General features: G+C 39.9%; 1 protein-coding gene, 1 long non-coding RNA gene and 1 other non-coding gene across 4 annotated transcripts; 2 read left to right on the plus strand and 1 right to left on the minus strand.

The window, feature by feature from the left end:
• Nucleotides 1-5,556: 5,556 nt before the first annotated feature.
• On the plus strand, nt 5,557-39,419 carry LOC123488001 (non-muscle caldesmon-like; the record flags this gene model as incomplete). The annotated part of the gene is made up of 7 exons (XM_045219027.1): nt 5,557-5,957; nt 23,403-23,558; nt 32,557-32,860; nt 33,100-33,230; nt 35,027-35,237; nt 35,515-35,655; nt 39,378-39,419. Coding segments are annotated over exons 1-7 (1,044 nt in total), but the record flags the coding sequence as incomplete, so codon positions are not given.
• trnat-ugu lies at nt 25,053-25,127 on the minus strand. Its single transcript has one exon. It is a non-coding gene; the product is annotated as a tRNA-Thr (tRNA).
• Nucleotides 35,226-39,468, plus strand: LOC123488000. Of its 2 annotated transcripts, none has more exons than XR_006659932.1 (3): nt 35,226-35,237; nt 35,515-35,655; nt 39,378-39,468. It is a non-coding gene; the product is annotated as an uncharacterized LOC123488000 (long non-coding RNA). The 2 variants fall into 2 exon arrangements; XR_006659933.1 differs by lacking the exon at nt 35,226-35,237 and adding an exon at nt 35,295-35,315.
• The last annotated feature ends 32,621 nt before the right edge of the window (nt 39,469-72,089 follow it).

A 72,089-nucleotide genomic window follows, 5' to 3' on the forward strand; every position in this document is an offset into this window, starting at 1 on the left:
TGTGAGGTTTGGTGAACACATACAGCCAGGTCCTGGGCGTGTGAGGTTTGGTGAACACATACAGCCAGGTCCTGGGCGTGTGAGGTTTGGTGAACACATACAGCCAGGTCCTGGGCGTTTGAGGTTTGGTGAACACATACAGCCAGGTCCTGGGCGTGTGAGGTTTGGTGAACACATACAGCCAGGTCCTGGGCGTGTGAGGTTTGGTGAACACATACAGCCAGGTCCTGGGCGTGTGAGGTTTGGTGAACACATGCAGCCAGGTCCTGGGCGTGTGAGGTTTGGTGAACACATGCAGCCAGGTCCTGGGCGTGTGAGGTTTGGTGAACACATACAGCCAGGTCCTGGGCGTGTGAGGTTTGGTGAACACATACAGCCAGGTCCTGGGCGTGTGAGGTTTGGTGAACACATACAGCCAGGTCCTGGGCGTGTGAGGTTTGGTGAACACATACAGCCAGGTCCTGGGCGTGTGAGGTTTGGTGAACACATACAGCCAGGTCCTGGGCGTGTGAGGTTTGGTGAACACATACAGCCAGGTCCTGGGCGTGTGAGGTTTGGTGAACACATACAGCCAGGTCCTGGGCGTGTGAGGTTTGGTGAACACATGCAGCCAGGTCCTGGGCGTGTGAGGTTTGGTGAACACATGCAGCCAGGTCCTGGGCGTGTGAGGTTTGGTGAACACATACAGCCAGGTCCTGGGCGTGTGAGGTTTGGTGAACACATACAGCCAGGTCCTGGGCGTGTGAGGTTTGGTGAACACATACAGCCAGGTCCTGGGCGTGTGAGGTTTGGTGAACACATACAGCCAGGTCCTGGGCGTTTGAGGTTTGGTGAACACATACAGCCAGGTCCTGGGCGTGTGAGGTTTGGTGAACACATACAGCCAGGTCCTGGGCGTGTGAGGTTTGGTGAACACATACAGCCAGGTCCTGGGCGTGTGAGGTTTGGTGAACACATACAGCCAGGTCCTGGGCGTGTGAGGTTTGGTGAACACATGCAGCCAGGTCCTGGGCGTGTGAGGTTTGGTGAACACATACAGCCAGGTCCTGGGCGTGTGAGGTTTGGTGAACACATACAGCCAGGTCCTGGGCGTGTGAGGTTTGGTGAACACATACAGCCAGGTCCTGGGCGTGTGAGGTTTGGTGAACACATACAGCCAGGTCCTGGGCGTGTGAGGTTTGGTGAACACATACAGCCAGGTCCTGGGCGTGTGAGGTTTGGTGAACACATACAGCCAGGTCCTGGGCGTGTGAGGTTTGGTGAACACATACAGCCAGGTCCTGGGCGTGTGAGGTTTGGTGAACACATACAGCCAGGTCCTGGGCGTGTGAGGTTTGGTGAACACATACAGCCAGGTCCTGGGCGTGTGAGGTTTGGTGAACACATACAGCCAGGTCCTGGGCGTGTGAGGTTTGGTGAACACATACAGCCAGGTCCTGGGCGTGTGAGGTTTGGTGAGGTGATTCTGATGACTGCATGTGTATGTGTGTTGATATAACAGGACTCAGACAGACACTCTCCCTTCCTGGATGTTAACCCAATGAGAGGGCAGTATGATATCAGATGATCTGTGTTGCTTTTGGACTAGTTCCTATTTACCTTGGCCATGGGAAAATGTGTCAAGCGGTCCGTTTTGACTAGTGTCGGAACTTTGACCTCCCTCCATAGCAATAAAAAAAAAAAGTAAACCCTCCCAGTGCATAATGTATTATTATTAATATGCACTGCCTCTATTAGTTTTTATGGTGAAAAAGAAATAATTGACTCTTGAGCTGAGCAGAATGAGTGAGCAGTGTGGTGTCTCTCTGGTCTCTGATCTGCACCATCAGTTTGTGTCTCTCTGTTCAAAAGAGAGAGAGAGAGAGAGAGAGAGAGAGAGAGAGAGAGAGAGAGAGAGAGAGAGAGAGAGAGAGAGAGAGAGAGAGAGAGAGAGAGAGAGAGAGAGAGAGAGAGAGAGAGAGAGAGAGAGAGAGAGAGAGAGAGAGAGAGAGAGAGAGAGAGAGGGAGAATTCTGAGCTATATAGACCATGGCCTTATAAACTGCTGTGAATCCAAATCAACACCAGGGCTGAGAGACAGACAGTGTTGTAGCCAGTGTTATACTGTATGAAGAGAGGACCTGATTGAAAACACATGTGGTACACAATGCAGTAGGTGAGAGCCAACATTGTTCTTAGTTAAATTGTTGCACCAAATGTTACGTCATCACTGGTTCCAGGAAATAACTGCAGTTTGTGTGTGTGAATTACCTCATGCTTCCATTCATGACTCAAACGATTACTGTCTCTCAACCAGACCTGGGTTCAAATACTATCTGAAATCTATTAATTACTTTAAGAGTTCTAACTAGCCTTCCTGGAATGCTTTCCTGGGATGGCTTACCGTTTTGGAACTACCACTAATGGTCCATTAAGCCAGACAAGGCCAAGATAAAATATTTGAAATGATTTCAAATAGTGTTTGAAACCAGGTAAGTCCAAAAGAGTGTCTCTGGTTCAGTCAGGTATGATCTCTACAGTCCAGAAGAGTGTCTCTGGTTCAGTCAGGTGTGATCTCTACAGTCCAGAAGAGTGTCTCTGGTTCAGTCAGGTGTGATCTCTACAGTCCAGAAGAGTGTCTCTGGTTCAGTCAGGTATGATCTCTACAGTCCAGAAGAGTGTCTCTGGTTCAGTCAGCTGTGGACATGATGTTATGTTACACTCTGTCATTGTTTCTCTACAAATGTCAAGGACAGACCAAGTGTTCCTAACAGGGGGTTTTGAGAAGACAAACGGATACAAAAACAATCATGTGCTACTAAGGATCAGTGGTGGGAAAAGTACCCAAATGCCATACTTGAGTAAAAGTAAAGATACCTTTAATAGAAAAAATGACTCAAGTAAAAGTGAAAGTCACCCAGTAAAATCCTACTTGAGTAAAAGTCTAAAAGTATTTGGTTTTAAATATACTTAACTACCAAAAGTAACTGTAATTGCTAAAATATACTTAAGTATCAAAAGTAAAAGTATAAATAATTTCAAATTCCTTATATTAAGCAAACCAGATGGCACCATTATCTTTTTATTTATTAATTTACAGATAGCCAGGGGCACACTCCAACACTCAGACATCATTTACAGATAGCCAGGGGCACACTCCAACACTCAGACATCATTTACAAATGAAGCATGTGTTTAGTGAGTCCTCCAGATCAGAGGCAGTAGAAATGACCAGGGATGTCCTCTTGATAAGTGTGTGAATTAGACAATTTTCCTGACCTGCTAAACATTTGTATTTGTATTTATTATGGATCCCCACTACTCTTCCTGGGGTCCGGCAAAATTAAGGCAGTTATACAATTCTAAAAACATTACAGTACATTCATTACGGAATTCACAACATACTAAGTGTGTGCCCTCAGGCCCCTACTCCACTACCACATATCCACAACACTAAATCCATGTGTACGTGTGTGTATAGTGCGTATGTTATCGTGTGTGTGTATCCATGTGTCTGTGCCTATGTTTGTGTTGCTTCACGGTAAAACGCTGTTCCATAAGGTGGATTTTTAAGCATTCGAAATGTAACGAGTACTTTTGGGTGTGAGGGAAAATGTATGGAGTAAAAAGTACATTATTTTCTTTAGGAATGTAGTGAAGTAAAAGTAAAAGTTGGCAAAAATATAAATAGTAAAGTACCTATACCCCAAAAAACTACTTAAGTAGTACTTTCAATTATTTTTACTTAAGTACTTTACACCACTGCTAAGGACATCCCTATTACTCAACTGTGTCTGTGTCATTGTTAGATAGGAGAGATTCAAAGTGTCCCATTTCAGTTTGGCAGCTGCAAAATCATTGCATGGCTCATGCGGAAATCTTTCCGGAATGACATGCACATAAGCACATGCCCTCACACACTGTATATTATACACACACTGAGTACCCTGAGCAACTCAATTCACCCAAACGAGTTATTACGGCGCCAAAACATCCGCTCTTGAAACAGGATAAGTATTGGTATAAATACAGCATGAAAATGGGAAACTTCAGACCCTCCAATGGTTTCACTGAAGTCTAATGATCCCTCCTCGTTTTACCAGACATGTGCGAGCCTGACGTCAGCGTTTGACCTTAAAGCCAAGGCTCCGTGTCTGCCTCCCAGATGGCACCCTGTTCCCTATGTGGTGCACTGCTTTTGACCGGGGCCCATAGGGCTCTATAGGGACTAGGGTGTCATTTGGGATGTGGAACCATTTTTCTGGAATTTCTATTGCCCTGTGAGTTTCACTGTGTTTTCCACCAGAACTGGTTTACAAGGGGACCTGGCAACATGGACGGGTGACAGTGGGGTACCAAGCAAGGGAGCCTCCTGGGCGATTCCTTTGTCCAACCAGTTTGTGTGTCCAACCGTGTGTGTGTAAGTGAGTGTGTGTGTGTGTGTGTGTGTGTGTGTGTGTGTGTGTGTGTGTGTGATTCCTTTTGTCCAACAGCAGTCTTACATGTAATCATTAGAGAATTAGGCTGCATCTGTGGGCATGCTTGCTTTGTCATGTTGCCGTGGTAACGTATTTTTTTGTGGAGTGTTTGTGAGTTTTTGTGGGCCCCGTGAGGGGGTGAGGAGAGAGGGATGTTTCGCTCATGATGGTGTGTGTGTGTTTGCGTGTGTGTTTGCGTGTGTATGTGCGTGCGTGTGTGTGTGTGTTACATGTTCTCTAATGGTTCAGCTTTTCCCTTCTGTTCCTTTGTGGGGTGTGAGTTTACATTCCCTGTCCAACTCTCCCTGTGCGTGATGCCAAGAAAAGTGAGCAGTGTGTCTGTGTGTGTGTGTGTGTGTGTGTGTCTGTGTGTGTGTGTGTGTCTGTGTGTGTGTCTGTGTGTGTCTGTGTGTGTGTGAGGTGTTGTCTGGTTGGGTTCTGGTCTGCTGCTCAGAATAAGCTGTTTGGCCGATTAGTTAGTAGGCCTCTACTCAACACCATTTGGTTCAGGGACAATAGTACCTTTGTTTGGTTCAACGTTTGGTCAAAAACATGTTATTGACAATCTTATAATCTTTTACAATATAACATTATAATTTTAGATGCAGAGGGACTGTGCTACCACTGAAACTTTACTTTGATTGCACCCAAGACATGTTGATGGGTAACCGATATATCATTAATATCTACAGATATGAAGAAACTCAATCATCTGTTCCAGCAACAGTACGTTGAACATGGGGTTGAACATGGGGTTCACAAGTTAAAACCCCCTAGAGTCAATTGACACACCGGTGCATCAATCTAAGTTACATAACGAAAACATCCACATCAAAATCTGTGAGTTTAAGCTAGATATATCTGTTTGTGTGCATGTGTATGTGTGTGTGTGTGTGTGTGTGTGTATGTGTGTGTGTGTGTGGTGGGTTTATCAGAGAAGCATTGTGTGGATATCATATTACTTTCCCCCTGGGGAAAGTCACATGAACCCAGAGGTCTCCCGCAGAATCATGGGAGGGAGGGAGGGAGGGAGGGAGGGAGGGATGCATGGCCAGGTTTTCAAAAGCCCTCAATGAAAACAACATGCGGGAGCAGGGGAGGAGGAGGGAGGCAGGGCTGTGACAAAACCTGTCTTACGAGAGAGAGAAAGAGAGGGCGAAAGAGAGAGGGAGTCTTTACATCGCCAGCAAGCATCGGGGAGAGAGGATCTAAAGGAAGTCCTGTGTTTGTGTGAAGGAGGGAGAGAGAGAGAGAGAGAGAGAGAGAGAGAGAGAGGAAACACCACGTAAAGAGACAGAAGATACCCTTTCCTGGAAAACTCCAGTCCTCTCTGACTGTCGCCGCTCACTGAGGAAGAAAGACAGCAGTGTTTTAAAGAAGAGGGACCGTTTAACCTGGTTGTCGTTCCGCTGAGGGCTGAGACACACAGAGAAGAAGAAGACATGTCTGGTCATTTACTAAGGAGAAGCTCCAGCAAGGCAGGTCTGCAGAATCTCCTCAGGTAAGAGTAGTGGAGCACTGATACTCCTTCTGCCAGGTGTTGGTGTGTGTTAGTTGGTCTCCTCAGGTAAGAGTAGTGGAGCACTGATACTCCTTCTGCCAGGCGTTGGTGTGTGTTAGTTCATCTCCTCAGGTAAGAGTAGTGGAGCACTGATACTCCTTCTGCCAGGTGTTGGTGTGTGTTAGTTGGTCTTTGTGTCAGGTGTGTTTTCTGGTTGTTTATTGATGCTCATTAGATGTAGCTGACCATCAGGTGTGCTGGCTGGTTTTAGCTCATTTCTCCTTTATGTTTGTGAAGTGAGAACAAGTGAGACGTCAGCTACATTTTAAATAAAGATTCAGTGTTTTAAATATGTACATCTACAACACCGTTCCTACCCTTTTCTGTGATGTAGCAGCTCAGAATGATTTATTTAGATGCTTTAAGATCCTTCATATGTGTTTCTGTGATGTCTGTTACCGGGAGGGATGTAGTAACCTTCATACGGGGTTGGCAGGTAGCTTAGTGGTTAAGAGCGTTGTGCCAATAACCGAAAGGTCGCTGGTTCTAATCCCTGAACCGACTAGGTGAAAAATCTGTCGATGTGCCCTTGAGCAAGGCACTTGAGCAAGGGCACTTAACCCTAATTGCTCCTGTAAGTAGCTCTGGATAATGACAATAAAATAATAATAATAATAATAATAATAATAATAAATATGTGATGTGTCTGTTACTGAGAGGGATGTAGTAACCTTCATATGTGACAGTTTCATGTCACCACCCCCTGTATCTCCAATCTGTGGTTCTGTGGAAAGTGGTTAAAAAGTTGATTTGATAGAGAAAAAAAGTACCTAATTCGTACTGCTCACTAACACCTAAAGGGATGGCTTTAACTATCCACGTTAACGGTGTTGCTATTGAACACCAGCTGCTAGTGTCACAGACATTTACTCTGGTGCATTCCCAAAGATACAGTCAGTACAGCAATTACTGACAAGCACTTCATTACCGCTAATGCACAGCAAATGGCCGAACTATTGTCCCACCCCACAGTACAGTATCACTTCAGGACAGTAACTACAATACAACTCCAACACCAATACAAGCTGGAGTTAAAACCAGTGCTGATAAACACACATCCCTCAACAAGACAATAGTGAGACCACTTCCTTCACAAAGAGGGAACTATCTCCTCCCTCCCCCATCAACTGGTGTTTATTGTTCTGGTGGAGGTTACATTTGCCCCCCTCCCCTCATCCTCCAGGCCTTTGATTGGGGCTCAGGGGTTTGACCTGTTGACCCCTGAGTTGGTTTGTGGCGTGGGGCGGGGGGGGTATGTAATAATAATAATAATTAGGTGGGTGTTTGTATTTGTCCTGTTTCACACATGTGCTAGTGTGTTTTAATAGACGTGTGAATTAGAAATGTTTTTTTTTGTTGTTTGTTGCACATCTCTCCTCCCTGAGACACCCTCGGAGTCAGATGGATCGGACAATCATCTTCAGAAGAGAGAAGAGAGGGGAGAGAGTTAATAGTATTCAGGAAATGGGATGTCAGTTGCACTTTGAAGTGATCTTCAAGTGATTGAAGTTTCTCTCCTGTTTTGATACGAGACGGCAGGGTGGTGGGGTCGGAGGGATGAAAATCCCTTTTAGATACAGCAAAGTGAGCAGTGACGTACGTGACTATTGATAGGTGTCCAGATTAATAAAGAAATCAATCGTTATCTCACCTTGTTGATCATAAAGTGAATATAATTCCTTGTACAAATATTTGGCTAAATTATTTACTCGGACCACCAAGAATTACAGTACTGTAGACTGTAGACTGTAGACTGTAGATTAAATGGGCTAAACTTTTCAGTGAGCTAACGCTTCTCACTGTTTCAAATGAAAGCAAGCAGAAACCTGTTAACATTTAATATCAGTCCAGTGAAAACGGAGAATTAAAGATGGGATAGCTTGTCCTCAAAACCAGCGGCTGGCTCTACTTGACTGTTTAGGGTTGGTGGCTGGCTGGGAAGCGATGCTTGGGTTAGTGGCTGGCTGGGAAGCGATGCTTGGGTTAGTGGCTGGCTGGGAAGCGATGCTTGGGTTAGTGGCTGGCTGGGCAGCGATGCTTGACTGTGCATCCCAGGGCCTGTGTCATCCAAAGGGCTGTTTGAAGACCTCCAGCTCGTAACGTTGCAGTGTGGGCTGATGAGTTCATCCACAGATCTCTTGGGGAAGGGTTCATGTAGAGCAAACACTGAGTATGACTTCATTTATGGCCTTTTTCCATCACTCTTTTTTCCATTACTCTTTTCCATCACTCCTTTTTCCATCACACACCAGTATGTCGCCAGCGTTTATTTTCATGTAGGCTCTAGTGTTATTTTCTGGGAACTGTGTTTCCATCAGGAGGGTGACACTAAAGACTTGGGGCGAGCAGAATCAACAACCTCTGCATCATCAGGACAGTTGCTTTGGGAGAAGGCGTTAACCCCATGTTCACAGTTAGCCGTTGTTGTGTACATGCCAGATGAAAAGTACCAGTGGTCTGGCTTTGGCCCCGAGTCACAGCAGGTCCGCTGGAGACATGGCCCCAGTGAGACGCTGGTGCCGGAGAGGCGGAAACAGAAAAGTCTGAGCCTTTTGGGTAAAACACCGGGGTAATTATCAGGTGGAAACTCGGCAGTGGAGTCCACAGTTTATTGTCGTCAGGCACTGAGGCACTCATGGTGGGGGCTAGGTGGAGTGTGAGGGAAGTTAGTCAAGTCCTTCTGGAGTGGATTTACAGTTACTGAGGTCAAAAAAATCCTCTGAGTCTGACATCCTCTTCCCCCAGACTATAGCTGACCCACTCAGCTAGGTGGGTTTAGGTTAAATGTGAAACAAGACATCCTTTCGCCTCTTCAGTGACGTCAAGGCATCCTCTCAGTCTGATGTCCGTTTCCCCTGTGCCCCCTTGGCCAGGCTAGTTAGGTCAAGCCCAGCTACTCCCAAAGCCCTGACCCATTCACCCTGCTGGAAATCCCTCTTACCTCTCCGTCTGTCACCATCTCTCTTTCCTCTCCATCCGTCACCATCTCTCTTTCCTCTCCATCCGTCACCATCTCTCTTTCCTATCCATCCGTCACCATCTCTCTTTCCTCTCCATCCGTCACCATCTCTCTTTCCTCTCCATCCGTCACCATCTCTCTTTCCTCTCCATCCGTCACCATCTCTCTTTCCTCTCTGTCCGTCACCATCTCTCTTTCCTCTCCATCTGTCACCATCCTTCTTTCCTTTCCATCAGTCACCATCTCTCTTTCCTCTCCATCCGTCACCATCTCTCTTTCCTCTCCGTCCGTCACCATCTCTCTTTCCTCTCCATCTGTCACCATCTCTCTTTCCTCTCCGTCCGTCACCATCTCTCTTTCCTCTCCATCCGTCACCATCTCTCTTTCCTCTCCATCCGTCACCATCTCTCTTTCCTCTCTGTCCGTCACCATCTCTCTTTCCTCTCCATCCATCACCATCTCTCTTTCCTCTCCGTCCGTCACCATCTCTCTTTCCTCTCCATCCGTCACCATCTCTCTTTCCTTTCCATCCGTCACCATCTCTCTTTCCTCTCCATCCGTCACCTTCTCTCTTTCCTCTCTGTCCGTCACCATCTCTCTTTCCTCTCATCTGTCACCATCTCTCTTTCCTCTCATCTGTCACCATCTCTCTTTCCTCTCTGTCCGTCACCATCTCTCTTTCCTCTCCATCCATCACCATCTCTCTTTCCTCTCCGTCACCATCTCTCTTTTCTTCCCTGGGGTCTGTGTCTTAAAGATTATCTGCTTCAGAGAGAAGTAAACAACATTTGTATTTATATTTATTGTGGATCCCCATTAGTTCCTGCCAAGGCAGCAGCTACTCTTCTTGGGGTTTATTATGGATCCCCATTAGTTCCTGCCAAGGCAGCAGCTACTCTTCTTGGGGTTTATTATGGATCCCCAATAGTTCCTGCCAAGGCAGCAGCTATCTTCCTGGGGTTTATTATGGATCCCCATTAGTTCCTGCCAAGGCAGCAGCTACTCTTCCTGGGGTTTATTATGGATCCCCATTAGTTCCTGCCAAGGCAACAGCTACTCTTCCTGTGGTTTATTATGGATCCCCATTAGTTCCTGCCAAGGCAGCAGCAACTCTTCCTGGGGTTTATTATGGATCCCCATTAGTTCCTGCCAAGGCAGCAGCTACTCTTCCTGGGGTTTATTATGGATCCCCATTAGTTCCTGCCAAGGCAGCAGCAACTCTTCCTGGGGTTTATTATGGATCCCCATTAGTTCCTGCCAAGGCAGCAGCTACTCTTCCTGGGGTTTATTATGGATCCCCATTAGTTCCTGCCTAGGCAGCAGCAACTCTTCCTGGGGTTTATTATGAATCCCCATTAGTTCCTGCCAAGGCAGCAGCTACTCTTCCTGTGGTTTATTATGGATCCCCATTAGTTCCTGCCAAGGCAGCAGCTACTCTTCCTGGGGTTTATTATGGATCCCCATTAGTTCCTGCCAAGGCAGCAGCTACTCTTCCTGGGGTTTATTATGGATCCCCATTAGTTCCTGCCAACGAAGCAGCTACTCTTCCTGTGGTTTATTATGGATCCCCATTAGTTCCTGCCAAGGCAGCAGCTACTCTTCCTGGGGTTTATTATGGATCCCCATTAGTTCCTGCCAAGGCAGCAGCAACTCTTCCTGGGGTTTATTATGAATCCCCATTAGTTCCTGCCAAGGCAGCAGCTACTCTTCCTGGGGTTTATTATGGATCCCCATTAGTTCCTGCCAAGGCAGCAGATACTCTTCCTGGGGTTTATTATGGATCCCCATTAGTTCCTGCCAAGGCAGCAGCTACTCTTCCTGGGGTTTATTATGGATCCCCATTAGTTCCTGCCAAGGCAGCAGCAACTCTTCCTGTGGTTTATTATGGATCCCGATTAGTTCCTGCCAAGGCAGCAGCTACTCTTCCTGGGGTTTATTATGGATCCCCATTAGTTCCTGCCAAGGCAGCAGCAACTCTTCCTGGGGTTTATTATGGATCCCCATTAGTTCCTGCCAAGGCAGCAGCTACTCTTCCTGTGATTTATTATGGATCCCCATTAGTTCCTGCCAAGGCAGCAGCTACTCTTCCTGGGGTTTATTATGGATCCCCATTAGTTCCTGCCAAGAAAGCAGCTACTCTTCCTGGGGTTTATTATGGATCCCCATTAGGTCCTGCCAAGGCAGCAGCTACTCTTCCTGTGGTTTATTATGGATCCCCATTAGTTCCTGCCAAGGCAGCAGCTACTCTTCCTGGGGTTTATTATGGATCCCCATTAGTTCCTGCCAAGGCAGCAGCTACTCTTCCTGAGGTTTATTATGGATCCCCATTAGTTCCTGCCAAGGCAGCAGCTACTCTTCCTGGGGTTTATTATGGATCCCCATTAGTTCCTGCCAAGGCAGCAGCTACTCTTCCTGGGGTTTATTATGAATCCCCATTAGTTCCTGCCAAGGCAGCAGCTACTCTTCCTGGGGTTTATTATGGATCCCCATTAGTTCCTGCCAAGGCAGCAGCTACTCTTCCTGGGGTTTATTATGGATCCCCATTAGTTCCTGCCAAGGCAGCAGCTACTCTTCCTGGGGTTTATTATGGATCCCCATTAGTTCCTGCCAAGGCAGCAGCTACTCTTCCTGGGGTTTATTATGGATCCCCATTAGTTCCTGCCAAGGCAGCAGCTACTCTTCCTGGGGTTTATTATGGATCCCCATTTAGTTCCTGCCAAGGCAGCAGCTACTCTTCCTGGGGTTTATTATGGATCCCCATTAGTTCCTGCCAAGGCAGCAGCTACTCTTCCTGGGGTTTATTATGGATCCCCATTAGTTCCTGCCAAGGCAGCAGCTACTCTTCCTGGGGTGTATTATGAATCCCCATTAGTTCCTGCCAAGGCAGCAGCTACTCTTCCTCTGGTGGCATATTTTGTGGGGTATGCAAGGCTTCCATTAAAGAACACCCTCTGTGTTCTGTTAGACAGGTAACTCTTTGTCCACAATATAGCAGGGGGTGTAAAGCCATAACACATTAGTTTTTCCAGCAGCAGATTATGATCGTTAATGTCAAAAGCCATGCTGAATACTAAGAAAACAGCCCCCACAATCGTTTTATCATCAATTTCTCTCAGCCAATCATCAGTCATTTTTGTAAGTGCTGTACTTGTTGAATGTCCTTCCCTATAAGCGTGCTGAAAGTCTGTTGTCAATTTGTTTACTGTTAAATAGCATCATCTCCTCCTCCTCTCCTCCCCTCTCGCCCATCCCTCCATCCCCCTTCATCCATCCATCAGGCTTTTAAAGTCCCCATCCCCCTTCATCCATCCATCAGGCTTTTAAAGTCCCCATCCCCCTCCATCCTTCCATCAGGCTTTTAAAGTCCCCATCCCCCTTCATCCATCCATCCATCAGGCTTTTAAAGTCCCCATCCCCCTTCATCCATCCATCAGGCTTTTAAAGTCCCCATCCCCCTCCATCCTTCCATCAGGCTTTTAAAGTCCCCATCCCCCTCCATCCATCCATCAGGCTTTTAAAGTCCCCATCCCCCTCCATCCCTACATCAGGCTTTTGAAAGTCCCCATCCCCCTTCTCCCTAGAAAGAGAGGTTTAAAAGCAGGGGATGTGATCGGAGGAGAAGAGGTGAATTCCACAAATCACCGCAGGAGACTTTGTCCAGATAATGGTTGTTTGGGTTAGGGCTATAGATTAAAGTCACAGATATCAGACTATAGATTAAAGTCACAGATATCAGACTATAGATTAATGTCACAGATATCAGACTATAGATTAAAGTCACAGATATCAGACTATAGATTAATGTCACAGATATCAGACTATAGATTCATGTCACAGATATCAGACTATAGATTAAAGTCACAGATATCAGACTATAGATTAAAGTCACAGATATCAGACTATAGATTAAAGTCACAGATATCAGACTATAGATTAAAGTCACAGATATCAGACTATAGATTAATGTCACAGATATCAGACTATAGATTAAAGTCACAGATATCAGACTATAGATTAATGTCACAGATATCAGACTATAGATTAAAGTCACAGATATCAGACTATAGATTAATGTCACAGATATCAGACTATAGATTAATATCACATATATCAGTGGCACCTCACTCTTCAGACCTGTTTCTGATTATGATACACCAACACACAGCATCTACCAGAATCCAAACAGAATGTACTTTTTTGCTCAGGGAATTGTTTGCATAGTGCATGTCAGATCAGGGCAAAATTGTGTTTGAGTAAAGCAAAGAGACCCATTACAGTTCAGAATCATAACAATGCCGATGATGCAACCTCTTACACTTGAAGGGAACTGCTTGTATTTTAATTGCTTTGCTCATGATTGGTTGTTTCAAGCTTTTGTTTTGTCCCATATTGTGACAGAAACTACAGTGACTTAACAATGTCTGCTGAAGCTCAACGACTAAAACTAAGCGTCATCATTGCAGTTCATTGACTCTCTACTGTCTATGTCTGTCTGTGAGGTTCGAGGTTGTTGCTGTCACACAAACAGGAGAGTGATTGATGGTAATTGTGTAGCAGCCCCCGGGGCTGTATCACTGCCTGTTTGGTTCAGTTGCTTTAGCCATCTGCGTCACTTAGTGATGACATCATCAAAATGACATCGAGGGTCTGGGTTCACAACCTGGTGTCATAGACTAGAAGTAACATATTAACGTAAATCAAGGGTCCCCTGAAATTAGCGTTAAACGTTACGTTTGGTATGGTTGCACAACACAGATGGTCACTTAAGGCAAAAAACGAAAGTAGGGTTATTGGTTGGGGTGGATGGGTAGGCGTATAACGCGAATGTCTAGTAACCCAAAGGTTGTTGAAACTCATCACGGACAACTTGGCATTTAGGCTAATTAGCAACTTTTCAACTACTTACTACTTTTTAGCTACTACTTAGCATGTTAGCTAATATAAATTGTAATTCGTAACATACATTACGAAATGAGTGATGGACATTCACAAAGTAACACATACCATACGAAACATAACATATCACACTAAATGGGGGTGTCTCGGATTTACGTACATAATAATACAAAATGGTCTGAGACCAGGTTGCAGAGAGTTCAATGGAGTATTTTATGGCTGGAACTTCCCTGATGGAGATGATCTCATCTGGGAGAGAAACACACACGCGTGAACACACACACACACACACACACACACACACACACACACACACGGATACACACACACACACACACACACACACACACACGCACGCACACACACACACGCACCCTCCTGCCCTCTCCACCACCCCTCTCAATCTGTCTCCCAGACCTCGACTGCCTCAATCTCCCGCGAGCGGAAAAAGTGACACGCATCAGATAGATTTTACCTGTCAAAACCCAGGGACCCACAAGTCATTATGTAGCATGAGAGGAAATGCTGATAGAAGGGAAAGTGTGACGTGGAAAGGTCTGGAAAGGGTTTCACTGAGTTGGGAGGAAGTCCCACAGACTTGGTTGTGGAAACAATATTGGGAGAGGGAAAGGTTGGTCTTCACAGTTTCAGCTTTCCTGTTCACTTCTGTTCTCCCACAACCAGAATCTCTACTCCAGCTAGCATATGCTGCTACACTGAGTGGACAAAACATTAGGAACACCTGCTCTTTCCATGACGTAGGCTGACAAGGTGAATCCAGGTGAAAGCTACGATCCCTTATTGATGTCACTTGTTAAATCCACTTCAATCAGTGTAGATGAAGGGGAGGAGACGGGTTAAACAATTATTGTTAAGCCTTGAGACAATTGAGACATGGATTGTGTATGTGTGCCATTCAGAGGGTGAATCGGCAAGACAGAAGATTGAAGTGCCTTTGAACGGGGGTATAGTAGTAGGTGCCAGGTGCACCGGTGTGTCAAGAACTGCAACGCTGCTGGGCTTTTCACATGTGTATCAAGAATGGACCTCTACCCAAAGGACATCCAGCCAATTTGACAAAACGGTGGGAAGCATTGGAGTCAACATGGCCCAGCATCCCTGTGGAACGCTTTCCACACCTTGTACAGTCCTTGTCCTGACAAATTGAGGCTGTTCTGAGGGCAAAAGGGGGTGCAACTCAATGTTAGGAAGGTGTTGCTAATGTTTTGTACCCTCAAACTCTCTTTTGGCAGTAAATTACCTTCTCTGGCCATAGATTATAAACGGGTAGTGGTGGTTTGGTCAGTGTACACTGTATAGTACAATCCTGGGAGCATTATGAGAGAGGTTTACAGAGATTAAAAGTGCAGTAAGCAATAATTACTGCTGTTCAATGGTCATGTTAATAAATGATACCCATTGATTTAGGATTAAGGACCCAAATTAAGGATTGTGGCTTTAAATGTTTAATGCCTCTTGTTTGTCGTATTGTCCAGAGACTGAGACTGAGACTGAGAGGTACCTCTGTTTGTTGTTGTGCTGGCCACTTCATACTTCCTGCTCAGACTGGCCAATCCCAGGCTAGATCCTCAAGTGACCTATTTCAGCTGGTGAGATCCTGAGGTAACCTAGGCTGGCTGATGTGTTTCAGTAGCATACAGCTCTCTAACACATTACATTACATTACATTTACGTCATTTAGCAGACGCTCTTATCCAGAGCGACTTACAAATTGGTGCATTCACCTTATAGCCAGTGGGATAACCACTTTACAATATGTTTTTTTTTTTTCATTTTGGGGGGTGGGGTAAGGGGGGGGGGTAGAAGGATTACTTTATCCTATCCCAGGTATTCCTTAAATAGGTGGGGTTTCAAGTGTCTCTGGAAGGTGGTGAGTGACTCCGCTGTCCTGGCGTCGTGAGGGAGCTTGTTCCACCATTGGGGTGCCATAGCAGCGAACAGTTTTGACTGGGCTGAGCGGGAACTGTGCTTCCGCAGAGGTAGGGGGGCCAGCAGGCCAGAGGTGGATGAACGCAATGCCCTCGTTTGGGTGTAGGGACTGAGCAGAGCCTGAAGGTACGGAGGTGCCGTTCCCCTCACAGCTCCGTAGGCAAGCACCATGGTCATGTAGCAGATGCGAGCTTCAACTGGAAGCCAGTGGAGTGTGCGGAGGAGCGGGGTGACGTGAGAAAACTTGGGAAGGTTGAACACCAGACGGGCTGCGGCATACTGGATGAGTTGTAGGGGTTTAATGGCACAGGCAGGGAGCCCAGCCAACAGCGAGTTGCAGTAATCCAGACGGGAGATGACAAGTGCCTGGATTAGGACATGTGCCGCTTCCTGTGTAAGGCAGGGTCGTACCCTCCGAATGTTGTAGAGCATGAACCTACAGGAGGAGGGGGGGGAGGGGGAGGAGGGGGGGGGATTCAGCAGAGAGGAGAAGGTGGCAAAGAGCTTCCTATGGTTAGAGGCAGATGCTTGGAATTTAGAGTGGGTGAAAGTGGCTTTAGCAGCAGAAACAGAGGAAGAAAATGTAGAGAGGAGGGAGTGAAAATATGCCAGGTCCGCAGGGAGTCTAGTTTTCCTCCATTTCCGCTCGGCTGCCCGGAGCCCTGTTCTGTGAGCTCGCAATGAGTCGTCAAGCCACGGAGCAGGAGGGGAGAACCGAGCCGGCCAGGAGGATAGGGGACATAGAGAGTCAAAGGATGCAGAAAGGGAGGAGAGGAGGGTTGAGGAGGCAGAATCAGGAGATTGGAGGGAGAAGGATTGAGCAGAGGGAAGAGATGATAGGATGGAAGAGGAGAGAGTAGCGGGAGAGAGAGAGTGAAGGTTGCGACGGCGCATTAACATCTGAGTAGAGGCAGAGTGAGTAGTGTTGGAGGAGAGCGAGAGAGAAAAGGATACAAAGTAGTGGTCGGAGACATGGAGGGGAGTTGCAGTGAGATTAGTAGAAGAACAGCATCTAGTAAGGAATACCTGGGATAGGATCAAGGATAAAGTAATCCTTCTATCCCCCCTTACCCCACCCAAAGAAAGAAAGAAAGAAAAAAACATATTGTAAAGTGGTTATCCCACTGGCTATAAGGTGAATGCACCAATTTGTAAGTCGCTCTGGATAAGAGTGTCTGCTAAATGACGTAAATGTAAATGTAAAGATGAGGTCAAGCGTATTGCCTACCTTGTGAGTAGGGGGGGACGGTGAGAGGGTGAGGTCAAAAGAGGAGAGGAGTGGAAAGAAGGAGGCAGAGAGAAATGAGTCAAAGGTAGACGTAGGGAGGTTAAAGTCACCCAGAACTGTGAGGGGTGAGCCATCCTCAGGAAAGGAACTTATTAGGGCGTCAAGCTCATTGATGAACTCTCCAAGGGAACCTGGAGGGCGATAAATGATAAGGATGTTAAGCTTGAATGGGCTAGTGACTGTGACAGCATGGAATTCAAATGAGGAGATAAACAGATGGGTCAGGGGAAAAAGAGAGAATGTCAACTTGGGAGAGATGAGGATTCCTGTGCCACCACCCCGCTGAACAGATGCTCTCGGGGTATGCGAGAACACATGGTCAGACGAGGAGAGAGCAGTAGGAGTAGCAGTGTTTTCAGTGGTAATCCATGTTTCCGTCAGCGCCAAGAAGTCGGGGGACTGGAGGGTAGCATAGGCTGAGATTAACTCTGCCTTGTTGGCCGCAGAATGGCAGTTCCAGAGGCTGCCGGAGACCTGGAACTCCACGTGGGTCGTGCGCGCAGGGACCACCAGGTTAGAGAGGCAGCAGCCACGCGGTGTGAGGCGTTTGTATGGCCTGTGCATAGAGGAGAGAACAGGGATAGACAGACGCATAGTTGACAGGCTACAGAAAATGGCTACAATAATGCAAAAGAACACAGTAAAGACCTTAGGGTTTATTCTCACTGAATGGAGTTATCAGGACAAATTTTCAATTTACATAACATGTACATGCACTTTTCAATTTAAATTAGTGATGGGAACGTCACAAGCCGAGAGAGGGTTCAGTTGACATTCTTGCTTCGCAGCTCAAAAATACCCCGTAGATGCCGCTATCCAGGAGGCTAAGCAATGCAAACTATTCTACTAGCTAGCTACTAGGTAACGTTAAGCGAGCAACTCTTCATGCATCTACATTTACATTTTAGTCATTTAGCAGACGCTCTTATCCAGAGCGACTTACAGTTAGTGAGTGCATACATTATTATTATTATATATATTTTTTAATACTGGCCCCCCGTGGGAATCGAACCCACAACCCTGGCGTTGCAAACGCCATGCTCTACCAACTGAGCTACATCCCTGCCGGCCATTCCCTCCCCTACCCTGGACGACGCTGGGCCAATTGTGCGCCGCCCCATGGGTCTCCCGGTCACAGCCAGCTACGACAGAGCCTGGATTCGAACCAGGATCTCTAGTGGCACAGCTAGCACCGTGATGCAGTGCCTTAGACCACTGCGCCACTCGGGAGACTACCATATTACACTCTTTATTATTGCAACAAAACCATATTACGCTCTTGAATAACGCAACAAATCGCAAGCATGTTCAGACAATTTAAGGGTTTATTTTCTTGTCTGTACATTCGTTACATTTTAGCTTCAAGACAAAAGCACAGAGTTCCTGCTAGCTAAAGCTAACAACATGTCTTCATCAAGTAACGTTAGCTTATCGAAAAATGAACACTTACCCCTCTAATACGAATATAAAGTACAGTAGGCCTACCTTCTCTCTTTAACTGCCATTTCCTGAAAGTCAGACTCCTCCCCAACGTCAACTCATTTTTCTCAGCCTCAGGAGCATCTGCATTCACCACATTTTGTGTGGTTATGCTTAGATGTATTCTCCAGACTTATGCATAGGGAATTGTTGATATGTTTTCCCAACAATTATATAGGTTACATTTTCTTCAAAGAAAAGTGCTAAAAATGCATTTTTACTACCTTTCTTTAGTATTTTCACAGATAGAACGATGAAAAAAGTATTTATCCGTAATCGACCATGTGTAAGACCGGCCCTGGAATGTCTAAACGAAATAAAAATTAAATGACAAAATGACCTGATTAGAAAAACCTGGTCCCATCATAGCCTATATAAAACAGATTTATATCTATGTCATACCCAGAGTTTTACCTGGTTAGGTTAGCCTACCAGATCATGAAAAACTCTGGGCCCCAGGAAAACAATTGGAATGGATTTACAACGGATTTGATCTGAAGTGCTTCTTGATTCTAGTCGAGGGTCCTTATTCGTTCTCCTGTGTGTTTAAAATGAGAAAAACATCCCAAAATGAACAGGCCCCCCTATAGTTTTACACTCTTTATTTACCGACCCAAAGAGACCCAAACAGAGAACGGCATGCACGCCTTCATTACATTAGAGGCAACTGAGCTCCAATACAAACCAGAGATTTGGCGTCTCCGTCCTCTCTGTGGCCTAGATACCAAATATATGGGAAATGAGAACGGTGGGCTTTGATGTGCTATAATAATAAACAATCTTAAAACAGTAGAAAGAAAGAGATTTTCTGCAGTATTTATTTGCACAACAGTCTGAGTCTAGTCTATGGATGAAATCAATCCTCCATTTTGATTGATTCAGATTCAAAAACATAACAAAGAATATTATATAAATATTTCCCCCTGGTCAAGATGGGTCAGTCCTTTTATTATTTTATGAAAGAATAAAATAGTTTAGAAAACAAAAGGCTGATTTGACATTAATGTTTCCATTGTGGTGAATTGTAGGCCATTGTTGAGGAGGACAATCTGTCGCTGTGTTGGCTCCTAGGAGTGTGTAAGTTTGTGTCTAAACGTGCGTGTGTGTGTGCGTGCATGTGTGCGTGTGTGGCTCTCCTGTGTAGAGTTCATAGCAGGACAATAAACTCCTCCCGTGACCCCCTCCAACCTCTGGCATCCTCCTCTTCAGTCCTCCTGACCATGCACCTCTCCAGGGTCTCTTTTCTTCCTACTCACCCCCTCTCTCTCTGCCACTATTCCTCTCTTTCACCGGAGGAGCCAGGGCTATGAGCCAATGGCGTGGCTGGAGAATAGGAAAAGGGGGGAGGGGGAAGTTCAGTGTGTTAAAGACGGCTGCAACTCAGAAACGAATAGCTGCAACAGTCATGAGCTGGTTAGTTAGTAAGGTCACAGTGGAGTTATCTGTCAGGTGAGCTGGTTAGTTAGTAGGGTCACAGTAGAGTTATCTGTCAGGTGAGCTGGTTAGTTAGTAAGGTCACAGTAGAGTTATCTGTCAGGTGAGCTGGTTAGTTAGTAAGGTCACAGTAGAGTTATCTGTCAGGTGAGCTGGTTAGTTGTAAGGTCACAGTAGAGTTATCTGTCAGGTGAGCTGGTTAGTTAGTAGGGTCACAGTAGTTATCTGTCAGGTGAGCTGGTTAGTTAGTAAGGTCACAGTAGAGTTATCTGTCAGGTGAGCTGGTTAGTTAGTAAGGTCACAGTAGAGTTATCTGTCAGGTGAGCTGGTTAGTTAGTAGGGTCACAGTAGAGTTATCTGTCAGGTGAGCTGGTTAGTTAGTAGGGTCACAGTAGTTATCTGTCAGGTGAGCTGGTTAGTTAGTAAGGTCACAGTAGAGTTATCTGTCAGGTGAGCTGGTTAGTTAGTAAGGTCACAGTAGAGTTATCTGTCAGGTGAGCTGGTTAGTTAGTAAGGTCACAGTAGAGTTATCTGTCAGGTGAGCTGGTTAGTTAGTAAGGTCACAGTAGAGTTATCTGTCAGGTGAGCTGGTTAGTTAGTAAGGTCACAGTAGAGTTATCTGTCAGGTGAGCTGGTTAGTTAGTAAGGTCACAGTAGAGTTATCTGTTAGGTGAGCTGGTTAGTTAGTAGGGTCACAGTAGAGTTATCTGTTAGGTGAGCTGGTTAGTTAGTAAGGTCACAGTAGAATTATCTGTCAGGTGAGCTGGTTAGTTAGTAGGGTCACAGTAGAGTTATCTGTTAGGTGAGCTGGTTAGTTAGTAAGGTCACAGTAGAGTTATCTGTCAGGTGAGCTGGTTAGTTAGTAAGGTCACAGTAGAGTTATCTGTCAGGTGAGCTGGTTAGTTAGTAGGGTCACAGTAGAGTTATCTGTCAGGTGAGCTGGTTAGTTAGTAGGGTCACAGTAGTTATCTGTCAGGTGAGCTGGTTAGTTAGTAAGGTCACAGTAGAGTTATCTGTCAGGTGAGCTGGTTAGTTAGTCGGGTCACAGTAGAGTTATCTGTCAGGTGAGCTGGTTAGTTAGTAAGGTCACAGTAGAGTTATCTGTCAGGTGAGCTGGTTAGTTAGTCGGGTCACAGTAGAGTTATCTGTCAGGTGAGCTGGTTAGTTAGTAAGGTCACAGTAGAGTTATCTGTCAGGTGAGCTGGTTAGTTAGTAAGGTCACAGTAGAGTTATCTGTCAGGTGAGCTGGTTAGTTAGTAAGGTCACAGTAGAGTTATCTGTCAGGTGAGCTGGTTAGTTAGTAAGGTCACAGTAGAGTTATCTGTCAGGTGAGCTGGTTAGTTAGTAAGGTCACAGTAGAGTTATCTGTTAGGTGAGCTGGTTAGTTAGTAGGGTCACAGTAGAGTTATCTGTTAGGTGAGCTGGTTAGTTAGTAAGGTCACAGTAGAATTATCTGTCAGGTGAGCTGGTTAGTTAGTAAGGTCACAGTAGAGTTATCTGTCAGGTGAGCTGGTTAGTTAGTAGGGTCACAGTATAGTTATCTGTCAGGTGAGCTGGTTAGTTAGTAAGGTCACAGTAGAGTTATCTGTCAGGTGAGCTGGTTAGTTAGTAGGGTCACAGTATAGTTATCTGTCAGGTGAGCTGGTTAGTTAGTAGGGTCACAGTATAGTTATCTGTCAGGTGAGCTGGTTAGTTAGTAGGGTCACAGTAGAGTTATCTGTTAGGTGAGCTGGTTAGTTAGTAAGGTCACAGTAGAGTTATCTGTCAGGTGAGCTGGTTAGTTAGTAGGGTCACAGTATAGTTATCTGTCAGGTGAGCTGGTTAGTTAGTAGGGTCACAGTATAGTTATCTGTCAGGTAGGCTGTATAAAATGTAAGTATATTTTGTGAGATAACCAAAGAGAGAGAATTGAGTGATTGAACTCATTCGTTTTAATCCCATTTCGCCACGTGTCTCTGTTTTTAGAGGATTATGGGTAATTCAAAATGTTTAGACTTCATGATTATTTTACAGTGTTGTATGCATGTTTGAAGAAAGAAAAGTATACTTCTATGTTAGTATTCAGCAGCTTGTTGCTCCATGAGATGTAATGGATCATGATGAACGGATATTAAAACCGTCAGACAAAATGACGTTCAATGATGGGACGACTCGTTCCCACATTTCCATCTTCTGATGGTGGAGGTAAAAGAAAGTGCAATGGTTTTTGCAAAACCTCTAGTTACTGTTCCCCAAAATGAGTTAAATGGCAAATGAATTTGCCAGATCCTGGCAACGTGTTGCACAACACTTCATTAAGTAGTATTACAACACACCATGTAATGTTTCTGTCACAACTTCCTCCGAAGCTGCTTCCTCCTCTCCTTGTTCGGTCAGGCTTCGGCGTTCGTCGTCACCGGCCTTCTAGCCACTGCCGCTCCTCTTCTCATCATTCCATTTGTTTTGTCTTGTTTGTTACACACACCTGGTGCATATCCCCTCATCAGTACCTGTATAAGTATTCCCTCTGCCCCCCATGTCTTTGTGTGTGATATGTGAACTGTGGTGGATAGATATTGGTGTATCCTCATTATATCATTGGGACGTTTCTGGACACCTTCCTGCTCCCAATACACTCTTTAACAGAGTTATTCCAAGATGGCTGCCGCAGAGACCCATCTGTTTACTGGAGATGTAAACACAGAGACAGTTTAATGTTTCTGTTGTTGGACGGCCAGCACTAATCCCTGAACAGACACACTTCCCACATCTGGTTTTGTCATCGTTAAGAAAAGATCTTTGGCAGTAGATTTGTCCCTGTTTCCTGGTCTGACCGACTGCAACTTTGTGGACACTGCGTTTTAAGTGTGATAAATTACATGAGCTATGTCATCCTATTTATCTCCTGTTTAGTGTTTCCTGTGTATTGTTTCATTATATTAGATGAACATGTTTAATTGACCTCATTTGTGACTTTACATCTCTATAGAGCCGACTAACAGACCTGTAGGAGGAAGATACAAATTCACCAGAGTTTCTTTCACCTGACTACACAATATGTGTACCAGACGCGCTCCAACGGTAAGAAACCTTGCCTGAGACCTGAAGACTTGTGTTAGTTGTCAGAGTGAATTATTAGCCTTTAGTTCAGTGGGCTAAGACAGTTTTGTGGCATGCAGACAACCTGGCTTCGATAGCTGTCAACTTTCCGTTCAGTTGCATGTTTCTCAAGTGCGTCGTTCTACCTCACCAGTATCTGGGTAGTGAATGTGTTTGAAGGGCTTCGTGTGTGTTTTCTCACTCTGTCCATAGGCCGAAAAATAATAATAGGTCCGCACACAAAAAAATATGAATTCATTTTTTGTATTTTTAATTCTCTTTCACGGCCTCTCTGTTCCAGGGTGACGGCCCAGCGCAGTATGGAGGATGCTGAGGAAATAGAGCGGGAGCGGCGACGGAGGGCCAGGGAGAGACAGGGAGGCCACAGGCACCACACTGGCCCAGCCAGCCCCGCCAGCCCCACGCTGGACAACGGGCCCCTGGAGCTGTATCCAATGTAAGTCACAGAGCTGAACGGAAGGCAAACAGCCAAACACTTTCATGCTGTAAAATCCTGCAGTGGAACATGCTGCTCTGGTTGTCGTACACTGCGTTAGGGTGGGAGATGGCAGTGGAACATGCTGCTCTGGTTATCGTACACTGCGTTAGGGTGGGAGATGAGCCATTACACACCAGTAGTCTTGTTGTCATCTGTTGCAGCGGAGTAGCTCAAGTCATGTTTGAAACGGATGATGTGAACCGCTTACTGTAGGTAGTCTGACTGATGTCTCACTGGTGCTGATTGGACTGTAGGGAAACAAGACAACATTAGCTAGCGTTCTCTAATGAAGTGTTTTCATGTATCCTATCAGGGCTTATGTGAACCTGGGCTGTGTCCCAAATGGCACCCTATTCCCTACGTAGTGCACTACTTTTGACCAGAGCCCTATGGGGAATAGGGTGCCATCTGGGATGCAGTCTGCTGTGCTGTTGCTTTTAGATGCCCTGTCAGCCACTGAGTCCTACCCAGGGGAAGGTATTGAGCTGATCAGAAAATGAGTTAACATTGCTTATCTACTGTTAGGCCTTATAGGGTGTGTGTGTGTGTGTGTGTGTGTGTGTGTGTGTGTGTGTGTGTGTGTGTGTGTGTGTGTGTGTGTGTGTGTGTGTGTGTGTGTGTGTGTGTGTGTGTGTGTGTGTTCGTGTGTGTGTGTGTTCGTGTGTGTGTGTGTTCGTGTGTGTGTGTGTGTGTGTGTGTGTGTGTGTGTGTGTGTGTGTGTGTGTGTGTGTTGTGTGTGTGTGTGTTCGTGTGTGTGTGTGTTCGTGTGTGTGTGTGTTCGTGTGTGTGTGTGTGTGTGTGTGTGTGTGTGAGCCTTGTTCCTCCACAACACAGGCCTATTGAATTGAACCAATGGTTGCATCTTAAAGATCTGTGGTAGGTAAGGTTATTACTTCTTGTGTCCCTTGGTTACTCAAACCTTATGAGTAGTTGCTAGGATATCTAAACGGTTCATTTTAGGCAAGTTGCTGAAACACGTGCAGGTGTTTGTGGTTTAGTGGATGACAAATGTTACAACAGGAAATAAACGGTCCTTCATCGAGTAGAAAAGCACTGGATGTATTTTTATTTTGACCAGAGATCTAATAACGCTACGCTCTTAGAAAGAAGGTTCCAGATGGGTTCGCCGGCTGTCCCCAGAGGAGAACCATTTTTTTTGTTCGAGGTAGAACCCTTTTTGGTTCCATTTAGAAACGTCTGTGAAAAGTTTTTTTTACATGGAATCCAAAAGTGTTCTACCTGGAACCAAAAGGGTTCTACCTGGAACTAAAAATGGTTCTCCTATGGGGACAGCCGAATAACCGTTTTAGGTTCTAGATAGCAACTTTTTTTCTAAGAGTGTAGCCTGCTTTGGCTTTGTCTAGTGAGTGGTGTTACATTTACATTTTAGTCATTTAGCAGACGCTCTTATCCAGAGCGACTTACAGTTAGTGAGTGCATACATTTTCATACTGGCCCCCGTGGGAATCGAACCCACAACCCTGGCGCTACAAGCGCCATGCTCTACCAACTGAGCTACACGGGGCCTGTGTGTAGGTATCACTGATATGTTATTACGCTACTTGTTAATGGGACTATGTTATTATTTTACTAGTTAATGTTATGTTATTATGATAATTGTTCATGCTATTATCTTATTATGCTACTTGTTAATGTTATTGTGTAATTATTCTACTTGTTAATGTTATTATGCTATTTGTTAATGTTATTGTTTTATAATTATACTTGTTAATGTTATTATGCTACTTGTTAATGTTATTGTGTTATAATGCTACTTGTTAATGTTCGTATGTTATTGTGTTATTATGCTACTTGTTATTTTTTTTATTTTTTTATTATTATTATTATTTTTTTTATTTTTTTTCGGGGGGATGGATCAGCTTAATATTGCAGATAGATTGTATCTTCTATCAATGTAATTGTCTGCATCACTTCCAATCCCCCATGTTTTTTTTATTTTTTATATATATATTCCCCTTTATTACTTTTCAACCCCACCATCCTTTCCCTACTTGGAGTAAATTAGTGAACAACAACGCCCAGGCCTCTACTTCCGGTCTATACTTACTATCTACACCTTATAGACAGAGTTAATTTTACAATAATTCATATATATATATATATATATATATATATATATATATATATATATTTATTTTTTGCTCCTAAACTTCTTCTACTCTCAACCTCTCCGATCATTTTCATGATGTCCATCCGGTTTGCTTCTAAATGCCATATCTTTCTAACTGTGCTCTTTCCCAAAAGCTCCCAACATACAACCTATATACTTATTATGGACACAGTATGCTTACATTATTAGCTATCTTTGTTATTATTTGTTGTTATTTGTTATTAGTCCCATCCTTCAACTCTATTCAATACCTCCCATCTATCTCTTAACACCATCCATATAGGATTTCTATTTGCCATATATATTTCAACCATACTGTGATGTTTTACAAAAGTTCTGAACCTTTCTATTCTCATTGCTTCTACAGATTGTGAATTAAAAATAAACATTTTTGCTAAAAGTATTATTATATTATTGATTGATTGACTATGACTTTTCAGATCACCCAGTAATGCTATCTGCAAGGTTAGTTCCAGGTAAATATTGCAATCCTTTAGCCATTCCTGGACCTGTGTCCAAAAACAAGCTACAAATGGACAGAACCAAAACAAATGATCTAATGATTCTATCTCTTCACAGCAAAATCTGCAGAGCTGGGAAGATTGTATCCCCCATATAAATAACATTCTATTGGTAGCAAGAATTTTATATAATAATTTAAATTGAAAGATTCTAATTTTTTGAATCCGGTGTCGTTTTTGCGTGTCAGTTCATAAACACTATGCCATGGGATCGGTACGTCAAAGATCTCTTCCCAACTATTTTGCAATCTATATGGGACTGCTGTCAATCCTTTGGTCCTTAAGTGAAACTGATATACTTTTTTATTTATCACAGTTTTCCTTAACCAATTATGTTCTTTAATGCAAGGCCGACAGACAAGTTCCTTACTTTCTCCCCCTTCAACTTTCCTCTTCCACTTTTGCGGTAAGGCTGCAATTATTTGGTTGTAATTTTGGGTAGAGCAGACATTTCCATATGTTTTTGTTAGCTGCATGTGCGACATAACTCCACCAGTCCTACCGATGATATCATTTACGAAGATTATACCTTTTTTAAACATTCTGTCAAAAAATAAAGGTTTTTTGTCAATTAGTATATTTGAATTTAACCACAATATTTGTTGCATTATTTGTTCTGTCGTTTCTGGAGGATTAAATTGAAATTGCAACCAACTTTCTATGGCTTGTTTTAGAAATAGTGACATTTGGGAGATTATTTCCTTTTCAAATAACTGAAAGTGAGAGGTTGTAATCTGAATAAAGGGAAAAAGGCCTTTCTTGAACAGTGGGTGAGACAATCTTACTAATTTGCTTGAGAACCAGTTCGGATTTAAGTATAACTTTTGGATGACTGAAGATTTTAGTGATAGGTCTAATGCTTTAATATTTAATAATTTCTGTCCTCCGAATTCATATTCATTATATAAATATGCTCTTTTAATTTTGTCTGGCTTGCCGTTCCAAATAAAATTGAATATTTTTTCTCATATAATTTAAAAAACTGTTTGCTAGGCGTAGGCAAGACCATAAGCAAATAGGTAAACTGGGATAATACTAAAGAGTTAATCAGGGTGATTTTTCCACAAATTGACAGGTATTTTCCTTTCCATGGTAGTAAAGATCTTATCTATTTTTGCTAACTTTCTATTAAAATGTATTGAAGTGAGATCATTTATTTCCTTTGGGATATGTATTCGAGTATATCCACATCACCATCAGACCATTTTATTGGTAAACTACATGGTAATGTAAAATTGTATTTTTTAGTGATCCAATACGTAATATAGTACATTTGTCATAATTTGGTTTTAATCCAGAGAGGTTAGAAAATGTATCTAGATCCTCTATGAGGCTGTGGAGGGATTCTAGTTGTGGATCTAAAAGAAAACATGAATCATCTGCGTACAATGGCACCTTTGTTTTTAAGCCCTGTATTTCTAATCCTTTGATATTATTATTGGATCTGATTTTAATAGCTAACATCTCGATGGCCACAATAAATAGATATGCCGATAGTGGACAACCTTGTTTCACTCCTCTTGACAGTTTGAAACTTTCTGAGAAATAGCCATTATTTACTATTTTACACCTAGGGTTACTATACATGATTTTGACCCATTTTATAAGAGATTCTCCAAAATTGAAATGCTCCAGGCATTTATATATAAATTCCAGTCGAACTTTATCAAATGCGTTTTCGAAGTCTGCTATGAATAGCAGGCCTGGTTTCCCATATTTTCCATAGTGTTCTATTGTTTCCAATACTTGCCTTATATTATCTCCAATGTATCTTCCATGTAAAAAACCTGTCTGATTAGAATGAATAATATCCGACAATACCTTTTTAATTCTATGCGCTATACATTTTGCTAGGATTTTTGCATCACAACACTGAAGTGTAAGGGGCCTCCAATTTTGTAAATGGACTGGATCTTTATATTTTCCACTTGTATCCTGTTTCAGTAATAATGAAATCAGACCTTCTTCTTGAGTGTCAGATAATCTACCATTTACATAGGAGTGGTTAAAACATGCTAATAACGGTCCTCTTAGTATATCAAAAAAGGTTTGGTATACCTCGATTGGTATTATGCTACTTGTTAATGTTATTGTGTTATTATGCTACTTGTTAATGTTCATATGTTATTGTGTTATTATGCTACTTGTTAATCTTATTGTGTTATTATGCTACTTGTTAATGTTCATATGTTATTATGTTATTATGCTACTTGTTAATGTTATTATGTTATTATGCTACTTGTTAATGTTCAAATGTTATTATGTTATTATGCTACTTGTTAATGTTATTATGTTATTATGCTACTTGTTAATGTTCCTATGTTATTATGTTATTATGCCACTTGTTAATGTTATTATGTTATTATGCTACTTGTTAATGTTATTATGTTATTATGCTACTTGTTAATGTTATTATGTTATTATGTTATTATGTTATTATTCTACTTGTTAATGTTATTATGTTATTATGTTATTATGCTACTTGTTAATGTTATTATGTTATTATGCTACTTTTTAATGTTATTATGTTATTATGCTACTTGTTAATATTATTATTCTATTTTTATGTGGCACATTAATAAATCAACCTAAACGTTTTTTTTGCCATGTTGCAACAATGAGAAATGGAGAACCGACAGAAGGCCGGGGCTACAGGAAGAGAGCATGGCTGCGTCCCAATTGGAACCCTATCCCCTATGTAGTGCACTACTAGATAGGGCTCTGGTGAAAAGTAGTGCACTACATAGGGAATAGTGTGCCATTTGGGGCACAGACAATATCTCGCTCAGAGGAAACAGGATGCAGCAGTAGCATTCGTTCCGTTGGCAGCGAGGTCGGTCGGTCAGTTTGTTTATGTTTCCATGGCCACCGTATGTGTGTGTCCCGTTCCCATGACGCCGAGCCAAAGGCCCTGAGATCTGGCTAACACCTGTCATCTGCTGGGCTAAATCCCTGGTATTGCCCCTGCCTGTCTGTTATGCACACACACACACACACACACACACACACACACACACACACACACACACACACACACACACACACACACACACACACACACACACATTGGGGCTGACTGCAGGTGTTTGGCTGTAAAAACTCACTTCCTGTGACCTCTGTCTGTCTCCTGACCTCTCTACAGTACCTGAGACCCCTCTGTCTGTCTCCTGACCTCTCTACAGTACCTGAGACCCTGTCTGTCTCCTGACCTCTCTACAGTCCCTGAGACCCCTCTGTCTGTCTGTCTATCCCCTGACCTCTCTACAGTACCTGAGACCCCTCTGTCTGTCTCCTGACCTCTCTACAGTACCTGAGACCCCTCTGTCTGTCTGTCTCCTGACCTCTCTACAGTACCTGAGACCCCTCTGTCTGTCTGTCTCCTGACCTCTCTACAGTACCTGAGACCCCTCTGTCTGTCTGTCTGTCTCCTGACCTCTCTACAGTACCTGAGACCCCTCTGTCTGTCTGTCCCCTGACCTCTCTACAGTACCTGAGACCCCTCTGTCTGTCTGTCTGTCTCCTGACCTCTCTACAGTACCTGAGATCCCTCTGTCTGTCTGTCTCCTGACCTCTCTACAGTACCTGAGACCCCTCTGTCTGTCTGTCTCCTGACCTCTCTACAGTACCTGAGACCCCTCTGTCTGTCTGTCTCCTGACCTCTTTACAGTACCTGAGACCCCTCTGTCTGTCTGTCTCCTGACCTCTCTACAGTACCTGAGACCCCTCTGTCTGTCTGTCTCCTGACCTCTCTACAGTACCTGAGACCCCTGTATTTTCCCCTGCCAGGCTGCTGTTAACACCCCATTGTTTCAACATTGTGCTGACTGCTAACAATATACAGAAGTAACTTCATTGTTTTCACAGTGGTTAGCAGCTAACACCTTTTAGCCACCTGGTGTTTTGGTGCCCTTGGGGTTGAGGCAGACAATCAACTGTTGGCTTCCAGCTGGATATCCAATGTAACCCAGTATGAAGAAAATATAATACTTCTAAAATCAGTTGTTTAAGAAGTTCATCTGCTCTGTAAAAGTAACTGCCTAACTCATTCATGAAACAGAGTAGTGGCTACTCAAACATCTCCAACGGTCAGTAGAACTCAAATCATAAAAGTGGTACTAACTCAGATGGCAATAAGATTTCTTATCACTTAATGTTTTAGAGTATCTTTAACAAATATTAGGTTATAGACTAAATATAACTTTATTTCTGCTGATCTAAAGTTATTGAGTTTTTACAAGTTATGATTAATTAATATTTTAAAGTCAATCTAACATTTATTAAATAAGTTGTTCTTACTTGAGTCTGTTCTGTCTCTACTTAATAATAAAGCAGTAGTCAGACACATTGATATTTGAGTAAAAAACACTTGATCTATCTGTGTTGTGCTGATATAGAATTACAAGTTAGCAATACTTTTAGTTTTTAGAGGATTGTGGGCAGTGGTGGAAAAAGTACTCAATTGTCATACTTGAGTAAAAGTAAAGATACCTTAATAGAAAATAACTCAATTAAAAGTGAAAGTCACCCAGTAAAATACTACATGAGTAAAAGTCTAAAAGTATTTGGTTTTAAATATACTTAACCCTCCCGTTGTCCTAGGGTCAAAATGACCCGCCACTGTGTTGAACCAACTTTATTTAATTTTTATATTTTTGGGATCATTTGTGAGAAGGAGGCAGTGATACTTTCTTTAAAGTATCACTGTGTTCAACAATGACTGGTTACAGCTCTACCTCCAGTTACTGTTAGAGGAATTACCACTGTGTTCAACAATGACTGGTTACAGCTCTACCTCCAGTTACTGTTAGAGGAATTACCAGTGTGTTCAACAATGACTGGTTACAGCTCTACCTCCAGTTACCGTTAGAGGAATTACCACTGTGTTCAACAATGACTGGTTACAGCATCTCTACCTCCAGTTACTGTTAGAGGAATTACCACTGTGTTCAACAATGACTGGTTACAGCTCTACTGCCAGTTACTGTTAGAGGAATTACCACTGTGTTCAACAATGACTGGTTACAGCTCTACCTCCAGTTACTGTTAGAGGAATTACCAGTGTGTTCAACAATGACTGGTTACAGCTCTACCTCCAGTTACTGTTAGAGGAATTACCAGTGTGTTCAACAATGACTGGTTACAGCTCTACCTCCAGTTACTGTTAGAGGAATTACCACTGTGTTCAACAATGACTGGTTACAGCTCTACCTCCAGTTACTATTAGAGGAATTACCACTGTGTTCAACAATGACTGGTTACAGCTCTACCTCCAGTTACCGTTAGAGGAATTACCACTGTGTTCAACAATGACTGGTTACAGCATCTCTACCTCCAGTTACTGTTAGAGGAATTACCACTGTGTTCAACAATGACTGCTTACAGCGCTCCCACCAGTTACTGTTAGAGGAATTACCACTGTGTTCAACAATGACTGGTTACAGCTCTACCTCCAGTTACTGTTAGAGGAATTACCACTGTGTTCAACAATGACTGGTTACAGCTCTACTGCCAGTTACTGTTAGAGGAATTACCACTGTGTTCAACAATGACTGTTTACAGCTCCACCTCCAGTTACTGTTAGAGGAATTACCACTGTGTTCAACAATGCCTGCTAAGGTGGGTTCAAATGACAAATCATCAAAAGCATAAAACAATATTAAACATTAAGACACGACCACTGAAAAGTACTAATCAGAACTACTTACTACTTAAACTTGACAAAAATGAGTAATGAAGGTTAATCATTTAAGTAGAAGTGAACCTGCATTTTTATATTCACTACAACAAATATTCACGTTCAAGTAACTTCAATCATTATAGTTCAGAATACATAATGCAATTTAATGTGAAAGAGTGAATAAAACACAAAACAGTTAAGTATTTACAACTTCAAAAGATAACCATATGGGTGCTGATGTCACTTTATTACTTTAAGTATTGAACACTGATATACTTTGAGTTGGGTTACTCCGATGGATCTAGGCAACGGGTTTCCACCCCCCCCCCCAAAAAAAGAACAGTTAGGAATTTTGCTGAATTAGCCGGTTTTGCATTGTGCAGCCATTTGGTTTAATTGTTTGAGGATCTATGTATTGACTGTCTTTTTCAAGGGAGACCTGGCAATCTTTGGTCTGGCTAACCCTGTCCTTAGGTGTAGTGACTCTTGAAGGAAATATTGAATACAGCACAACATTTATATTGACAATTGTGCAAGATCGATATCTGTTCAACAGCTGTGAACAGTTATGAATCACCGTGCCACCTTTTAGGTTTGACTTGTTATTAACAGTTCTACCTGTCTCAGGTGTGAGAGTGAGCTGAAGGCTAGTGGCTGCCAGTTGACTCTGGAGGAGGACGAGGGCTTCAGTGACTGGACCCAGAGGTTGGAAAAACGCAGACAGCGCCACCTGGAGGAACAGGAGTCCTGGGAGGACCATCAGCCTCAGCCCCAGCAGTCCCAGCTGCTAAACGGAACCTCCACAACCAGGCCCTGCCTGAAGACACGTCCTGGGCCTGGGCCCGAGGAGGAGGAGGAGGAGGAGGAGGAGTGGGAACGAAGAGCCAGCAACAAGACACGAGATGCTTCAAGAAGAGCAACAGACAACAAGGTCGGGTTACGATTGTGTGAATGCAATGCTGTATCCAATCATCACTCAAGTCAAAGTGTAGTCTTTATTCAGGGCAGGGCAAAGAGGGGAAGCTGTTGTTTGGGCTGTGACGATAAAACTTGACCGAACTTTAGATGAGTTGATGCCGTTGACCTTTTTCTAACTTACCTGGGTTAAAAGCAAAAAACTAAAATTGAACCATAAAGTGTTGTTCTTTTAGCTACTATTTGTTGTTTTAGGTAGTGGAAAAGAAGAAATCTGAGTTGAAGATCTCCTACACCTCTAAAGTCATGAGACACGTCAACAGTAACGGGGAAGCAGCTGGAGCGGAAGTGACATCATACCTAGTTGCAGGAAAACTGTCCCCAAGGTAACAAACCTAAAATAGTCTACACGTGTGTCCAAAATGCTGCCACCTTAATCCCTATATAGAATCTCATCTGGGCAAAAGTAGTGCATTATGTAGGGATTAGCGTGCCATTTTGGATACACATTCAGACTGAGGCCAGATCTCACTACTGTAACCTACACATTCAATTTAAAGAGGAGGAGAACTCTACACAAAGACTGAAGCTGTCTGAGCTTCATTTGTTATAGTTTCCTTAGTTTCAGTTTTAGCGTCCTGCTACAGATGGAGGATCTTTTTAATCTGAGCCAGTTTGCTGCAGCAGGAAAATAATCCTGCAGCAACAGGACATTTGAATTATTATGTGGATTATTATTATTAATGGACATTTTTGTTTGGGGTTGTTCAATTTTTTCGTAAGGCAAAATCAAGTCTGAAATTTCAAAGTGGAAATTACAAACTTCAGAAGCCTTTTTAAACCTCTCAAATAGACTCCAAGTTTTAATTTGCCTGCATTGCAGGAAAGTTCTCCTGCAAAAGGGTGATCAAATGAAGATACTAAATCTGTATGGGGATTACTTGTAGAGAGAGAACAATCACTTCTGTAAAGCATCTCTCAGTTCCTACTTCATACTGAGCTGAAAAAGAGGCATGACAAGATCAGTGACTCTCATCACTTCCTGTATTGGCTAGCTCAACATCCTTCCTTAAGTTAACCAAGCCTTTAGAGTGTTCTACCATAGGGTGTTGAGACACAGTTAGAGACACGGATAGAGATGGCTGAGACACAGATAGTCATGGATGAGACACAGATAGAGATGGCTGAGACACAGATTGTCATGGCTGAGACACAGATTGTCATGGCTGAGACACAGAAAGAGATGGATGACACACCGAAAGACATGGCTGAGACACAGATAGTCATGGCTGAGACACAGATAGTCATGGCTGAGACACAGATTGTCATGGCTGAGACACAGATTGTCATGGCTGAGACACAGATTGTCATGGCTGAGACACAGAAAGAGATGGATGACACACCGAAAGACATGGCTGAGACACAGATAGTCATGGCTGAGACACAGATAGTCATGGCTGAGACACAGATTGTCATGGCTGAGACACAGAAAGACATGGCTGAGACACAGAAAGAGATGGATGACACACCGAAAGACATGGCTGAGACACAGAAAGACATGGATGAGACACAGAAAGAGATGGATGACACACCGAAAGACATGGCTGAGACACAGAAAGACATGGATGAGACACAGAAAGAGATGGATGACACACCGAAAGACATGGCTGAGACACAGAAAGAGATGGCTGAGACACAGAAAGACATGGCTGAGACACAGATTGTCATGGATGAGACACAGAAAGAGATGGATGACACACCGAAAGACATGGATGAGACACATACTTCTTCCTTGTTTGTCACTGAAGAAGACAGGTAAACACAAACATTTCAAAACAAATTGAGGGAATCTTGTTGATTGATAAGTTAAGAACTGTCCAAAGTGGTTTATCTTACTTTTAACTACAGCAGTGGAGATATTAGAAGGTGTTACATTTGTAATGCAGTTTGATCATGGTGAGAGATGGAGTAGCTTCCTCTAACTGTTCCTCTAACTCTCTCCTCTCCTCTCCTCTCCTCTCCTCTCCTCTCCCTCTCCTCTCCTCTCCTCTCCCTCTCCTCTCCTCCCTCCTCTCCGCTCCTCTCCTCTCCTCTCCTCTCCTCCTCCCCTCCTCTCCTCTCCTCTCCTCTCCTCTCCTCTCCTCTCCTCTCCTCTCCTCTCCTCTCCTCTCCTCTCCTCCAGTTGCAGTGGCAGCTTGGGAGGGCAGAGACAGGAGGAGGTGGATGGAGAGGTTCCCGAGGGGCTGCCGGAGACAGAGAAGACGGCAGGCCAGGGAGAGGGCACCCTGGAACAGCGGGAGGACAAGGAGGAGATGGAGGAGTTGAACCGCAGGCGAGAGGAGAGACACAGGGCCAGGGAGGAAGAGGAGCAGCACCAGAGAGAGGAAGAGGAGGTGAGACCTGGGTCCATTATAACGAATTAACAGGGGCTACCAGTCAGATCCTTGATCAACACTCCTACTCTGAGACTGGTATGTACAGTATCTGTGTATGTATATGCATGTGTATGCATGTTGGTAACGCTTCCCTATGAATACCCTCTTCATAATGCATTGTAAGCACATTTATAACACCCTTGTGAGCTCTGCATAATGCATTATAATGCACAACATGCACAACAGAGGTCTGTTCAGCATCATGTATGTATGCGTGTGTTGTCGTAATGTGCAGGAGGAGAGGAAGAGGGTGAAAGAGGGGATCGAGAGGAGGAGGGTGTCGGCTACAGAGAGGAGGATGAAGAACCTCAGTATCTCCAGCATTGAGGGAGACGAGTCCTTCAGCCCCTTCAGTCCCATGAGCCCCACCTTCAAGGTACTGCCGATGTCCCCATATCATTTACCACCATACACATCACCTTCTCGTTCCCCTATCACCTAATCACATGCCCACTATCACATGCTTTTTATTAGAACCAAAAAAGGGTTCAATGGATTTATCCTTATATTTATCCTTAGTGCATTCGGAAAGTATTCAGACCCCTTTGACTTTTTCCACATTTTGTTACATTACAGCCTTTTTGTAAAATTGATTAAATAAAACATTTTCCTCATCAATCTACACACAATACTCCATAATATCACGGCGAAAACAGGTTTTTAGAGATGTTTGCAAATGCATAAAAAAACAACAACTGAAAAATCACATTTACAGAAGTATTCAGACCCTTTACTCAGCACTTTGTTGAAGCACCTTTGGCAGAGATTACAGCATTGAGTCTTCTTGGGTATGACGCTACAAGCTTGGCACACCTGTATTTGGGGAGTTTCTCCCATTCTTCTCTGCAGATCCTCTCAAGCTCTGTCAGGTTGGATAGGGAGTGTCGCTGCACACCTATTTTCAGGTCTCTCCAGAGATGTTCGATTGGGTTCAAGTCTGGGCTCTGGCTGGGCCACTCAAGGACATTCAGAGACTTGTCCCGAAGCCACTCCTGCGTTGTCTTGGCTGTGTGTTTAAGGTCATTGTCCTGTTGGAAGGTGAACCTTCACCTCAGTCTGAGGTCCTGAGCGTTCTGGAGCAGGTTTTCATCAAGGATCTCTCTACTTTTCTCCGTTCATCTTTGCTTCGATCCTGACTAGTCTCCCAGTCCCTGCCACTGAAAAACATCCCAACAGCATGATGCTGCCACCACCATGCTTCTCCGTAGGGATGGTGCCAGGTTTCCTCCAGACGTGACACTTGGCATTCAGGCCAAAGAGTTCAATCTTGGTTTCATCAGACCAGAGAGTCTTGTTAGGTGCCTTTTGGCAAACTCCAAGTGGGCTGTCATGTGCCTTTTACTGAGGAGTGGCTTCCGTCTGGCCACTCTACCATAAAGGCCTGATTGGTGGAGTGCTGCAGAGATGGTTGTCCTTCTGGAAGGTTCTCTTATCTCCACAGAGGAACTCTGGAGCTTTGTCAGAGTGACCATCGGGTTCTTGGTCACCTCCCTGACCAAGGCCCTTCTTCCCCGATTGCTCAGTTTGGCCAGGTGGCCAGCTCTAGGAAGAGTCTTGGTGGTTCCAGACTTCTTCCATTTAAGAATGATGGTACCTTTCCCCAGATCTGTGCCTCGACACAATCCTTTCTCAGTGCTCTACGGACAATTCCTTCGACCTCATGGCTTGGTTTTTGCTCTGCCATGCACTGTCAACTGTGGGACTTCATATAAACTTGTGTGCCTTTCCAAATCATGTCCAATCAATTGAATTTAACACAGGTGGACTCCAATCAAGTTGTAGAAACATCTCAAGGATGATCAATGGAAACAGGATGCACCTGAACTAAATTTCGAGTCTCATAGCAAAGGGTCTGAATATTTACGTAAATAAGGTATTTCTGTTTTTTGTTTTTTTATAAATGTGCAAACATTTCTAGAAACCTGTTTTCACTTTGTCATTATGGGGTGTTGTGTGTAGATTGATGAGAAAAACGTTTTATTTCATCAATTTTTAGAATTACATTTACATTTGAGTCATTTAGCAGACGCTCTTATCCAGAGCGACTTACAGTAGTGAATACATTTTATTTTATTTTTATACTGGCCCCCCGTGGGAATTGAACCCACAACCCTGGCGTTGCAAACGCCATGCTCTATCAACTGAGCTACATCCCTGCCGGCCATTCCCTCCCCTACCCTGGACGACGCTGGGCCAATTGTGCGCCGCCCATGAGTCTCCCGGTCGCGGCCGGCTGCGACAGAGCCTGGATTCGAACCAGGATCTCTAGTGGCACAGTTAGCACTGCGATGCAGTGCCTTAGACCACTGCGCCACTCAGGAGTAAGAATAAGGCTGTAACGTAACAAAATGTGGAAAAAGTCAAGGGGTCTGAAAACTTTCCGAATGCACTGTGTACATAGCCCCTAAAAAGAACATTCTAGGCTATATTCCACAGCATAACAGCCGCCTTTCTATTCACTCTGACATGCCGACTCATACAGGGTCACTGTTCTTGATGTAGAGTGTCTGTCGCTGTGTTCTGGTTCTATGCTTCATGACGTTCAAGCAGAAACTCCTCCTTCTGTTTTACCCAGTAAGTGCAGGGTGTTGGCGGTTTGTAACTGTGTTGGCTCCTGTGATGTGAAGTGAGAGTCCTGTATGGTCTGTGGTTCTACTCAGAGCCTGATATCAGTATGACTATTCACACTGGCTTCCTTTGGGTTCTATTTTGTCTTGGTTTAAGTTGTTTTTAGAACGTGTTGTTAACACTCCTCAGACAAAATGAACCATGACAGATTTGAAATAAACCTTGTAGTCTGAAGACACCTTTTGCTAACTGCTAAATATGAAATACTTTCAGAATCAACTCTTTTGATGAATGAAACAGTTTGTCTTCTCAACCCTCAATCTTATCGTAGAACACAAAAGACAATGTTGACTACAGGGCCATTTCTCTATTTAGCTTTGCTCAATTGGTGTCATCATACCATCACACCAGCACACCATCACATCCTCAACACCATTACACCATTACACACTCACACCATCACGCACTCACCATCTTACCATCACACCCTCACACCATTACACACTCACACCATCACGCACTCACCATCTTACCATCACACCCTCACACCATCACACACTCACACCATCACACACTCACACCATCACACCATCACACACTCACACCATTCTACCATCACACCATCACACCCTCACACCATCACACCATTACACCCCCTCTCCACCTCTTGCATGCCATGTTGACACATTCTATGTTTCCTCACCTCGCTGTTTTTTTAAGTGTGAAGAAATCACACTTTCTGTGTTGACAGCATCTAGACAGTTTTTAGGCTGTGTTCTAATGTCCACACCAGTATACCTCTTAGAATCCACGCCCCCAATACACTGCTTTATTCTAAGAAGTATGTTACCATGGATATTGGAACAGAGCCTTAGACTCGCGTCCCAAATGGCACCCTATTCCCTTTGTAGTGCACAACTTTAGACCAGGGTCCAATAGGGTGCCAGAATAGGGTGCCATTTGGTACATAGATTTTGTGTTGTGCTATGTGTGTAGCTGCATGTGGTTATCTAGCTTTCCTTAAACACTCCAACACTTCGTGGATCATCATGGGGTTAATTCATGTATTTTATGGGAAAGCACCCAACTTTCGTTCTGGCTCACGGCTAAACGACACTTACCACACACGCGCATTGCTCAACAGCAACCTTGCTAATGTGCCAACTGTTGAGTCATAACCAATGAAACCACTCGCTCAGTCAAATGTTTTTCTATGCTTCTGTTTAACCAGTAAAGCACTAGTAATACTCCTATTACAAGTAACAAACAAATATATTTTCCTCTAAAATCAATTGGACAAAACACAAACATTTGACAAACTATTGGGAAAATGTACAATTTCGACCGTCCAAACGCGTTCCTCTTGCTGTATGTATCTGTCTGATGAATAACCTTATTGATTATCACGATCATGTTTATTGACCATTGTTAGCGGCGTAAAAGCCATCTAAAGACATTGCCTGCAGCAGTGGTATTGGCTTGTGTATTTCCTGCCATCAATGTGCTTCCCTGTGATGTGTGTCCTTACAGAATGACAAGGAGAACAGGATGACGGCTGACAATACCTGCACGGTGAGGTTCAGTTTGAGACCAAGGTTCCAGAGACCAAAAGTGTTTCAGAACATTTAATCCAGATCAAAATTATCCTGTGTTGTCTTAGATTCTGTCCCCCCCCCATTCGATTCTGTTCCCTGTTTGCTTTCGTAACAAAACCGAAAGGCAATATTTCTAATAAATGTCAAGGAATGATCATCATGATATTTGTTGTTGTATATGATGCAGCATCATGGAGATCTGGTTCTATTTTGAAAAGTGAGGTGGTTCCTAATCTGAAGGGGGAACATAACATAACACAACACAGGATGATCATTTGATCTGGATTAAAGGTTCTGGAACATCGACCCAACGCAGGGGTCATTCCAGGTTAAAGGCCACCATGGGGTTAACTGTGAAACACAAAGGTTCCGTTCTGTTGTGTTCTGTGTGGTCATAACGTGACACCTCCTGTCAGCTGTCTGTCTTTTTAATGTCGCTCTGTGCTTCATATAAACTCAGCTCTTGTTTCTAGCCTGGTCCCAGATCGGTTTTATTGCTGTCTTGCCAAATATGGTCATTGTCATGCAACAATGACCATATGAGTTGGCAAGACAACCCAAACAGATCCGGTAGCAGGCTATCCTGTTTCACCTTCCCTCCAAACACCTTCTGAGGCCTTGTTACATCATCAACAGTAAAGACTCCATACTATAAGCCATGCTGATGGGGCTTATGTTGACAACTTTTAACAGGAAGCTTGTTCCTTACAACTTACTGTATGCATGTGTGCCACCTACATACAGCTATAACAGGTAGTAACAGTATCATACACCTTTAACAGGTCATTACAGTATCATACACCTTTAACAGGTCATTACAGTATCATACACCTTTAACAGGTCATTACAGTATCATACACCTTTAACAGGTCATTACAGTATCATACACCTTTAACAGGTCATTACAGTATCATACACCTTTAACAGGTCATTACAGTATCATACACCTTTAACAGGTCATTACAGTATCATACACCTTTAACAGGTCATTACAGTATCATACACCTTTAACAGGTCATTACAGTATCATACACCTTTAACAGGTCATTACAGTATCATACACCTTTAACAGGTCATTACAGTATCATACACCTTTAACAGGTCATTACAGTATCATACACCTTTAACAGGTCATTACAGTATCATACACCTTTAACAGGTCATTACAGTATCATACACCTTTAACAGGTAGTTACAGTATCATACACCTTTAACAGGTCATTACAGTATCATACACCTTTAACAGGTCATTACAGTATCATACACCTTTAACAGGTCATTACAGTATCATAAACCTTTAACAGGTCATTACAGTATCATACACCTTTAACAGGTCATTACAGTATCATACACCTTTAACAGGTCATGACAGTATCATACACCTTTAACAGGTCATTACAGTATCATACACCTTTAACAGGTCATTACAGTATTATACACCTTTAACAGGTCATTACAGTATCATACACCTTTAACAGGTCATGACAGTATCATACACCTTTAACAGGTCATTACAGTATCATACACCTTTAACAGGTCATTACAGTATTATACACCTTTAACAGGTCATTACAGTATCATACACCTTTAACAGGGCATTACAGTATCATACACCTTTAACAGGTCATTACAGTATCATACACCTTTAACAGGTCATTACAGTATCATACACCTTTAACAGGTCATTACAGTATTATACACCTTTAACAGGTCATTACAGTATCATACACCTTTAACAGGTCATTACAGTCTCATAAACCTTTAACAGGTCATTACAGTATCATACACCTTTAACAGGTCATTACAGTATCATACACATTTAACAGGTCATTACAGTATCATACACCTTTAACAGGTCATTACAGTATCATACACCTTTAACAGGTCATTACAGTATCATACACCTTTAACAGGTCATTACAGTATCATACACCTTTAACAGGTCATTACAGTATCATACACCTTTAACAGGTCATTACAGTATCATACACCTTTAACAGGTCATTACAGTATCATACACCTTTAACAGGTCATGACAGTATCATACACCTTTAACAGGTCATTACAGTATCATACACCTTTAACAGGTCATGACAGTATCATACACCTTTAACAGGTCATGACAGTATCATACACCTTTAACAGGTCATGACAGTATCATACACCTTTAACAGGTCATGACAGTATCATACACCTTTAACAGGTCATTACAGTATCATAAACCTTTAACAGGTCATTACAGTATCATACACCTTTAACAGGTCATTACAGTATCATACACCTTTAACAGGTCATTACAGTATCATACACCTTTAACAGGTCATTACAGTATCATACACCTTTAACAGGTCATTACAGTATCATACACCTTTAACAGGTCATTACAGTATCATACACCTTTAACAGGTCATTACAGTATCATACACCTTTAACAGGTCATTACAGTATCATACACCTTTAACAGGTCATTACAGTATCATACACCTTTAACAGGTCATTACAGTATCATACACCTTTAACAGGTCATTACAGTATCATACACCTTTAACAGGTCATTACAGTATCATACACCTTTAACAGGTCATTACAGTATCATACACCTTTAACAGGTCATTACAGTATCATACACCTTTAACAGGTCATTACAGTATCATACACCTTTAACAGGTCATGACAGTATCATACACCTTTAACAGGTCATTACAGTATCATACACCTTTAACAGGTCATTACAGTATCATACACCTTTAACAGGTCATTACAGTATCATACACCTTTAACAGGTCATTACAGTATCATACACCTTTAACAGGTCATGACAGTATCATACACCTTTAACAGGTCATGACAGTATCATACACCTTTAACAGGTCATTACAGTATCATACACCTTTAACAGGTCATTACAGTATCATACACCTTTAACAGGTCATTACAGTATCATACACCTTTAACAGGTCATTACAGTATCATACACCTTTAACAGGTCATTACAGTATCATACACCTTTAACAGGTCATGACAGTATCATACACCTTTAACAGGTCATTACAGTATCATACACCTTTAACAGGTCATTACAGTATCATACACCTTTAACAGGTCATTACAGTATCATACACCTTTAACAGGTCATTACAGTATCATACACCTTTAACAGGTCATGACAGTATCATACACCTTTAACAGGTCATTACAGTATCATACACCTTTAACAGGTCATTACAGTATCATACACCTTTAACAGGTCATTACAGTATCATACACCTTTAACAGGTCATTACAGTATCATACACCTTTAACAGGTCATTACAGTATCATACACCTTTAACAGGTCATGACAGTATCATACACCTTTAACAGGTCATTACAGTATCATACACCTTTAACAGGTCATTACAGTATCATACACCTTTAACAGGTCATTACAGTATCATACACCTTTAACAGGTCATGACAGTATCATACACCTTTAACAGGTCATTACAGTATCATACACCTTTAACAGGTCATTACAGTATCATACACCTTTAACAGGTCATTACAGTATCATACACCTTTAACAGGTCATGACAGTATCATACACCTTTAACAGGTCATTACAGTATCATACACCTTTAACAGGTCATTACAGTATCATACACCTTTAACAGGTCATTACAGTATCATACACCTTTAACAGGTCATGACAGTATCATACACCTTTAACAGGTCATTACAGTATCATACACCTTTAACAGGTCATTACAGTATCATACACCTTTAACAGGTCATTACAGTATCATACACCTTTAACAGGTCATTACAGTATCATACACCTTTAACAGGTCATTACAGTATCATACACCTTTAACAGGTCATTACAGTATCATACACCTTTAACAGGTCATTACAGTATCATACACCTTTAACAGGTCATTACAGTATCATACACCTTTAACAGGTCATGACAGTATCATACACCTTTAACAGGTCATTACAGTATCATACACCTTTAACAGGTCATTACAGTATCATACACCTTTAACAGGTCATTACAGTATCATACACCTTTAACAGGTCATTACAGTATCATACACCTTTAACAGGTCATTACAGTATCATACACCTTTAACAGGTCATTACAGTATCATACACCTTTAACAGGTCATTACAGTATCATACACCTTTAACAGGTCATTACAGTATCATACACCTTTAACAGGTCATTACAGTATCATACACCTTTAACAGGTCATTACAGTATCATACACCTTTAACAGGTCATTACAGTATCATACACCTTTAACAGGTCATTACAGTATCATACACCTTTAACAGGTCATTACAGTATCATACACCTTTAACAGGTCATTACAGTATCATACACCTTTAACAGGTCATTACAGTATCATACACCTTTAACAGGTCATTACAGTATCATACACCTTTAACAGGTCATTACAGTATCATACACCTTTAACAGGTCATTACAGTATCATACACCTTTAACAGGTCATTACAGTATCATACACCTTTAACAGGTCATTACAGTATCATACACCTTTAACAGGTCATGACAGTATCATACACCTTTAACAGGTCATTACAGTATCATACACCTTTAACAGGTCATTACAGTATCATACACCTTTAACAGGTCATTACAGTATCATACACCTTTAACAGGTCATTACAGTATCATACACCTTTAACAGGTCATTACAGTATCATACACCTTTAACAGGTCATTACAGTATCATACACCTTTAACAGGTCATTACAGTATCATACACCTTTAACAGGTCATTACAGTATCATACACCTTTAACAGGTCATTACAGTATCATACACCTTTAACAGGTCATTACAGTATCATACACCTTTAACAGGTCATTACAGTATCATACACCTTTAACAGGTCATTACAGTATCATACACCTTTAACAGGTCATTACAGTATCATACACCTTTAACAGGTCATTACAGTATCATACACCTTTAACAGGTCATTACAGTATCATACACCTTTAACAGGTCATTACAGTATCATACACCTTTAACAGGTCATTACAGTATCATACACCTTTAACAGGTCATTACAGTATCATACACCTTTAACAGGTCATGACAGTATCATACACCTTTAACAGGTCATTACAGTATCATACACCTTTAACAGGTCATTACAGTATCATACACCTTTAACAGGTCATTACAGTATCATACACCTTTAACAGGTCATGACAGTATCATACACCTTTAACAGGTCATTTACAGTATCATACACCTTTAACAGGTCATTACAGTATCATACACCTTTAACAGGTCATTACAGTATCATACACCTTTAACAGGTCATTACAGTATCATACACCTTTAACAGGTCATTACAGTATCATACACCTTTAACAGGTCATGACAGTATCATACACCTTTAACAGGTCATTACAGTATCATACACCTTTAACAGGTCATTACAGTATCATACACCTTTAACAGGTCATTACAGTATCATACACCTTTAACAGGTCATTACAGTATCATACACCTTTAACAGGTCATTACAGTATCATACACCTTTAACAGGTCATTACAGTATCATACACCTTTAACAGGTCATTACAGTATCATACACCTTTAACAGGTCATTACAGTATCATACACCTTTAACAGGTCATTACAGTATCATACACCTTTAACAGGTCATTACAGTATCATACACCTTTAACAGGTCATTACAGTATCATACACCTTTAACAGGTCATTACAGTATCATACACCTTTAACAGGTCATTACAGTATCATACACCTTTAACAGGTCATGACAGTATCATACACCTTTAACAGGTCATGACAGTATCATACACCTTTAACAGGTCATTACAGTATCATACACCTTTAACAGGTCATTACAGTATCATACACCTTTAACAGGTCATTACAGTATCATACACCTTTAACAGGTCATTACAGTATCATACACCTTTAACAGGTCATTACAGTATCATACACCTTTAACAGGTCATTACAGTATCATACACCTTTAACAGGTCATTACAGTATCATACACCTTTAACAGGTCATTACAGTATCATACACCTTTAACAGGTCATTACAGTATCATACACCTTTAACAGGTCATTACAGTATCATACACCTTTAACAGGTCATTACAGTATCATACACCTTTAACAGGTCATTACAGTATCATACACCTTTAACAGGTCATTACAGTATCATACACCTTTAACAGGTCATTACAGTATCATACACCTTTAACAGGTCATTACAGTATCATACACCTTTAACAGGTCATTACAGTATCATACACCTTTAACAGGTCATTACAGTATCATACACCTTTAACAGGTCATTACAGTATCATACACCTTTAACAGGTCATTACAGTATCATACACCTTTAACAGGTCATTACAGTATCATACACCTTTAACAGGTCATTACAGTATCATACACCTTTAACAGGTCATTACAGTATCATACACCTTTAACAGGTCATTACAGTATCATACACCTTTAACAGGTCATTACAGTATCATACACCTTTAACAGGTCATGACAGTATCATACACCTTTAACAGGTCATTACAGTATCATACACCTTTAACAGGTCATTACAGTATCATACACCTTTAACAGGTCATTACAGTATCATACACCTTTAACAGGTCATTACAGTATCATACACCTTTAACAGGTCATTACAGTATCATACAACTTTAACAGGTCATTACAGTATCATACACCTTTAACAGGTCATTACAGTATCATACACCTTTAACAGGTCATTACAGTATCATACACCTTTAACAGGTCATTACAGTATCATACACCTTTAACAGGTCATTACAGTATCATACACCTTTAACAGGTCATTACAGTATCATACACCTTTAACAGGTCATGACAGTATCATACACCTTTAACAGGTCATGACAGTATCATACACCTTTAACAGGTCATTACAGTATCATACACCTTTAACAGGTCATTACAGTATCATACACCTTTAACAGGTCATTACAGTATCATACACCTTTAACAGGTCATTACAGTATCATACACCTTTAACAGGTCATTACAGTATCATACACCTTTAACAGGTCATTACAGTATCATACACCTTTAACAGGTCATTACAGTATCATACACCTTTAACAGGTCATTACAGTATCATACACCTTTAACAGGTCATTACAGTATCATACACCTTTAACAGGTCATTACAGTATCATACACCTTTAACAGGTCATTACAGTATCATACACCTTTAACAGGTCATTACAGTATCATACACCTTTAACAGGTCATTACAGTATCATACACCTTTAACAGGTCATTACAGTATCATACACCTTTAACAGGTCATTACAGTATCATACACCTTTAACAGGTCATTACAGTATCATACACCTTTAACAGGTCATTACAGTATCATACACCTTTAACAGGTCATTACAGTATCATACACCTTTAACAGGTCATTACAGTATCATACACCTTTAACAGGTCATTACAGTATCATACACCTTTAACAGGTCATTACAGTATCATACACCTTTAACAGGTCATTACAGTATCATACACGCTTTAACAGGTCATTACAGTATCATACACCTTTAACAGGTCATGACAGTATCATACACCTTTAACAGGTCATTACAGTATCATACACCTTTAACAGGTCATTACAGTATCATACACCTTTAACAGGTCATTACAGTATCATACACCTTTAACAGGTCATGACAGTATCATACACCTTTAACAGGTCATTACAGTATCATACACCTTTAACAGGTCATTACAGTATCATACACCTTTAACAGGTCATTACAGTATCATACACCTTTAACAGGTCATTACAGTATCATACACCTTTAACAGGTCATTACAGTATCATACACCTTTAACAGGTCATTACAGTATCATACACCTTTAACAGGTCATTACAGTATCATACACCTTTAACAGGTCATTACAGTATCATACACCTTTAACAGGTCATTACAGTATCATACACCTTTAACAGGTCATTACAGTATCATACACCTTTAACAGGTCATGACAGTATCATACACCTTTAACAGGTCATTACAGTATCATACACCTTTAACAGGTCATTACAGTATCATACACCTTTAACAGGTCATTACAGTATCATACACCTTTAACAGGTCATTACAGTATCATACACCTTTAACAGGTCATTACAGTATCATACACCTTTAACAGGTCATTACAGTATCATACACCTTTAACAGGTCATTACAGTATCATACACCTTTAACAGGTCATTACAGTATCATACACCTTTAACAGGTCATTACAGTATCATACACCTTTAACAGGTCATTACAGTATCATACACCTTTAACAGGTCATTACAGTATCATACACCTTTAACAGGTCATTACAGTATCATACACCTTTAACAGGTCATTACAGTATCATACACCTTTAACAGGTCATGACAGTATCATACACCTTTAACAGGTCATGACAGTATCATACACCTTTAACAGGTCATTACAGTATCATACACCTTTAACAGGTCATTACAGTATCATACACCTTTAACAGGTCATTACAGTATCATACACCTTTAACAGGTCATTACAGTATCATACACCTTTAACAGGTCATGACAGTATCATACACCTTTAACAGGTCATTACAGTATCATACACCTTTAACAGGTCATTACAGTATCATACACCTTTAACAGGTCATTACAGTATCATACACCTTTAACAGGTCATTACAGTATCATACACCTTTAACAGGTCATGACAGTATCATACACCTTTAACAGGTCATTACAGTATCATACACCTTTAACAGGTCATTACAGTATCATACACCTTTAACAGGTCATTACAGTATCATACACCTTTAACAGGTCATTACAGTATCATACACCTTTAACAGGTCATTACAGTATCATACACCTTTAACAGGTCATTACAGTATCATACACCTTTAACAGGTCATTACAGTATCATACACCTTTAACAGGTCATGACAGTATCATACACCTTTAACAGGTCATGACAGTATCATACACCTTTAACAGGTCATTACAGTATCATACACCTTTAACAGGTCATTACAGTATCATACACCTTTAACAGGTCATTACAGTATCATACACCTTTAACAGGTCATTACAGTATCATACACCTTTAACAGGTCATTACAGTATCATACACCTTTAACAGGTCATTACAGTATCATACACCTTTAACAGGTCATTACAGTATCATACACCTTTAACAGGTCATTACAGTATCATACACCTTTAACAGGTCATTACAGTATCATACACCTTTAACAGAGTCATTACAGTATCATACACCTTTAACAGGTCATGACAGTATCATACACCTTTAACAGGTCATTACAGTATCATACACCTTTAACAGGTCATTACAGTATCATACACCTTTAACAGGTCATTACAGTATCATACACCTTTAACAGGTCATTACAGTATCATACCTTTAACAGGTCATTACAGTATCATACACCTTTAACAGGTCATGACAGTATCATACACCTTTAACAGGTCATTACAGTATCATACACCTTTAACAGGTCATTACAGTATCATACACCTTTAACAGGTCATTACAGTATCATACACCTTTAACAGGTCATTACAGTATCATACACCTTTAACAGGTCATTACAGTATCATACACCTTTAACAGGTCATTACAGTATCATACACCTTTAACAGGTCATTACAGTATCATACACCTTTAACAGGTCATTACAGTATCATACACCTTTAACAGGTCATGACAGTATCATACACCTTTAACAGGTCATTACAGTATCATACACCTTTAACAGGTCATTACAGTATCATACACCTTTAACAGGTCATTACAGTATCATACACCTTTAACAGGTCATGACAGTATCATACACCTTTAACAGGTCATGACAGTATCATACACCTTTAACAGGTCATTACAGTATCATACACCTTTAACAGGTCATTACAGTATCATACACCTTTAACAGGTCATTACAGTATCATACACCTTTAACAGGTCATTACAGTATCATACACCTTTAACAGGTCATTACAGTATCATACACCTTTAACAGGTCATTACAGTATCATACACCTTTAACAGGTCATTACAGTATCATACACCTTTAACAGGTCATTACAGTATCATACACCTTTAACAGGTCATGACAGTATCATACACCTTTAACAGGTCATGACAGTATCATACACCTTTAACAGGTCATTACAGTATCATACACCTTTAACAGGTCATTACAGTATCATACACCTTTAACAGGTCATGACAGTATCATACACCTTTAACAGGTCATTACAGTATCATACACCTTTAACAGGTCATTACAGTATCATACACCTTTAACAGGTCATTACAGTATCATACACCTTTAACAGGTCATTACAGTATCATACACCTTTAACAGGTCATGACAGTATCATACACCTTTAACAGGTCATTACAGTATCATACACCTTTAACAGGTCATTACAGTATCATACACCTTTAACAGGTCATTACAGTATGCATACACCTTAACAGGTCATTGACAGTATCATACACCTTTAACAGGTCATTACAGTATCATACACCTTTAACAGGTCATTACAGTATCATACACCTTTAACAGGGTCATTACAGTATCATACACCTTTAACAGGTCATGACAGTATCATACACCTTTAACAGGTCATGACAGTATCATACACCTTTAACAGGTCATTACAGTATCATACACCTTTAACAGGTCATTACAGTATCATACACCTTTAACAGGTCATTACAGTATCATACACCTTTAACAGGTCATTACAGTATCATACACCTTTAACAGGTCATGACAGTATCATACACCTTTAACAGGTCATTACAGTATCATACACCTTTAACAGGTCATTACAGTATCATACACCTTTAACAGGTCATTACAGTATCATACACCTTTAACAGGTCATTACAGTATCATACACCTTTAACAGGTCATTACAGTATCATACACCTTTAACAGGTCATTACAGTATCATACACCTTTAACAGGTCATTACAGTATCATACACCTTTAACAGGTCATTACAGTATCATACACCTTTAACAGGTCATTACAGTATCATACACCTTTAACAGGTCATTACAGTATCATACACCTTTAACAGGTCATGACAGTATCATACACCTTTAACAGGTCATTACAGTATCATACACCTTTAACAGGTCATTACAGTATCATACACCTTTAACAGGTCATTACAGTATCATACACCTTTAACAGGTCATGACAGTATCATACACCTTTAACAGGTCATGACAGTATCATACACCTTTAACAGGTCATGACAGTATCATACACCTTTAACAGGTCATTACAGTATCATACACCTTTAACAGGTCATTACAGTATCATACACCTTTAACAGGTCATTACAGTATCATACACCTTTAACAGGTCATTACAGTATCATACACCTTTAACAGGTCATTACAGTATCATACACCTTTAACAGGTCATTACAGTATCATACACCTTTAACAGGTCATTACAGTATCATACACCTTTAACAGGTCATTACAGTATCATACACCTTTAACAGGTCATTACAGTATCATACACCTTTAACAGGTCATTACAGTATCATACACCTTTAACAGGTCATTACAGTATCATACACCTTTAACAGGTCGTTACAGTATCATACACCTTTAACAGGTCATTACAGTATCATACACCTTTAACAGGTCATTACAGTATCATACACCTTTAACAGGTCATTACAGTATCATACACCTTTAACAGGTCATGACAGTATCATACACCTTTAACAGGTCATTACAGTATCATACACCTTTAACAGGTCATTACAGTATCATACACCTTTAACAGGTCATTACAGTATCATACACCTTTAACAGGTCATTACAGTATCATACACCTTTAACAGGTCATTACAGTATCATACACCTTTAACAGGTCATTACAGTATCATACACCTTTAACAGGTCATGACAGTATCATACACCTTTAACAGGTCATTACAGTATCATACACCTTTAACAGGTCATTACAGTATCATACACCTTTAACAGGTCATTACAGTATCATACACCTTTAACAGGTCATTACAGTATCATACACCTTTAACAGGTCATTACAGTATCATACACCTTTAACAGGTCATTACAGTATCATACACCTTTAACAGGTCATTACAGTATCATACACCTTTAACAGGTCATTACAGTATCATACACCTTTAACAGGTCATTACAGTATCATACACCTTTAACAGGTCATTACAGTATCATACACCTTTAACAGGTCATTACAGTATCATACACCTTTAACAGGTCATTACAGTATCATACACCTTTAACAGGTCATGACAGTATCATACACCTTTAACAGGTCGTGACAGTATCATACACCTTTAACAGGTCATTACAGTATCATACACCTTTAACAGGTCATTACAGTATCATACACCTTTAACAGGTCATTACAGTATCATACACCTTTAACAGGTCATGACAGTATCATACACCTTTAACAGGTCATTACAGTATCATACACCTTTAACAGGTCATTACAGTATCATACACCTTTAACAGGTCATTACAGTATCATACACCTTTAACAGGTCATGACAGTATCATACACCTTTAACAGGTCATGACAGTATCATACACCTTTAACAGGTCATTACAGTATCATACACCTTTAACAGGTCATTACAGTATCATACACCTTTAACAGGTCATGACAGTATCATACACCTTTAACAGGTCATTACAGTATCATACACCTTTAACAGGTCATTACAGTATCATACACCTTTAACAGGTCATTACAGTATCATACACCTTAACAGGTCATTACAGTATCATACACCTTTAACAGGTCATGACAGTATCATACACCTTTAACAGGTCATGACAGTATCATACACCTTTAACAGGTCATGACAGTATCATACACCTTTAACAGGTCATTACAGTATCATACACCTTTAACAGGTCATTACAGTATCATACACCTTTAACAGGTCATTACAGTATCATACACCTTTAACAGGTCATTACAGTATCATACACCTTTAACAGGTCATTACAGTATCATACACCTTTAACAGGTCATTACAGTATCATACACCTTTAACAGGTCATTACAGTATCATACACCTTTAACAGGTCATTACAGTATCATACACCTTTAACAGGTCATTACAGTATCATACACCTTTAACAGGTCATTACAGTATCATACACCTTTAACAGGTCATTACAGTATCATACACCTTTAACAGGTCATGACAGTATCATACACCTTTAACAGGTCATTACAGTATCATACACCTTTAACAGGTCATTACAGTATCATACACCTTTAACAGGTCATGACAGTATCATACACCTTTAACAGGTCATGACAGTATCATACACCTTTAACAGGTCATGACAGTATCATACACCTTTAACAGGTCATTACAGTATCATACACCTTTAACAGGTCATTACAGTATCATACACCTTTAACAGGTCATGACAGTATCATACACCTTTAACAGGTCATTACAGTATCATACACCTTTAACAGGTCATTACAGTATCATACACCTTTAACAGGTCATTACAGTATCATACACCTTTAACAGGTCATTACAGTATCATACACCTTTAACAGGTCATTACAGTATCATACACCTTTAACAGGTCATTACAGTATCATACACCTTTAACAGGTCATTACAGTATCATACACCTTTAACAGGTCATTACAGTATCATACACCTTTAACAGGTCATTACAGTATCATACACCTTTAACAGGTCATTACAGTATCATACACCTTTAACAGGTCATTACAGTATCATACACCTTTAACAGGTCATTACAGTATCATACACCTTTAACAGGTCATTACAGTATCATACACCTTTAACAGGTCATTACAGTATCATACACCTTTAACAGGTCATTACAGTATCATACACCTTTAACAGGTCATTACAGTATCATACACCTTTAACAGGTCATGACAGTATCATACACCTTTAACAGGTCATTACAGTATCATACACCTTTAACAGGTCATTACAGTATCATACACCTTTAACAGGTCATTACAGTATCATACACCTTTAACAGGTCATGACAGTATCATACACCTTTAACAGGTCATTACAGTATCATACACCTTTAACAGGTCATTACAGTATCATACACCTTTAACAGGTCATTACAGTATCATACACCTTTAACAGGTCATTACAGTATCATACACCTTTAACAGGTCATTACAGTATCATACACCTTTAACAGGTCATTACAGTATCATACACCTTTAACAGGTCATTACAGTATCATACACCTTTAACAGGTCATGACAGTATCATACACCTTTAACAGGTCTTGACAGTATCATACACCTTTAACAGGTCATTACAGTATCATACACCTTTAACAGGTCATTACAGTATCATACACCTTTAACAGGTCATTACAGTATCATACACCTTTAACAGGTCATTACAGTATCATACACCTTTAACAGGTCATGACAGTATCATAGCACCTTTAACAGGTCATTACAGTATCATACACCTTTAACAGGTCATTACAGTATCATACACCTTTAACAGGTCATTACAGTATCATACACCTTTAACAGGTCATTACAGTATCATACACCTTTAACAGGTCATTACAGTATCATACACCTTTAACAGGTCATTACAGTATCATACACCTTTAACAGGTCATTACAGTATCATACACCTTTAACAGGTCATTACAGTATCATACACCTTTAACAGGTCATTACAGTATCATACACCTTTAACAGGTCATTACAGTATCATACACCTTTAACAGGTCATTACAGTATCATACACCTTTAACAGGTCATTACAGTATCATACACCTTTAACAGGTCATGACAGTATCATACACCTTTAACAGGTCATTACAGTATCATACACCTTTAACAGGTCATTACAGTATCATACACCTTTAACAGGTCATTACAGTATCATACACCTTTAACAGGTCATGACAGTATCATACACCTTTAACAGGTCATGACAGTATCATACACCTTTAACAGGTCATTACAGTATCATACACCTTTAACAGGTCATTACAGTATCATACACCTTTAACAGGTCATTACAGTATCATACACCTTTAACAGGTCATGACAGTATCATACACCTTTAACAGGTCATTACAGTATCATACACCTTTAACAGGTCATTACAGTATCATACACCTTTAACAGGTCATTACAGTATCATACACCTTTAACAGGTCATTACAGTATCATACACCTTTAACAGGTCATGACAGTATCATACACCTTTAACAGGTCATTACAGTATCATACACCTTTAACAGGTCATTACAGTATCATACACCTTTAACAGGTCATTACAGTATCATACACCTTTAACAGGTCATTACAGTATCATACACCTTTAACAGGTCATTACAGTATCATACACCTTTAACAGGTCATTACAGTATCATACACCTTTAACAGGTCATTACAGTATCATACACCTTTAACAGGTCATTACAGTATCATACACCTTTAACAGGTCATTACAGTATCATACACCTTTAACAGGTCATTACAGTATCATACACCTTTAACAGGTCATTACAGTATCATACACCTTTAACAGGTCATTACAGTATCATACACCTTTAACAGGTCATTACAGTATCATACACCTTTAACAGGTCATTACAGTATCATACACCTTTAACAGGTCATGACAGTATCATACACCTTTAACAGGTCATGACAGTATCATACACCTTTAACAGGTCATTACAGTATCATACACCTTTAACAGGTCATTACAGTATCATACACCTTTAACAGGTCATTACAGTATCATACACCTTTAACAGGTCATTACAGTATCATACACCTTTAACAGGTCATTACAGTATCATACACCTTTAACAGGTCATTACAGTATCATACACCTTTAACAGGTCATTACAGTATCATACACCTTTAACAGGTCATTACAGTATCATACACCTTTAACAGGTCATTACAGTATCATACACCTTTAACAGGTCATTACAGTATCATACACCTTTAACAGGTCATGACAGTATCATACACCTTTAACAGGTCATGACAGTATCATACACCTTTAACAGGTCATTACAGTATCATACACCTTTAACAGGTCATTACAGTATCATACACCTTTAACAGGTCATTACAGTATCATACACCTTTAACAGGTCATTACAGTATCATACACCTTTAACAGGTCATTACAGTATCATAACCTTTAACAGGTCATTACAGTATCATACACCTTTAACAGGTCATTACAGTATCATACACCTTTAACAGGTCATTACAGTATCATACACCTTTAACAGGTCATTACAGTATCATACACCTTTAACAGGTCATGACAGTATCATACACCTTTAACAGGTCATGACAGTATCATACACCTTTAACAGGTCATTACAGTATCATACACCTTTAACAGGTCATTACAGTATCATACACCTTTAACAGGTCATTACAGTATCATACACCTTTAACAGGTCATTACAGTATCATACACCTTTAACAGGTCATTACAGTATCATACACCTTTAACAGGTCATTACAGTATCATACACCTTTAACAGGTCATTACAGTATCATACACCTTTAACAGGTCATTACAGTATCATACACCTTTAACAGGTCATTACAGTATCATACACCTTTAACAGGTCATGACAGTATCATACACCTTTAACAGGTCATTACAGTATCATACACCTTTAACAGGTCATTACAGTATCATACACCTTTAACAGGTCATTACAGTATCATACACCTTTAACAGGTCATGACAGTATCATACACCTTTAACAGGTCATTACAGTATCATACACCTTTAACAGGTCATTACAGTATCATACACCTTTAACAGGTCATGACAGTATCATACACCTTTAACAGGTCATTACAGTATCATACACCTTTAACAGGTCATTACAGTATCATACACCTTTAACAGGTCATGACAGTATCATACACCTTTAACAGGTCATTACAGTATCATACACCTTTAACAGGTCATGACAGTATCAATACACCTTTAACAGGTCATTACAGTATCATACACCTTTAACAGGTCATTACAGTATCATACACCTTTAACAGGTCATTACAGTATCATACACCTTTAACAGGTCATTACAGTATCATACACCTTTAACAGGGTCATTACAGTATCATACACCTTTAACAGGTCATTACAGTATCATACACCTTTAACAGGTCATTACAGTATCATACACCTTTAACAGGTCATGACAGTATCATACACCTTTAACAGGTCATGACAGTATCATACACCTTTAACAGGTCATTACAGTATCATACACCTTTAACAGGTCATTACAGTATCATACACCTTTAACAGGTCATTACAGTATCATACACCTTAACAGGTCATGACAGTATCATACACCTTTAACAGGTCATTACAGTATCATACACCTTTAACAGGTCATTACAGTATCATACACCTTTAACAGGTCATTACAGTATCATACACCTTTAACAGGTCATTACAGTATCATACACCTTTAACAGGTCATTACAGTATCATACACCTTTAACAGGTCATTACAGTATCATACACCTTTAACAGGTCATTACAGTATCATACACCTTTAACAGGTCATTACAGTATCATACACCTTTAACAGGTCATGACAGTATCATACACCTTTAACAGGTCATTACAGTATCATACACCTTTAACAGGTCATTACAGTATCATACACCTTTAACAGGTCATTACAGTATCATACACCTTTAACAGGTCATTACAGTATCATACACCTTTAACAGGTCATTACAGTATCATACACCTTTAACAGGTCATTACAGTATCATACACCTTTAACAGGTCATTACAGTATCATACACCTTTAACAGGTCATTACAGTATCATACACCTTTAACAGGTCATTACAGTACCATACACCTTTAACAGGTCATTACAGTATCATACACCTTTAACAGGTCATTACAGTATCATACACCTTTAACAGGTCATTACAGTATCATACACCTTTAACAGGTCATTACAGTATCATACACCTTTAACAGGTCATTACAGTATCATACACCTTTAACAGGTCATTACAGTATCATACACCTTTAACAGGTCATGACAGTATCATACACCTTTAACAGGTCATTACAGTATCATACACCTTTAACAGGTCATTACAGTATCATACACCTTTAACAGGTCATTACAGTATCATACACCTTTAACAGGTCATTACAGTATCATACACCTTTAGGTCATTACAGTATCATACACTTTAACAGGTCATTACAGTATCATACACCTTTAACAGGTCATTACAGTATCATACACCTTTAACAGGTCATTACAGTATCATACACCTTTAACGAGTCATTACAGTATCATACACCTTTAACAGGTCATTACAGTATCATACACCTTTAACAGGTCATTACAGTATCATACACCTTTAACAGGTCATTACAGTATCATACACCTTTAACAGGTCATTACAGTATCATACACCTTCAACAGGTCATTACAGTATCATACACCTTTAACAGGTCATTACAGTATCATACACCTTTAACAGGTCATTACAGTATTATACACCTTTAACAGGTCATTACAGTATCATACACCTTTAACAGGTCATGACAGTATCATACACCTTTAACAGGTCATTACAGTATCATACACCTTTAACAGGTCATTACAGTATCATACACCTTTAACAGGTCATTACAGTATCATACACCTTTAACAGGTCATTACAGTATCATACACCTTTAACAGGTCATTACAGTATCATACACCTTTAACAGGTCATGACAGTATCATACACCTTTAACAGGTCATGACAGTATCATACACCTTTAACAGGTCATTACAGTATCATACACCTTTAACAGGTCATTACAGTATCATACACCTTTAACAGGTCATTACAGTATCATACACCTTTAACAGGTCATTACAGTACCATACACCTTTAACAGGTCATTACAGTATCATACACCTTTAACAGGTCATTACAGTATCATACACCTTTAACAGGTCATTACAGTATCATACACCTTTAACAGGTCATTACAGTATCATACACCTTTAACAGGTCATTACAGTATCATACACCTTTAACAGGTCATTACAGTATCATACACCTTTAACAGGTCATTACAGTATCATACACCTTTAACAGGTCATTACAGTATCATACACCTTTAACAGGTCATTACAGTATCATACACCTTTAACAGGTCATGACAGTATCATACACCTTTAACAGGTCATTACAGTATCATACACCTTTAACAGGTCATTACAGTATCATACACCTTTAACAGGTCATTACAGTATCATACACCTTTAACAGGTCATTACAGTATCATACACCTTTAACAGGTCATTACAGTATCATACACCTTTAACAGGTCATTACAGTATCATACACCTTTAACAGGTCATTACAGTATCATACACCTTTAACAGGTCATGACAGTATCATACACCTTTAACAGGTCATTACAGTATCATACACCTTTAACAGGTCATTACAGTATCATACACCTTTAACAGGTCATTACAGTATCATACACCTTTAACAGGTCATGACAGTATCATACACCTTTAACAGGTCATTGACAGTATCATACACCTTTAACAGGTCATTACAGTATCATACACCTTTAACAGGTCATTACAGTATCATACACCTTTAACAGGTCATTACAGTATCATACACCTTTAACAGGTCATGACAGTATCATACACCTTTAACAGGTCATTACAGTATCATACACCTTTTAACAGGTCATTACAGTATCATACACCTTTAACAGGTCATTACAGTATCATACACCTTTAACAGGTCATTACAGTATCATACACCTTTAACAGGTCATTACAGTATCATACACCTTTAACAGGTCATTACAGTATCATACACCTTTAACAGGTCATTACAGTATCATACACCTTTAACAGGTCATTACAGTATCATACACCTTTAACAGGTCATGACAGTATCATACACCTTTAACAGGTCATTACAGTATCATACACCTTTAACAGGTCATTACAGTATCATACACCTTTAACAGGTCATTACAGTATCATACACCTTTAACAGGTCATGACAGTATCATACACCTTTAACAGGTCATGACAGTATCATACACCTTTAACAGGTCATTACAGTATCATACACCTTTAACAGGTCATTACAGTATCATACACCTTTAACAGGTCATTACAGTATCATACACCTTTAACAGGTCATTACAGTATCATACACCTTTAACAGGTCATTACAGTATCATACACCTTTAACAGGTCATTACAGTATCATACACCTTTAACAGGTCATTACAGTATCATACACCTTTAACAGGTCATTACAGTATCATACACCTTTAACAGGTCATTACAGTATCATACACCTTTAACAGGTCATTACAGTATCATACACCTTTAACAGGTCATTACAGTATCATACACCTTTAACAGGTCATTACAGTATCATACACCTTTAACGAGTCATTACAGTATCATACACCTTTAACAGGTCATTACAGTATCATACACCTTTAACAGGTCATTACAGTATCATACACCTTTAACAGGTCATTACAGTATCATACACCTTTAACAGGTCATTACAGTATCATACACCTTTAACAGGTCATTACAGTATCATACACCTTTAACAGGTCATTACAGTATCATACACCTTTAACAGGTCATTACAGTATCATACACCTTTAACAGGTCATTACAGTATCATACACCTTTAACAGGTCATTACAGTATCATACACCTTTAACAGGTCATTACAGTATCATACACCTTTAACAGGTCATTACAGTATCATACACCTTTAACAGGTCATTACAGTATCATACACCTTTAACAGGTCATTACAGTATCATACACCTTTAACAGGTCATGACAGTATCATACACCTTTAACAGGTCATTACAGTATCATACACCTTTAACAGGTCATTACAGTATCATACACCTTTAACAGGTCATTACAGTATCATACACCTTTAACAGGTCATTACAGTATCATACACCTTTAACAGGTCATTACAGTATCATACACCTTTAACAGGTCATTACAGTATCATACACCTTTAACAGGTCATTACAGTATCATACACCTTTAACAGGTCATTACAGTATCATACACCTTTAACAGGTCATTACAGTATCATACACCTTTAACAGGTCATTACAGTATCATACACCTTTAACAGGTCATTACAGTATCATACACCTTTAACAGGTCATTACAGTATCATACACCTTTAACAGGTCATTACAGTATCATACACCTTTAACAGGTCATGACAGTATCATACACCTTTAACAGGTCATGACAGTATCATACACCTTTAACAGGTCATTACAGTATCACACACCTTTAACAGGTCATTACAGTATCATACACCTTTAACAGGTCATTACAGTATCATACACCTTTAACAGGTCATGACAGTATCATACACCTTTAACAGGTCATTACAGTATCATACACCTTTAACAGGTCATTACAGTATCATACACCTTTAACAGGTCATTACAGTATCATACACCTTTAACAGGTCATTACAGTATCATACACCTTTAACAGGTCATTACAGTATCATACACCTTTAACAGGTCATTACAGTATCATACACCTTTAACAGGTCATTACAGTATCATACACCTTTAACAGGTCATTACAGTATCATACACCTTTAACAGGTCATTACAGTATCATACACCTTTAACAGGTCATTACAGTATCATACACCTTTAACAGGTCATTACAGTATCATACACCTTTAACAGGTCATTACAGTATCATACACCTTTAACAGGTCATGACAGTATCATACACCTTTAACAGGTCATTACAGTATCATACACCTTTAACAGGTCATTACAGTATCATACACCTTTAACAGGTCATTACAGTATCATACACCTTTAACAGGTCATTACAGTATCATACACCTTTAACAGGTCATGACAGTATCATACACCTTTAACAGGTCATTACAGTATCATACACCTTTAACAGGTCATTACAGTATCATACACCTTTAACAGGTCATTACAGTATCATACACCTTTAACAGGTCATTACAGTATCATACACCTTTAACAGGTCATTACAGTATCATACACCTTTAACAGGTCATTACAGTATCATACACCTTTAACAGGTCATTACAGTATCATACACCTTTAACAGGTCATTACAGTATCATACACCTTTAACAGGTCATTACAGTATCATACACCTTTAACAGGTCATTACAGTATCATACACCTTTAACAGGTCATTACAGTATCATACACCTTTAACAGGTCATTACAGTATCATACACCTTTAACAGGGTCATGACAGTATCATACACCTTTAACAGGTCATTACAGTATCATACACCTTTAACAGGTCATTACAGTATCATACACCTTTAACAGGTCATTACAGTATCATACACCTTTAACAGGTCATGACAGTATCATACACCTTTAACAAGTCATTACAGTATCATACACCTTTAACAGGTCATTACAGTATCATACACCTTTAACAGGTCATTACAGTATCATACACCTTTAACAGGTCATGACAGTATCATACACCTTTAACAGGTCATTACAGTATCATACACCTTTAACAGGTCATTACAGTATCATACACCTTTAACAGGTCATTACAGTATCATACACCTTTAACAGGTCATGACAGTATCATACACCTTTAACAGGTCATGACAGTATCATACACCTTTAACAGGTCATTACAGTATCATACACCTTTAACAGGTCATTACAGTATCATACACCTTTAACAGGTCATTACAGTATCATACACCTTTAACAGGTCATGACAGTATCATACACCTTTAACAGGTCATTACAGTATCATACACCTTTAACAGGTCATTACAGTATCATACACCTTTAACAGGTCATTACAGTATCATACACCTTTAACAGGTCATGACAGTATCATACACCTTTAACAGGTCATTACAGTATCATACACCTTTAACAGGTCATTACAGTATCATACACCTTTAACAGGTCATTACAGTATCATACACCTTTAACAGGTCATTACAGTATCATACACCTTTAACGGGTCATTACAGTATCATACACCTTTAACAGGTCATTACAGTATCATACACCTTTAACGAGTCATTACAGTATCATACACCTTTAACAGGTCATTACAGTATCATACACCTTTAACAGGTCATGACAGTATCATACACCTTTAACAGGTCATTACAGTATCATACACCTTTAACAGGTCATTACAGTATCATACACCTTTAACAGGTCATTACAGTATCATACACCTTTAACAGGTCATTACAGTATCATACACCTTTAACAGGTCATTACAGTATCATACACCTTTAACAGGTCATTACAGTATCATACACCTTTAACAGGTCATTACAGTATCATACACCTTTAACAAGTCATTACAGTATCATACACCTTTAACAGGTCATTACAGTATCATACACCTTTAACAGGTCATGACAGTATCATACACCTTTAACAGGTCATTACAGTATCATACACCTTTAACAGGTCATTACAGTATCATACACCTTTAACAGGTCATTACAGTATCATACACCTTTAACAGGTCATGACAGTATCATACACCTTTAACAGGTCATGACAGTATCATACACCTTTAACAGGTCATTACAGTATCATACACCTTTAACAGGTCATTACAGTATCATACACCTTTAACAGGTCATTACAGTATCATACACCTTTAACAGGTCATTACAGTATCATACACCTTTAACAGGTCATTACAGTATCATACACCTTTAACAGGTCATGACAGTATCATACACCTTTAACAGGTCATTACAGTATCATACACCTTTAACAGGTCATTACAGTATCATACACCTTTAACAGGTCATTACAGTATCATACACCTTTAACAGGTCATTACAGTATCATACACCTTTAACGGGTCATTACAGTATCATACACCTTTAACAGGTCATTACAGTATCATACACCTTTAACAGGTCATTACAGTATCATACACCTTTAACAGGTCATTACAGTATCATACACCTTTAACAGGTCATTACAGTATCATACACCTTTAACAGGTCATTACAGTATCATACACCTTTAACAGGTCATTACAGTATCATACACCTTTAACGGGTCATTACAGTATCATACACCTTTAACAGGTCATTACAGTATCATACACCTTTAACAGGTCATGACAGTATCATACACCTTTAACAGGTCATTACAGTATCATACACCTTTAACAGGTCATTACAGTATCATACACCTTTAACAGGTCATTACAGTATCATACACCTTTAACAGGTCATGACAGTATCATACACCTTTAACAGGTCATTACAGTATCATACACCTTTAACAGGTCATTACAGTATCATACACCTTTAACAGGTCATTACAGTATCATACACCTTTAACAGGTCATTACAGTATCATACACCTTTAACAGGTCATGACAGTATCATACACCTTTAACAGGTCATTACAGTATCATACACCTTTAACAGGTCATTACAGTATCATACACCTTTAACAGGTCATTACAGTATCATACACCTTTAACAGGTCATTACAGTATCATACACCTTTAACAGGTCATTACAGTATCATACACCTTTAACAGGTCATTACAGTATCATACACCTTTAACAGGTCATTACAGTATCATACACCTTTAACAGGTCATTACAGTATCATACACCTTTAACAGGTCATTACAGTATCATACACCTTTAACAGGTCATTGCAGTATCATACACCTTTAACAGGTCATTACAGTATCATACACCTTTAACAGGTCATTACAGTATCATACACCTTTAACAGGTCATTACAGTATCATACACCTTTAACAGGTCATTACAGTATCATACACCTTTAACAGGTCATTACAGTATCATACACCTTTAACAGGTCATTACAGTATCATACACCTTTAACAGGTCGTTACAGTATCATACACCTTTAACAGGTCATTACAGTATCATACACCTTTAACAGGTCATTACAGTATCATACACCTTTAACAGGTCATTACAGTATCATACACCTTTAACAGGTCATTACAGTATCATACACCTTTAACAGGTCATTACAGTATCATACACCTTTAACAGGTCATTACAGTATCATAAACCTTTAACAGGTCACTACAGTATCATACACCTTTAACAGGTCATTACAGTATCATAAACCTTTAACAGGTCATTGCAGTATCATACACCTTTAACAGGTCATGACAGTATCATACACCTTTAACAGGTCATTACAGTATCATACACCTTTAACAGGTCATTACAGTATCATACACCTTTAACGGGTCATTACAGTATCATACACCTTTAACAGGTCATGACAGTATCATACACCTTTAACAGGTCATGACAGTATCATACACCTTTAACAGGTCATTACAGTATCATACACCTTTAACAGGTCATTACAGTATCATACACCTTTAACAGGTCATTACAGTATCATACACCTTTAACAGTTCTTGACAGTATCATACACCTTTAACAGGTCATTACAGTATCATACACCTTTAACAGGTCATTACAGTATCATACACCTTTAACAGGTCATTACAGTATCATACACCTTTAACAGGTCATGACAGTATCATACACCTTTAACAGGTCATGACAGTATCATACACCTTTAACAGGTCATTACAGTATCATACACATTTAACAGGTCATTACAGTATCATACACCTTTAACAGGTCATTACAGTATCATACACCTTTAACAGGTCATTACAGTACCATACACCTTTAACAGGTCATTACAGTATCATACACCTTTAACAGGTCATTACAGTATCATACACCTTTAACAGGTCATTACAGTATCATACACCTTTAACAGGTCATTACAGTATCATACACCTTTAACAGGTCATTACAGTATCATACACCTTTAACAGGTCATTACAGTATCATACACCTTTAACAGGTCATTACAGTATCATACACCTTTAACAGGTCATTGCAGTATCATACACCTTTAACAGGTCATGACAGTATCATACACCTTTAACAGGTCATTACAGTATCATACACCTTTAACAGGTCATTACAGTATCATACACCTTTAACAGGTCATTACAGTATCATACACCTTTAACAGGTCATGACAGTATCATACACCTTTAACAGGTCATGACAGTATCATACACCTTTAACAGGTCATTACAGTATCATACACCTTTAACAGGTCATTACAGTATCATACACCTTTAACAGGTCATTACAGTATCATACACCTTTAACAGGTCATGACAGTATCATACACCTTTAACAGGTCATTACAGTATCATACACCTTTAACAGGTCATTACAGTATCATACACCTTTAACAGGTCATTACAGTATCATACACCTTTAACAAGTCATTACAGTATCATACACCTTTAACAGGTCATTACAGTATCATACACCTTTAACAGGTCATTACAGTATCATACACCTTTAACAGGTCATTACAGTATCATACACCTTTAACAGGTCACTACAGTATCATACACCTTTAACAGGTCACTACAGTATCATAAACCTTTAACAGGTCATTGCAGTATCATACACCTTTAACAGGTCATTACAGTATCATACACCTTTAACAGGTCATTACAGTATCATGAACCTTTAACAGGGTCATTACAGTATCATACACCTTTAACAGGTCATTACAGTATCATACACCTTTAACAGGTCATTACAGTATCATACACCTTTAACAGGTCACTACAGTATCATACACCTATAACAGGTAGTTACAGTATCATACACCTTTAACAGGTCATTACAGTATCATACACCTTTAACAGGTCATTACAGTATCATACACCTTTAACAGGTCATTACAGTATCATACACCTTTAACAGGTCATTACAGTATCATACACCTTTAACAGGTCATTACAGTATCATACACCTTTAACAGGTCATTACAGTATCATACACCTTTAACAGGTCATTACAGTATCATACACCTTTAACAGGTCACTACAGTATCATAAACCTTTAACAGGTCATTGCAGTATCATACACCTTTAACAGGTCATGACAGTATCATACACCTTTAACAGGTCATTACAGTATCATACACCTTTAACAGGTCATTACAGTATCATACACCTTTAACAGGTCATGACAGTATCATACACCTTTAACAGGTCATGACAGTATCATAAACCTTTAACAGGTCATTACAGTATCATACACCTTTAACAGGTCATTACAGTATCATACACCTTTAACAGGTCATTACAGTATCATACACCTTTAACAGGTCATTACAGTATCATACACCTTTAACAGGTCATTACAGTATCATACACCTTTAACAGGTCATGACAGTATCATACACCTTTAACAGGTCATTACAGTATCATACACCTTTAACGAGTCATTACAGTATCATACACCTTTAACAGGTCATTACAGTATCATACACCTTTAACAGGTCATTACAGTATCATACACCTTTAACAGGTCATGACAGTATCATACACCTTTAACAGGTCATTACAGTATCATACACCTTTAACAGGTCATTACAGTATCATACACCTTTAACAGGTCATTACAGTATCATACACCTTTAACAGGTCATTACAGTATCATACACCTTTAACAGGTCATTACAGTATCATACACCTTTAACAGGTCATTACAGTATCATACACCTTTAACAGGTCATTACAGTATCATACACCTTTAACAGGTCATTACAGTATCATACACCTTTAACAGGTCATTACAGTATCATACACCTTTAACAGGTCATTACAGTATCATACACCTTTAACAGGTCATTACAGTATCATACACCTTTAACGGTCATTACAGTATCATACACCTTTAACAGGTCATTACAGTATCATACACCTTTAACAGGTCATTACAGTATCATACACCTTTAACAGGTCATTACAGTATCATACACCTTTAACAGGTCATTACAGTATCATACACCTTTAACAGGTCATTACAGTATCATACACCTTTAACAGGTCATGACAGTATCATACACCTTTAACAGGTCATTACAGTATCATACACCTTTAACAGGTCATTACAGTATCATACACCTTTAACAGGTCATTACAGTATCATACACCTTTAACAGGTCATGACAGTATCATACACCTTTAACAGGTCATTACAGTATCATACACCTTTAACAGGTCATTACAGTATCATACACCTTTAACAGGTCATTACAGTATCATACACCTTTAACAGGTCATTACAGTATCATACACCTTTAACAGGTCATTACAGTATCATACACCTTTAACAGGTCATTACAGTATCATACACCTTTAACAGGTCATTACAGTATCATACACCTTTAACAGGTCATTACAGTATCATACACCTTTAACAGGTCATTACAGTATCATACACCTTTAACAGGTCATTACAGTATCATACACCTTTAACAGGTCATTACAGTATCATACACCTTTAACAGGTCATTACAGTATCATACACCTTTAACAGGTCATTACAGTATCATACACCTTTAACGGGTCATTACAGTATCATACACCTTTAACAGGTCATTACAGTATCATACACCTTTAACAGGTCATTACAGTATCATACACCTTTAACAGGTCATGACAGTATCATACACCTTTAACAGGTCATTACAGTATCATACACCTTTAACAGGTCATTACAGTATCATACACCTTTAACAGGTCATTACAGTATCATACACCTTTAACAAGTCATGACAGTATCATACACCTTTAACAGGTCATTACAGTATCATACACCTTTAACAGGTCATTACAGTATCATACACCTTTAACAGGTCATTACAGTATCATACACCTTTAACAGGTCATGACAGTATCATACACCTTTAACAGGTCATGACAGTATCATACACCTTTAACAGGTCATTACAGTATCATACACCTTTAACAGGTCATTACAGTATCATACACCTTTAACAGGTCATTACAGTATCATACACCTTTAACAGGTCATGACAGTATCATACACCTTTAACAGGTCATTACAGTATCATACACCTTTAACAGGTCATTACAGTATCATACACCTTTAACAGGTCATTACAGTATCATACACCTTTAACAGGTCATTACAGTATCATACACCTTTAACAGGTCATGACAGTATCATACACCTTTAACAGGTCATGACAGTATCATACACCTTTAACAGGTCATTACAGTATCATACACCTTTAACAGGTCATTACAGTATCATACACCTTTAACAGGTCATTACAGTATCATACACCTTTAACAGGTCATTACAGTATCATACACCTTTAACAGGTACAGTACCATACACCTTTAACAGGTCATTACAGTATCATACACTTTAACGGGTCATGACAGTATCATACACCTTTAACAGGTCATTACAGTATCATACACCTTTAACAGGTCATTACAGTATCATACACCTTTAACAGGTCATTACAGTATCATACACCTTTAACAGGTCATTACAGTATCATACACCTTTAACAGGTCATGACAGTATCATACACCTTTAACAGGTCATTACAGTATCATACACCTTTAACAGGTCATTACAGTATCATACACCTTTAACAGGTCATTACAGTATCTACACCTTTAACAGGTCATTACAGTATCATACACCTTTAACAGGTCATTACAGTATCATACACCTTTAACAGGTCGCTACAGTATCATACACCTTTAACGGGTCATTACAGTATCATACACCTTTAACAGGTCATTACAGTATCATACACCTTTAACAGGTCATTACAGTATCATACACCTTTAACAGGTCATTACAGTATCATACACCTTTAACAGGTCATTTACAGTATCATACACCTTTAACAGGTCATTACAGTATCATACACCTTTAACAGGTCATTACAGTATCATACACCTTTAACGAGGTCATTACAGTATCATACACCTTTAACAGGTCATTACAGTATCATACACCTTTAACAGGTCATTTACAGTATCATACACCTTTAACAGGTCATTACAGTATCATACACCTTTAACAAGTCATTACAGTATCATACACCTTTAACAGGTCATTACAGTATCATACACCTTTAACAGGTCATTACAGTATCATACACCTTTAACAGGTCATGACAGTATCATACACCTTTAACAGGTCATTACAGTATCATACACCTTTAACAGGTCATTACAGTATCATACACCTTTAACGGGTCATTACAGTATCATACACCTTTAACAGGTCATTACAGTATCATACACCTTTAACAGGTCATGACAGTATCATACACCTTTAACAGGTCATTACAGTATCATACACCTTTAACAGGTCATTACAGTATCATACACCTTTAACAGGTCATTACAGTATCATACACCTTTAACAGGTCATTACAGTATCATACACCTTTAACAGGTCATTACAGTATCATACACCTTTAACAGGTCATTACAGTATCATACACCTTTAACAGGTCATTACAGTATCATACACCTTTAACAGGTCATTACAGTATCATACACCTTTAACAGGTCATTACAGTATCATACACCTTTAACAGGTCATTACAGTATCATACACCTTTAACAGGTCATTACAGTATCATACACCTTTAACAGGTCATTACAGTATCATACACCTTTAACAGGTCATTACAGTATCATACACCTTTAACAGGTCATTACAGTATCATACACCTTTAACAGGTCATACAGTATCATACACCTTTAACAGGTCATTACAGTATCATACACCTTTAACAGGTCATTACAGTATCATACACCTTTAACAGGTCATTACAGTATCATACACCTTTAACAGGTCATGACAGTATCATACACCTTTAACGGGTCATTACAGTATCATACACCTTTAACAGGTCATTACAGTATCATCACCTTTAACAGGTCATTACAGTATCATACACCTTTAACAGGTCATTACAGTATCATACACCTTTAACAGGTCATGACAGTATCATACACCTTTAACAGAGTCATTACAGTATCATACACCTTTAACAGGTCATGACAGTATCATACACCTTTAACAGGTCATTACAGTATCATACACCTTTAACAGGTCATTACAGTATCATACACCTTTAACAGGTCATTACAGTATCATACACCTTTAACAGGTCATGACAGTATCATACACCTTTAACAGGTCATTACAGTATCATACACCTTTAACAGGTCATTACAGTATCATACACCTTTAACAGGTCATTACAGTATCATACACCTTTAACAGGTCATGACAGTATCATACACCTTTAACAGGTCTTGACAGTATCATACACCTTTAACAGGTCATTACAGTATCATACACCTTTAACAGGTCATTACAGTATCATACACCTTTAACAGGTCATTACAGTATCATACACCTTTAACAGGTCATGACAGTATCATACACCTTTAACAGGTCATGACAGTATCATACACCTTTAACAGGTCATTACAGTATCATACACATTTAACAGGTCATTACAGTATCATACACCTTTAACAGGGTCATTACAGTATCATACACCTTTAACAGGTCATTACAGTATCATACACCTTTAACAGGTCATTACAGTATCATACACCTTTAACAGGTCATTACAGTATCATACACCTTTAACAGGTCATTACAGTATCATACACCTTTAACAGGTCATTACAGTATCATACACCTTTAACAGGTCATTACAGTATCATACACCTTTAACAGGTCATTACAGGTATCATACACCTTTAACAGGTCATTACAGTATCATACACCTTTAACAGGTCATTACAGTATCATACACCTTTAACAGGTCATGACAGTATCATACACCTTTAACAGGTCATTACAGTATCATACACCTTTAACAGGTCATTACAGTATCATACACCTTTAACAGGTCATTACAGTATCATACACCTTTAACAGGTCATGACAGTATCATACACCTTTAACAGGTCATGACAGTATCATACACCTTTAACAGGTCATTACAGTATCATACACCTTTAACAGGTCATTACAGTATCATACACCTTTAACAGGTCATTACAGTATCATACACCTTTAACAGGTCATGACAGTATCATACACCTTTAACAGGTCATTACAGTTCATACACCTTTAACAGGTCATTACAGTATCATACACCTTTAACAGGTCATTACAGTATCATACACCTTTAACAGGTCATTACAGTATCATACACCTTTAACAGGTCATTACAGTATCATACACCTTTAACAGGTCATTACAGTATCATACACCTTTAACAGGTCATTACAGTATCATACACCTTTAACAGGTCACTACAGTATCATACACCTTTAACAGGTCACTACAGTATCATACACCTTTAACAGGTCATTACAGTATCATACACCTTTAACAGGTCATTACAGTATCATACACCTTTAACAGGTCATGACAGTATCATACACCTTT

This window comes from Coregonus clupeaformis, unplaced genomic scaffold, assembly GCF_020615455.1.
Source record: "Coregonus clupeaformis isolate EN_2021a unplaced genomic scaffold, ASM2061545v1 scaf1986, whole genome shotgun sequence".
Taxonomy (NCBI): Eukaryota; Metazoa; Chordata; class Actinopteri; order Salmoniformes; family Salmonidae; genus Coregonus; species Coregonus clupeaformis.